The 71,447-nt window shown below is 38.4% G+C and overlaps 4 protein-coding genes across 8 annotated transcripts in view; 3 read left to right on the top strand and 1 right to left on the bottom strand.

Annotated features, from left to right (window-relative positions):
• brat1 (BRCA1-associated ATM activator 1) overlaps positions 1-6,622 on the bottom strand; it is a 6,834-nt gene extending 212 nt beyond the window's left edge. Inside the window, exons 1-14 of one of the 2 annotated variants that reach the window (XM_034051968.3) lie at positions 6,478-6,622; positions 6,048-6,185; positions 5,513-5,667; positions 4,706-4,841; positions 4,248-4,614; positions 3,833-3,952; positions 3,645-3,736; positions 3,411-3,529; positions 3,064-3,244; positions 2,778-2,851; positions 2,121-2,205; positions 1,439-1,537; positions 960-1,138; positions 1-647 (exon numbers count right to left, since the gene is read on the bottom strand). The exon at positions 1-647 is cut by the window's left edge and continues 212 nt beyond it. In XM_034051968.3, the coding sequence (XP_033907859.2) occupies positions 1-647; positions 960-1,138; positions 1,439-1,537; positions 2,121-2,205; positions 2,778-2,851; positions 3,064-3,244; positions 3,411-3,529; positions 3,645-3,736; positions 3,833-3,952; positions 4,248-4,614; positions 4,706-4,841; positions 5,513-5,667; positions 6,048-6,174 (2,381 nt within the window). In that variant the 5' untranslated portion in view covers positions 6,175-6,185; positions 6,478-6,622. The remainder of the gene's footprint in view (positions 648-959; positions 1,139-1,438; positions 1,538-2,120; positions 2,206-2,777; positions 2,852-3,063; positions 3,245-3,410; positions 3,530-3,644; positions 3,737-3,832; positions 3,953-4,247; positions 4,615-4,705; positions 4,842-5,512; positions 5,668-6,047; positions 6,186-6,477) is intronic. The other variant, XM_034051969.3, reaches the window with a different exon arrangement.
• A 609-nt stretch (positions 6,623-7,231) lies between these two features.
• Positions 7,232-14,928, top strand: LOC117431191 (eukaryotic translation initiation factor 3 subunit B). Its single transcript, XM_034051897.2, has 19 exons — positions 7,232-7,476; positions 8,458-8,650; positions 8,903-9,022; positions 9,550-9,607; positions 10,101-10,229; positions 10,509-10,666; positions 10,911-11,042; positions 11,134-11,200; positions 11,351-11,397; positions 11,496-11,706; positions 11,978-12,050; positions 12,163-12,285; positions 12,425-12,503; positions 12,612-12,750; positions 12,968-13,093; positions 13,205-13,282; positions 13,760-13,868; positions 14,083-14,201; positions 14,423-14,928. The coding sequence occupies exons 1-18, from the start codon at positions 7,374-7,376 to the stop codon at positions 14,184-14,186; spliced, it is 2,049 nt and encodes a 682-aa protein (XP_033907788.1). The 5' UTR covers positions 7,232-7,373; the 3' UTR covers positions 14,187-14,201; positions 14,423-14,928.
• A 3,723-nt stretch (positions 14,929-18,651) lies between these two features.
• On the top strand, positions 18,652-44,634 carry si:dkey-26i13.8 (kinesin-like protein KIF19). Of its 3 annotated transcripts, none has more exons than XM_034052008.3 (20): positions 18,652-19,740; positions 20,301-20,381; positions 21,912-22,022; positions 22,238-22,325; positions 22,783-22,919; positions 23,687-23,812; positions 24,512-24,706; positions 25,433-25,585; positions 33,653-33,775; positions 34,018-34,177; positions 34,639-34,813; positions 35,175-35,376; positions 39,636-39,906; positions 40,103-40,224; positions 40,621-40,766; positions 40,861-40,966; positions 41,211-41,720; positions 42,074-42,236; positions 42,341-42,448; positions 42,672-44,634. In XM_034052008.3, the coding sequence occupies exons 1-20, from the start codon at positions 19,666-19,668 to the stop codon at positions 42,806-42,808; spliced, it is 3,189 nt and encodes a 1,062-aa protein (XP_033907899.3). In that variant the 5' UTR covers positions 18,652-19,665; the 3' UTR covers positions 42,809-44,634. The 3 variants fall into 3 exon arrangements, with proteins under 3 accessions (XP_033907899.3, XP_033907898.3, XP_033907900.2); XM_034052007.3 differs by having other exon boundaries at positions 41,208-41,720; XM_034052009.3 differs by having other exon boundaries at positions 41,208-41,720; positions 42,341-42,452; positions 42,672-42,806.
• A 4,611-nt stretch (positions 44,635-49,245) lies between these two features.
• chst12a (carbohydrate (chondroitin 4) sulfotransferase 12a) lies at positions 49,246-66,663 on the top strand. 2 transcript variants are annotated; one of them, XM_034051623.3, is made up of 2 exons: positions 49,246-49,458; positions 63,912-66,663. In XM_034051623.3, exon 2 carries the CDS (start codon positions 63,976-63,978, stop codon positions 65,284-65,286), a length of 1,311 nt encoding a protein of 436 aa, XP_033907514.3. In that variant the 5' UTR covers positions 49,246-49,458; positions 63,912-63,975; the 3' UTR covers positions 65,287-66,663. The 2 variants fall into 2 exon arrangements, with proteins under 2 accessions (XP_033907514.3, XP_058851947.1); XM_058995964.1 differs by lacking the exon at positions 49,246-49,458 and adding an exon at positions 49,964-50,026.
• The last annotated feature ends 4,784 nt before the right edge of the window (positions 66,664-71,447 follow it).

Below are 71,447 nucleotides of genomic sequence, written 5' to 3'. Positions count from 1 at the left end.
AGGGAGCGAGGACTGTTTTCTATGTAGTCACTGCTCCTCTCTAAAGCTTGTTGCATTGTCTCCAAATCCAGAATAGACAAAATCTCAACAAGATCTCCCCCTGCTTGTAAGCTTGAATTGGTTCCTCCACAGACTGCCATTTTACTGTGTTTTGAAAAGCATTTACTTAATATATCTGGAGCCCATGTGAGTCCTTTAAGATTGAGGGCCTCCCTGTCTTCCAAAATGACCTGCTTCAAGGAGATTAGAATTGTGCACGCCTTCTGCGCAACTGGCCGGTCACAGTCATACAGTCCAGCGAGCAGAACTTCAAATATTTTAAGGTTGAACAGTTTCTGAAGGGATTCTGTAAGTGTTTCATTTTTTGAGTTTGTCGATTGAACAACTGCATAAGGGCAAGCTGACACAGATTTTGATAGCGTTTGATTGATATAAACTTCAGCCATCTCCAAGCTGTGGATTTTTACTTCCCAGTCCAAGTCGTTGCTCCCGTACTTCAGCACACTGGCTGCAGACTCTTCAAAATTCTGTATCGTCAGACGGGAGCGCTGCTTTAGCCAGTCTGCAAACACCTTGACCACAGCCCTCCGTGGGAACCCCTCTGTGTCCTGGGCTAAAATGTCAACTAACCGTGAGGCAACGTCCTCCTGAAAAAAAAATTGGTAATGCAGTGTATTAATTAATAATCACAACACAAGCAGGTTCATATGTTCTTAGTGAATAGAAACAATGGAACTTTTCTAGAACATTAAAATAAGGTATTTTATCAGATTTTCTTGTTTTTTTTCACAGTTTCTTTATTAAATATGAACCACATCCTTTGGTAATATCAACACATTCCACGAGGCAGGAATAAAATCTAGCAGCTAAAGAAACAATGAAAGTCTAATAATGAAACAGATAACGTTTAAGCTTCATGAAAACCTGTGGATGGTGTAAATATTTGAAACATGTTTTACCTGCACGCTTGTGCCGCTCTCAGAGTTGAGATTCTCTTCATTATTGTTTGTAATATAGGCAGTCTGTCCCAGGGCAGTAACTGCACTTGCCCGAACATAACTCTCAGAGTCTGACAGCAAATCCAGAAGGAGTTTCAGAATCCCAGAACTCAACAGGATTGGTGGAAACTCTGTTTTCCCTGAATCAAAGATAAATCTTTCAGTCTGGCACAGAGATAAAGTCAGGAGCCCTTGCTGAGTGGCTGCATGCTCATAGGACAAGAACTGAGAGAGCTTTAGAATAATTTAAAAAACAACAGGGGAAGGCACGGTGTCAGACTCATCTTCACAACAAAATACCGAACTCTACCTTAGCAAGCGCCTCCTACCATTTCATATCTGTCGAATATTTCAGATCTAGTAACTTCACTGATAGATAACCCTAAGGCGGCCACCCTGTTCGCAGTGTTGAAATAGTAAAATACAAGCTTCAGCCTCACCTTGGAAATTTAAAGTAAGCTGTGTTAGAAACTCAAGGGCAGAGTCCCTGACTTCCCATCTCACATCACAGAGGCGTTTCTTCAGGACAGGAAACAGATCTGAACAGATAAAATGACTATCAGAACTGACACAAAAATAATATAAACCAAAATACATCTTGAAGAATGAAACAACCTGGTGATGGAAACAACAGAAGCAACTAATTTCAAGTAATCCCCAGCTGCAGCCTTGAAATATCTGTTTGTCTGTGCGGATTAAGATAACAGTTCCTTCCCTTATAAAAGTTTACCACATTCTTTTTGTAGTTTAAACCTGCTTTTCCCATGGTTATCCTACGCATTTACCATAGTTTACCCTGATTTGCCATGGATATTTATATGATTTACCATACCTCTCTGGGTTGTACAATGCTTGTCTGTGCTTCACCAAGCTTTCATGGTGCTATTTTACTGAGGGAAACTTTTAGAAGGGTTTTGTACTAGGATTTGCTGATTCGTGCAACCTGGTTCAGTATCGGGAGAAATGGTACAAATGTTAACTTTAGGTCTGCATTACAAAGCAGCTTGCAATCCCCTTTTCTAGTACATGTCCTTCTGTCAGAACAATGCATTGGCATGTCGTAAAGCAAAGAACCAGTTATCAGTTTTGATGCGGAACATTACACGTTGTGGTTTCTATTACCTTGGTTTAGAGAATGCCACACTCGTGGTAGATCAGAATGATGGGAAAACCATTGCAAGATAGCTTGCATGACCTTCTTTAGAACCTGCAAAATATATACATATATTATGTGTTTAGTTTAATTCCTTGCTTCATTTTCAAATTATAAATTAACCAATCACAATTCCAAATTTGAAAATTCATGCTTATCTAACATTGAACACAACAATGCAATTTTAGATTTTTTTTAAATAAAATATTTCATGTTATAATGTTACTGTGCTGTGTGTAGGGTCCCTCCTATTCTACATTTCCCACAGATTCTCTTCTCATTTTCCCATGCTCCAAATTGCACGATGATATCTCTTATACAATTAGAGACACCCTATACACAATGTATTAACTTACAGACATTCCTGAGACAAGGCTATGTGGTACATGGTAGAGACATTTTACCATAGTCCTGTGATTGTTCCTAATGCTGATTATAAAACCACCTCTTTAGTTTTTACCCCGTTTCTGTATCCGAATGTTTGCTACATTTTCCCCTTGGGGCAGGATCATAAAAATGACACTTGTAACAAACATCTCATGTGAAAAAAGAAAAAAAAAATCTTTTCACTTCCAAACACATCTTGGAATGTGTGCAAAAAAACCCAAAAAACTCAAAACACTTACAGAAGACTCTGTGTCTGGGTTTATGAGGTACTCTAGAAGAATGTTGAATACCTGCTCAACAAAATCAGTGCTTCCTAAAAATAAAAAAAAACAAGAGAAAACATACAGGTTTGTTTGTGTTAATGCTTTAGAAAAAAAAGTTTTAACATATAATTATTTACACATCATTTTTTTCTTGTCTGTGATAGGAAAACATGCTCTTTCACATGTCTGTGTATAGACAGCTCGGCTCCACAGTACAAATGCCTGATTACCACATTCATTAATTGCTTAACAACTGCATTACCTGTCTGCTTGGAAAGACTCCCAAGTGTGTCCACTGCAAACCTCTGCACCCTGACACAACCAATCAGATGTCGGCAGATATAGGCAGGGGTGGTGGGAACTGCAACACCGATGCACAACTGCAACACTGCCAGAACCGAGTTGAACAATGATCCGGATGTGAGCTCCACAGAGACAGAGGGCTACACAAGTACAAATGCATGGAACTAGATTATGAGGGAGTCATTTCACTTTTCGCCAATTATACAATTCAGTCGCTGTTCTACTTTAAGAAGTATAAACACAGTTGAATGCTAAAATTCATTACTTGTTTGTCTCTAAATGACGAGAAGCTTAGATCACACTTACCACGTCTGCTAGCTCCCCTGCATGAGAAAGTGAGAGACACAGGAGAGAGATACATGATGCTTTTCTAGATAGCTGATCTTCAATAACGGACTCCTTACAAACAAATTCATCCAGCAAGCCTATAAACACAAATAAAACAAGAACATATATCCAGTGCAATATATTAACCAAAACCTTTACAGTTATGCTTATTCTTTCTTAGTTCTTTTTCTGGGGGGTGGGGGGTTGGTTTACCTGCATTTTGAGGCTGCTGGTCAGTAGTATTAAGAATACAATCCATTGGGTGAAGGACCACTTTTTGAGCCTTGATTCTTAAGCTTTCTGGACTGAAACAATTAAATACACATCCATATATTTAGGACCGTCTCATACAATGAACACACTTGGAAACTTAAACTTAAGATTGCTGGAACAGCACTTACCAGTTCTCAAGTTTCAGAATCCCAGAAGCCAACGGAATAGCAAGTGTTGGAGTCAGGGAACATAGCATGAGGCTCATCACAGTGACTATCTTGGAGTCTGCGCTGTTAAACAGTGGAGTCCTGGAAATCCAATTACAGTGATTTACATTACTGAACTTGCAAACCCTGGAGCTGGTATTTGCATTCTATAAATCTAAGTCCTGATAAAGCCCAAACCTAATTTAACAAAACTGATACATGCTACGACTGCTCTTCCTAAAATCATTAAAGACTCCAGGCATCCTTTGCATACAAAATAAACTGGACTGGTGATTTTACCACACAGCACAGTTCTAAAGAGAAGACTCGGTAATCCAGTGAAGTGTTAGCTAAAACAAGATGCAACTGATCATTGAAAACCTTGGTGTTAATTTACCTAGATGCGGTAAGTAGCAGTTCCATCAATCTCTGTGCCATGTTGGTCGGATCCTTCTCCAGCAATGATTCCATAGGCCCGCCTACCTTTTGCCACAGAATTTCCATGACCACTGGCTGGCAGTTTCCCAAAGCCAGAGTTACAAGCTTTAAGGACTGCTGGACGTGCTGGGGAATTCCAGACTCCAATGAATCTTCTACATGTCTAGCAATCTCCTTGACGCGCTCTGTCCATTCTGAATACATAGAGCCGGGTGAGGCTTCTTGATGTTTTGGGAATGTTAGTATGTGTGCTAACAGCTGGTTGGCTGCAGAAGCAACAAAGAGGCTGGAGTCCCTCTGCAGCTTCAGGATAACCGCAATCAGCTCTGAAGAAACACAACACAGTGTAAAGCAGAACAATTAGAAACAAGCTGTTCTCAACATTTAAAAATTAAACAGACAGTGTGCAACCCTTACCATGCTTCAAGATGAACTTCATGGCAGGCCAGTGCTGAAGCATGCTCAATAAGCCATGGATCCAACCACACCGCACAGTTGCATCCGTCTCTGTAAGTTCCCTGTTCCCAAAGAGTTCTGTCAAGATGCTCTGCTGCTACAATAGAAAATGTCAGAACATGCAAAGAAACGTATTAGTCAAACATTTAGTTTAACCTCTTACTAAGTGGGGGGTCAAGAACTTAAAGAGCTCAAATGAAATGGTGGTATCTTTACAAGTTCTGTCTGCAGTTGTACCAACCGATAAGTAGCTATGCCCAAAGGTTTTGCATCACCCTAAAGAATTAACTCATTTTGTTTCATAAGGTGGAATGAAACCTGCTGAATAATATTACGTTAACATATTGAATTACATACCGCTTTGCAGTTTTCCAAAATTGAAAAATGTGGCATTTCAAAATCCAACATAATAGTGTACTACTATACGGCGTCTGGCAGACTTTTGCAATGCCATTTTGCAGTTTATTTAATTACATGATGTTCAAAAGATCTAAATTATGTTTGTATAGTTTTTTTTTTTTTTAATAACGTCTCAATCCTAAAATTCTAGGTGATGTAAAACTTTTGGCCATAGCTGTACTATAGTTACTTTCCATTACTATTTTTCAATTTGATATCCTTATTGTGATATTTATTAACAGCCTACAAACAAAACAGCATTTGCAATACCATGCAATTATACTTGCAGTCTTCAGGTAGCCTCAATAAAAGAATGCTACAATCTGTTCTAGGGTCTAAACAAGGGTTGCCCTCTGGGCTTGTCATCACCTCTAAGCAATAGAAAGCATCCTCAGAGGCAGCAAGCAGTCCAGCCAGCCTGCTGATGAAGGAAAGAATGCTGGGGTCCGGATCACTCAGCTTGTGCACAGAGCTTATCAAGTCTGTCAAACATGGATTCTGCTGCAGAAGAGATAGCCCAGGCACTAAAACACATGCACATAAACAAATTCATAAATAATCTTATGTAAACAATAGACATGAAAATATACTGTTGTTTTCACTTTTGGGGAGCAGTGGGTAACAGTGGTAAAAAAAGGAGGTACAAAACATGTAGGCCTATAAGGCCAGGCTTCTTTGAAAATTGTTCACAAACACACTTAACAGCTGAGAAGCCTAAAAAAAAGCCATGGGGTTAACAGTATTTAATCCTTTGTTGAGCAAATTAATTTTACTGTGCACATGAATGAAGGGTGTCGACTTGAAAAGACTTGTAAACAGTCTTGGTTAACTTATGGCAATCCCACTGAAACTCGGTTAAGGTACTTGTTTTAGCCCGTTGCTGCTGCTGTATTTCTGCGTTCACCTTTGCCAGTCAGCTCTCTGAACCAGTCCAGCAGTTTTTCCAAACAGGTGTCATCAGGCACGGACTCCTTGGAATCTGCTAAAACTGCGCAGACAGAGGGCAACAGTTCTGCACATTCTCTCTCCATTGCTAAAAGTACTGAAAACAGGTAAAATATACACGTTATTAGAACTCATTAGGACGGCAATTTGTTGTTAATGAATGCACGATAATGTTCTGATAACTTTGATAGCTATATTGTTCTTTGCAAAAGCAATATTAAATAGACATTTAAAATCGTTCTTCATATATATATATATATATATATATATATATATATATATATATATATATATACACACACACACACACAAGTTATTTACACTGGAAGAAACATGTGCATGCTCACGAGTGCTTTCTAACGTCTATGTTTTGTAATGTTTTATTTTACCAGTTAAAGAAGAAACGCGACTTCCTCTCGTGATTCACAAAACGTGCTTTGGAGTCTTGCCCATACTGTCAAAAACATGTACCACGCATTTCGCTTTACGTTACCATCACTGTCGTTCAATTTTTTTTTTCTGGGTTGGATCAAACCATTCTAAAGAACAGGAAGAAATATACCAAAAAAAAAAAAAAAACTCTTCTAGGCAGTCGTTAGCTTTGATGTGACCTGTGTACTATTTAAGAAGAAGGATTATTTTTGGGGTTATAAATAGCAACATATCAAACTGACATGAGATGAATGTCTCAATATCAATATTAATTGTATGTGTATTATTCATTTATCCCTTCTTTTCTTTCGTTTTGCCAATGGCTTTAAAAAATGTACCAATAAAGTTGTAAGCATATACAATTTAAATGACCATGACATTTATTTTAAGTGTTTTTTTTATTTGATTCACCGTTATATACAAAGGTTGCTTCTTGATTCTAAATCACCCCTTTCTCTGTTTTACTCATTGTGCCGAACACGGGGTAAAATGGTGCGCTTCCATATTTAGACTGAACCAAGTTACATATAGGGGGAATACATGTTTTAGACCTATGCTAAATAACATGATTTGGGCATCTTGTATGGAAAATACATTGGTTTATATTTAAGAATTCTGTTTAAGTAATATAAGTATATGTGTTATTTTTAAGTTGGCTTTTAAAAACTTTATAACGACATTCACATTTGAGTAATACCCCTGCCCATTCGAAATGGTTGGGTCCTTTTCTCGTGCTGAGTCTCGGATGCCGGTTGTCGCGCACATGGCCTGCTAGCAAAAATCACTGGGTTTTTACCATCAGAACCGACCAGATCCATTACGTGAAGTGATACCGAAGAGCAGGGCAGCTTAAATGCGTGATACAGAGAATATGGCGGCAGAAGCCGAATTTGATGAGGACGAAGAACCCTCTTTTAGCGACCCAGAGGATTTCGTGGATGACGTTAGTGAAGACGGTATGTAATTATAAGAAACCAGCCGGCCGTGCGGCCTTACACAATATACATAAGTCAAATGCCACTGTCGGTTGTACGTACATATGCATTATCTGCAAGTCAAGTAAATATAACCTCCAAATCGTACGGGGTCCTTTTAAAATGTTACTCCAGGCCTATCTTTTTTGTAACCCTCACTCTCATGACAGCAGAGCCGTGCTGCTCGGCCTGTGGAGTGTACAATTCATTGAAAGAGATTCCAGATGTGTAATGAGGTGACAATAAACAAGAACTTTTGTGAATAAATTAAGTATTCGATAATATCACTTGGGCTATACGTTGTGCTTTTACATTTAGCAATATCTGCTGTTTTAGTTGTACCACAGTTAGAACATGGTAGAGATCAGCTGCTCAGAAAGTAACTGTGTAAGGCCCCGTTTTAGATTAAAAATTCGGTTGTAATATAAGGATGAATTCGTGCCACAATATACACACGTACTAGCAGCGCCCGCACAGCACACCTGCTGTTATGATTGATAGAAATCGACACACATTTATTACAGATCGATTTCACAGTTTCATACTGTTTAAAAGCTTTGTATTCAACCCAAGTGTCTTTATTAAACCTGCAACACAATCTTATTACGTTTTTTTTTTTTTTTAAAGCTCATCAATATATGGCACCTGGCTTTGTTTATGGATCTGTGAGTCCTAAGACCTTTCCTTTACCTTTGTTTCGTGTGTGACAGCTTCACAAAATTATACCGCAAGATGTTATCAAGTAGTAGAAGGTCCATTTAAGAAAAAAAAAAAATGTTTTAGCCACAGTCAGTTTCTGTTGGGATTATTACTTGCCATGCTTTCAAACTATCCCGTCAGTAATTGTTTGCGAAGTAACTCAGAGTCAACATCAGAGAATTAAACAGATCACACATATGGGTTTAAACATGCAATATAATGCAGATCCACTTTTAACTGCATTAATGTCGTTTTTCTTTCCAGAGCTGCTGGGCGATCTCCTGAAGGAGAGACCACAGGAGGCAGATGGGATTGACTCTGTTGTTGTTGTTGACAACGTACCTCAGGTTGGACCAGAACGTCTTGAGAAACTAAAGAATGTCATCCACAAGATCTTCTCAAAGTTTGGCAAAATCACAAACGAATTTTACCCAGAGGGAGATGGTAATACAAAAGGGTTAGTATTGTTTCTTCATCTTTTAATTACACCAGGTCTCAAGGAATAGGTGTTGGCTTTTAACCTCTACTGACATACTTCACTTTTATAGAGGTGAATGTGTTAATTCTTTTTTCAACAGATTTACATTATAGAATTTACACTTGCCATAACTGAAAACCTCTTTAAAATGCAAAGAAAAGCCTTTGGCCACCTTGAAGGCAGATGGTCTGTCTATACTTTTCTGTTTCAATTCCCTGCCGCTGTTTCCAGGTACATTTTCCTGGAGTACTCCTGTCCTGCTCATGCTCTTGAGGCTGTGAAGAATGCAGATGGATACAAGCTGGACAAGCAGCACACCTTTAGGGTTAACGTCTTCACAGACTTTGACAAGTGAGTCTTTAGCATAGAAGCAGGAACAGCTTAACTCTTGTACCAGTGGAGTAATCTATCTGTGTGCCCCACTGACTGCTCATTAATCTATATTTTGGGGGAAACGGATTTGTCCAAAATGATTTGGAGGTCAAACAGTTTTCTAAATGCGGTGTGGAATTAAAGATGGTTGCAGAATTTAGTTGTGCACTTCGTTCCAAATTCTCAAAACAATTACCACCGTTGACAGGAGTTTGATTCTAAAAAGAAAGTTCAAGTTAGAAAGCTTCAAATAAATAACTCGGAAGGTTCATGTAAGAGCTCCCTAAATGCACCTTTGGTATTTTCATGATACTACATTTGATGTCACAAGTCCCCTTGAGGGTCTCATGGTCTTGTAATCTCGCACAGTGCTCAGATAGTTTTAACATGGGGTGATCTAACTCAGAGTGGATAACAGTTCCTACACTGAAAACTTATTTTATGTGCTTTTGTGATCTTCCAGCTGTGCATATTTTCATTAAAGCACTTTTTTTCTTTTAATTTAGGTATATGAATATCAGTGATGAATGGGAAACACCAGAGAAGCAGCCATTCAAAGACTTTGTAAGTACACCATCACCTATTATATTTTGTACGTTGTGCTGTTTTGTAATTTGCAAGGTTGTTAATTGTAAGACCAAACCACTTTGCTGTGATGAGAACCCATTTTTATTAGTGTGTGCTGTTTTAGGACTTAAGCAAGACATTAGATGGCACTGCCAGTTAACCAGTCCATAAACTTCCAGAGCATTATACAGACAAACTATTTAAATGAATATTGCATAGATCCAGAATATTTAAATCTATTTTTCATTATTGCAAATAGTATTGAATGAGATTTAAATTGCACTGGTTAGAACAGTTTTGTATATTCCAAATGTGGCATCATTGAGGGCTTCATTTGTCAAACAAATGCATGTCTTAAAATATATAGTTTGTCAAGAACAGATCCATTTAAACACAATGGTGCAACTGTATCCCATGCTAGTGTATTAAATATCTACGATTTTGCCACAAAATGGGTGTTACTTTTTTTTGTTTTCTTTTTTTGTTGCAGGGGAACCTGCGACACTGGCTGGAAGATGCGGACTGCAGAGATCAATATAGCGTGATTTTTGAATCTGGGGAACGCACAGGCATTTTTGCCAATGATATCAAGGAACCAATTGTTGTTGAAGAGAGAGCAGTAAGTATTTTGAGAAACTATGTATAGCCAGCCTTATTGCTACTTTATTAAATGTAGTGCTTTTAGAAAACAGTCAATTGTAAAATGTTTACTTTTTATTTAAATATTGCTACATTGTATTGTTACAGATACTTATTTGTTATACTGTAAATCCCCTCCTCAATACTTTTTTTTATGAGATGTCCATGAAGGTATCACCAGCTCTCTATTTGTATGGTAGTTAGAAGAGGATGCTTCAGATGCCTGAAGACATTTTCATGTAATGTTTTCTTTTTCTAGCGCTGGACAGAGACGTACGTCCGCTGGTCTCCTAGAGGTACCTATCTGGCCACATTCCATCAGAGGGGCATTGCTCTGTGGGGAGGAGAGAAGTTTAAACAGATCCAGAGGTTCAGCCACCAAGGGGTGCAGCTCATTGACTTCTCTCCATGTGAAAGGTAAGTAAATTCAGGTTGATTTTACAAAAGGATGCCATGTGAATTTTTACTAACAACATATAACCACAAAATTCTAAAAGTGATTTTAATTCAACACAAAGCACACTATCCTCTGTATTCAATATTGGAGAGGTCCAGCTATATTTGGTGCAGTGCTAGTTAGGGGTCATCTATGTTTTTAGCCACGTGATGGGAAGCATGCTTGCATATTTATTTTGTTTTTTTATTGTCTCTTGATTACTAGGTACCTGGTTACATTCAGCCCTCTGATGGACACAAAAGATGACCCGCAGGCCATCATCATCTGGGATGTCCTGACTGGACAGAAAAAGAGAGGCTTCCATTGTGAGAGCTCTGCACATTGGCCAATCTTCAAGTAAGTTCGGGTGATAAGACTTCAAGACGTTTTCTTGTTTTATTTTCAATTCCAATCAAGCCCCACATTTCTAATTAACATTATTTTTTAGGTGGAGTCATGATGGAAAATTCTTTGCCAGAATGACACAAGACACTCTCAGCATCTATGAGACCCCAGTAAGTTCACCTGCAGTGTATTTAAACGTGAATTGTTTTATTTTTAGTTTGCATGTTCCACTGTACAAGATGTTTCATGTGTTAAAATCTTTTTTTGTATTATGGTAAATTATTTTTGACCGTTATTGTTTCTTCTGTTTTTTTTTCCAGTCTATGGGGTTATTAGACAAGAAAAGTTTAAAAATCACTGGGATAAAGTAAGTAGAGACATTCCTGTTTTATGGCTATTTTTTAATGACTTAAGTTATTGTTCTTTTTTAGTAATTGAGATTGAGTTGTATTTCTTTATTTCTAGGGATTTCTCTTGGTCTCCGGGTGACAATATCATTGCTTTCTGGGTACCTGAGGATAAAGATATCCCAGCAAGGGTGACGCTCATGCAGCTTCCGTCTCGGCAAGAGATCCGAGTCAGAAACCTGTTCAACGTGGTGGACTGTAAGCTTCACTGGCAGAAGAACGGGGATTACCTTTGTGTGAAGGTAGACAGGACCCCCAAAGGCACGCAGGTATGCTAACTTGTTTTGTTACTTGTTCAGATATGATGTGGGCACAGGCGCCTGGATGAGTTGTTGAGGGAACCCAAGGTTTGACTAGTTTCTGGCGCAACATATCCAGTGGTTATTTGAGCACATGGATGTTTTGCAGGACACATTACAATACAATAATATTATGTTAATTTGTACTTTGTCATTTGATTGTTTAAAGTTGAGTGCCCATGGTGTCTACGTTTACTCATCTGAATGTTTTCTTCCTCTATTTTTGTTACATTTTTTGTAGGGTGTGGTGACAAACTTTGAAATCTTCCGAATGAGGGAAAAGCAAGTGCCAGTTGATGTGGTAGAAATGAAAGGTGAGTTATACAGTCTTTGTTTTCTTTCTGCAGTACTTTTATTTTAGAGCGGTTTTGCCTCTTGGAGCCAGTCCAAAGCCCATGTTTTGTATGCTTTTTATTTATTTTACAGAGGGCATCATAGCCTTTGCTTGGGAGCCAAACGGCAGTAAATTTGCTGTGCTGCACGGAGAGTCTCCCAGAATAAATTCATCATTCTACCATGTTAAAAACAATGGCAAAATTGAGCTTATCAGTAAGTAGCGAGTTGTCTTTTTGGGAATGTCTGCATGTCTTTGAACTGTATCCCAGTTTGTCACGTGGAAAGATCTTCTGTGAGGTACATACCCCCCTTCCCTTTTGCTAAATTGCTGTGATTTTTTCCCCCCCCCCAGAAACGTTTGATAAGCAGCAAGCAAACAGTATTTTCTGGAGTCCTCAGGGTCAGTTTTTGGTGTTGGCTGGTCTGAGAAGGTTAGTTAATAATAAATAAATGACTGCATTTTTAAAAGGGGTAAATTGTGCATAATTAAAATACGTCCCTTTACAAGAAGTAAAATGTATTGCTATTTCTATTTTCAGCATGAACGGTGCTTTGGCATTTGTTGACACTTCGGACTGCACCATGATGAATATTGCAGAACATTACATGGCATCAGATGTAGAATGGGACCCAACTGGACGATATGTTGTTACATCAGTGTCTTGGTGGAGCCATAAGGTATGCAACTGTTTACTCCGTAAAATATTATACCCCTCGGAGTGCTAAAACTAGACAAGCACCCAAAATATTGGCGCCTTGAGAACTTAGCAGCATCTGTTGTAATATTAAAGAGCTGTGTATGAATCCTTAATTTATTTTCTTCTTTAAAATGTTAATAGAAGTAAGCGAGTTAGTGCTGTATTTAACCTGACAACTTTAAAACCATACATTTCAGGTGGACAATGCATTTTGGCTGTGGACCTTTCAGGGTCGTCTCCTTCAGAAAAACAACAAGGATCGTTTTTGCCAGCTTTTGTGGAGACCCCGACCACCAACACTTCTTAATGTGGAGGAGATAAAAGTAATGTTTCAGTCTGATTAACATTGCCTTTCTTCAAAGAAAGTTGCTACTATGTTGATACTTAAACAATATTATATATATATATATAATATATATATATTTTATTTTTAGCTCATAAAGAAGGATCTGAAGAAGTACTCCAAGATCTTTGAGCAGAAGGATCGTCTGAGTCAGTCCAAGGCCTCCAAGGTAATAACTGGTGTATTCTATTCAGACCTAGGGTCAATTACAGTTGTAATTAATGGCATATAATTGATCAATTGCAGTTCAAGTATTCATTTATTTGTAATTTGATCATTCTTGTATTTTCAGACACTTTTGGTGACCCCATTTGTTGGAAAAAAATAAGTTTTATAGTATGTTTCTGCATTGGTACCTGTGTTGATTGCCTGGTTATTTAGAATAAATAGGGTAAACCTGTTAATGTGTGTAGTTTGTTACTTTTTATTATAATTGTAATTACTGCAGCATAATTGTTTCTGTAATTGAACAAAATAACATTGTAAGTGCAATTTCAGCAAACAATTCTGCTGTAGTTGTAATTATACCCCAGATCTGATTTCTATTCATCCTTGCATGTTTAAACTGTAAAACATATAGTGTGTCCTACAAATGATACATTCCACAATAACAGGTATCTTATTGTGTATCCTTTAAAACCATTAGGAACTGGTTGACAGGAGACGAACAATGATAGAAGAGTATCATGCATACCGGGATAATGCCCAGAAGATATACCAGGAGCAAAGATTGCTTCGCCTGGATCTTAGAGAAGGTAACGTGGTTTATGTGATTTTGAGGTAACCTTTTAGGTTACGGCCTGTTTCTGCTGACCACATAAGTTTCATCAGCCAACGAAGGCAGATAGCAGAACAATAATCAGAATGGCAGAAATATATAGTGAGGAAACACAGCACTTATTCTCCCCGTTGACACTTTAACATTATTCCTGCACTGTAAACCCACATCTGTATCTCTTTCCTCCTCAGGTGTGGACACGGACGAGCTCGACAGCAATGTTGAAGACTGGGAGGAGGAGACCATTGAATTTTTCGTCACTGAAGAAATTATTCCCCTTGGAGAACAGGCGTAGTCGCATAACTGACAGGTAAATATGTGAAACTATTTAAGATCATAATTTGAAGCCATCTGTAAAGTAAGTGAAACCCTTTTTAGCATTGATCATATGAATGTAATTGGGATCTGAAACCAGCTGTTGGAACAATAACTCTCCTAATGAAATCAAATGATTCCACATATTGGAATTTTGCCATTCTTACGATTAAAAGTGAGATGTGTTTAATGTATTTCTTTTAATTCTTTCAACAGTACTGTTTTCCATCTCGACGAGGAGCTCGATCACATCAAAGAAACAACATCTCCTGGATTAATTATATTTTGGAAATTCAATGCACCAACCCATCCTTTTTTTCTGAAGTCATTGTAGTACCTTTTAATCTTGGTCACTTCAGTGGGAGTATTTTATAAGCCACTGTATTTGCTTCTTTTGGTACCCGTTCACAGTTTTAGAAGCCTGTATCAAATTACAGTATACTTAGTGCTGCAGCTGATTCGGCTGCTATCAGTCACCCTAAGTTTTAAAAATTGTGCTTCACTAGCAAGGCGCTATGTTTCAGTTTCCTAAGGACTGTTTTTGCATCCATGGCAAATGGACAGACAGCTGTTTTCTACAGAATAATATTGGAATCAAAAATTGGTTTGATATGTATTTTAGCGTGCTGAAACAGCACTACAGTGGGCTTTATCCTCCTCCATTCAGATTACCTGATAAAATGAAATGTGCTTCAAGGGAATAATAAAGGATACTTACAAAATGTTGTTTCATTGTATTAATTTGTTGTTTTTTTCCTTTTGAGGGGGTTGAATAATTTACTGTCAAAAAGCTCTCCCCTTACATACATTACACATGCTGTACCATTGAATATGTTTTTAAATATGTCATTGTTCAAATTTAGCATGCTTTTTTTCATGGTCAAATTACACATCAATACTGAGATCAAGAATAGCCTGACCCACCACTTTGAAATAAATGTGATTGGTTTCAGGGCACACGAGTCACTTGATTCATTCAGGTTAACAGTGACATTAAATAGATGCTAAAATATGGATTTTTTTTTTTTTTTTAAATATAGCAGGACAGATATTACTTTTTATTGGTACATGTCTAGAATTATCATGGTCTGCAGCATTTTTTTTTTTTTTAATCTAGGGAAAATGGGTTCCTTATTAACTACATAACAACTTGCGCTAGTACTACTACATATGTTTCATACAGAGATCCAGAGGGTGTAAAGAAGTTTTAGGCTTTTAAGGGTTGTATGTTTATATCCCAAGATAATGTTACTAAATTATATTTCCGTGGTAGCATTTGTGGAACTGTTACAATAAAATACATTGAAGTGCGTAACTGACATCATTAATCATAGTTAGTGCCCTACCAAATTCACGGTCCATTTTCGTAAATTTCAGCTGTTTAAATCTTAAATTCTACGGTGGTGTAACAAAGTATGAACATGTAGTTAAAAACGGCAAAATATAAACATTTAAAGCCCTGAAGTTAACAAAAGCATGTGACTAACAAAGTAGAAAACAAATCATTGTATTATTTATTTTATTTTTCAATAGTCTGCTAGATAGATCTGATTATTATTATTATTATTATTATTATTATTATTTATTTCTTAGCAGACGCCCTTATCCAGGGCGACTTACAATCGTAAGCAAATACATTTCAAGTGTTACAATACAAGTAATACAATAAGAGCAAGAAATACAATAACTTTTGTTCAAGCAAAGTATAAGTGTGACAAACCACAATTCAATAATACAGCAGATAATAGTGATAGTTACATCAGGATATGATTAAAATAGTCTTGACAAAGAATGTCGTATAATATACGTATATTAGATCTATCACACTATTATACAGATATAAGTATATTATTGTAGTATTCGATATTAGGGCCTATACAATATTCTTTCTCAAGACAATATTTTAGTACGCACATTACGTAAATGTCAATCGGTTTTTGTCTTCGTAAGATGTTTATATGCAGTACCTTATTTCACATTTTTTATATAATAATAATCCTCATCACGTTTCGCAGACTCGTTCACTGTTGACAAGGCCAGTTTACATCAGGCCAGTTCAGCAGAAACGATGACCACATCACACAGATGGATTTGCCCTGACGTAGTTCAGTTTCCATACTACACAGAGACTAGATATTTTCAAACAGAGCTGAAGTAGGAGACCATCAAGATGTAAACTGTGTTAAAAGAAAATAACATTTCCTAATATAATATGTAGAAATAGAGGAGTAAACGTTATACGTCTTAAGTAACAAAACCTGCTTGCTATTTACGCAATATGCGTCCTAAAACAGTCTTGACAAAGAATGTCGTATAATATACGTATATTAGATCTATCACACTATTATACAGACGTGCTCAAATTTGTTGGTACCCCTCCGCAAAAAACAAAGAATGCACAATTTTCTCTGAAATAACTTGAAACTGACAAAAGTAATTGGCATCCACCATTGTTTATTCCATATTTAATAGAAATCAGACTTTGCTTTTGATTTTTTATGCAACATAATATTGTAAATAAGAAAACAAATGAAAATGGCATGGACAAAAAATGATGGGACCGCTAACCTAATATTTTGTTGCACAACCTTTAGAGGCAATCACTGCAATCAAACGTTTTCTGTAGATCTCAATGAGACTTCTGCACCTGTTAACAAGTTTGGCCCACTCAAGTTTGGGTGCCTTCTCCAGACTGCAAGTTTCAGCTCTTTCCATAGATGTTCGATAGGATTCAGATCAGGACTCATAGAAGGCCACTTCAGAATAGTCCAATGTTTTGTTCTTATCCATTCTTGGATGCTTTTAGCTGTGTGTTTTGGGCCATTATCCTGTTGGAGGACCCATGACCTGCGACTGAGACAGAGCTTTCTGACACTGGGCAGTACGTTTTGCTCCAGAATGCCTTGATAGTCTTGAGATTTCATTGTGCCCTGCACAGATTCAAGGCACCCTGTGCCAGGCGCAGCAAAGCAGACCCAAAACATAACCGAGCCTCCTCCATGTTTCACTGTAGGTATGGTGTTCTTTTCTTTGAAAACTTCATTTTTTCGTCTGTGAACATAGAGCTGATGTGACTTGCCAAAAAGCTCCAGTTTTGACTCATCTGTCCAAAGGACATTCTCCCAGAAGGATTGTGGCTTGTCAATATGCATTTTAGCAAATTCCAGTCTGGCTTTTTTATGTTTTTCTTTCAAAAGTGGAGTCCTCCTGGGTCTTCTTCCATGGAGCCCACTTTCACTCAAAAAGCGACGGATGGTGCGATCAGAAACTGACATACCTTCACCTTGGAGTTCAACTTGTATCTCTTTGACAGTTATCTTTGGCAGTTTTTCTACCATTCGCACTATCCTTCTGTTCACTCTGGGGTCGATTTTCCTCTTGCGGCCGCACCCAGGGAGGTTGGCTACAGTTCCATGGACCTTAAACGTCTTAATAATATTTGCAACTGTTGTCACAGGAGCATCAAGCTGCTTGGAGATGGTCTTGTAGCCTTTACCTTTACCATGCTTGTCTGTTATTTTCTTTCTGATCTCCTCAGACAACTCTCTCCTTTGCTTTCTCTGGTCCATGTTCAGTGTGGTGCACACAATGATACCAAACAGCACAGTGACTACTTTTCGCCATTTAAATAGGCTGAATGACTGATTACAAGATTGGAGACATGTGTGATACTAATTAAAGAAACTAATTAGTTTGAAATATCACTGTAATCCAATTATTTATTATCTTTTCTAAGGGGTACCAACAAATGTGTACAGGCCATTTTAGAATATCTTTGTAGAATAAGCAATAATTCATCTCTTTTCACAGCTTCTTTGCTTTATTCACAGCAGTCACAGCAGTTGAAACCACACCCTCGTCACTCCTCCAGCTTCATTGGGACGTGTCTCTTTGGGATACGGGAAGGAAAAAAATGACGAGCTTTCTTTTTTTATATTTGAAACAAGCTAACGGCATCAGGAACCTATAATAGTACACATTCCTTCATTGGATTTTAGTGCAGGGTAAAAGTACCCAAAACAGACCAAATTTCACAGCCGTGAAATGTGTAGGACACCAATCATAGTGTCCCACCCGGGTTCTCAATATGTGGCAGAACAGAAGTAGGCAACATATAGCCTTGAGGTCTGTGAAACTTCCATAGGGTTCAACTACAGTGGGTTGCCGATTACAACATCAGACATTCAAAGTATGAAGTAAAGACAATGGCGACACGCATTAAAAAAGTAACTTAAACAGCGTGTATTTTTGTTTTAATAAATATAAATGCAAAAGTCGTCAATGCAAAGCAACCAACAATATGCAACGGATTTAACTGAATTAAAAGTAGCAGCAGAGGCATGTATTGACATTTATTTGGTTCACTTGGGATTACGAAATATAAATGTAGACCAACCCCCTCGCCAAGATTTTGACAGTGACTTCCGGTAAGAAATGGCGTGGTTGTTCCTATGGAAACCGCAGTGCAGTTTCAACATAAAGCGCATTTAAGGACACAAAATAAGGCTGGTAAATGTTAATATTTTTTTGTTTACAGTTTGAGACCATTATTAGTCAAAATATAAAGTTTCGTTCGTATTTATTTAATAATAATAAAAATAATATAACCAAATAGACAAGTGGCAGCTTAAAGAAGAACGCACCTTCTCTAAGTAGCTACACGCAATATACCGTACTTTTATTTATGTTTAAATTAAATTCACTATTGATGAAACGTTGTAACCTTATTATTTGTTGTATAAAGTATAAACGCCTTAATCTTGTCAAAACTGGAGTGGCGTCCGTGATTAGTTAAAATTGTTATATTCCACAGCAAGGTTAAATTCAGCCAGCCTTCGTATTTCTATCGGTAGGCCTGTGTGCGTGTGTATTAAGTAATTATTTGGTTTTGACACCCCGAGACCTGGGAGTAAATCGTGGTGCATTAATTTTCATGGCAGCCGTTCATTTTTATTAGTAAATGTAATTTTAAAACCACATTAACTGCTAATTGTATGGACCTGAACCGATTAACTACATTAAACCACTTTGACACAAGATGCATAACAATTAATAAAAGCAAACAATAATAAATATTTTTAGTCACAAAACAGATCGCCGTGGGACGGGTTTCACATTTCCTTAACATTAATAAATTACACCTCAACGCAAAAGGGAACGTCACAAATTGAACAGGTTGATTGTCGCCATTGAAATATGTAAATACTTCCCCCCCCACCGTCCCCAAGTACCTGATTTGAAACCTCATCACAGTGACGTTGATCCTCTGATGCTGAAGGCCTTAGTGGCGTTGTGAGTCAAACCAGCAAAACAGCCACACTCAAGCATAAATATCGGGAAGAAACAGCCGCATGAAACAATGTGATTTGCGAGATTAACCGCTATTGCAATAAGATTAGAAGATGTCGTATAGCAGCAAGAGTAAGACGGCTGACACAATTTTGAAATGATAAACATTGATGAATTCAAACGTGACAAAACCTGAAGGAACCATGAAGGATCTCACAGAGGAGTCCAAGGACCATCAATTAACGGTAAGAAAAATACCGGTAATCTAAACTATTACTGTACAATACCTATTTCTGATTTCCATGGGAACCTATATATATATATTCTTAATGGGCACATTATGTTAATAAAATACATGTATTTTACAATGTAAATGTAATACTGTATAAAGCTTTAATATTTGTATTCTTCGATATGTTTTTATTGAGTAAAAAAAACTTCAAAAGTTACAAAATCGACAATGATAATACTTTTATCCCTCAGAATTGGATCATTTGATCTAACAGCCCAACTGCACTCAATTTAAAATACTCAGCATTTGATAACCACTTAAAGCCTATTTTATGTATGTATGCATGTATGTATTCATCATTTTGAATTTGCTGAACTGGAAGCTCTGGAGACTGACTATTTCTTTACTTATCCTGGGGCCAGGGATAGAACGCCCCTGAGCATCATTTAAGGGTGAAGAACAAGTTAGGTTTTCAATCCACATTTTACATGGAGATGTTTACTACAGTGCTTATGAGGCTAATAATGCTTTTTATCAACTGTTTACATTCATAATCTTTTTTTTTTTTTGTAGGTTGCCCTCCGTATTCGTCCAATCAATGATGGAGAGATAGAAGAGGGAGCTACCATAACAGCTCACAGAGTGGATGATCAGGTAGGGGTACTCCCTGGGGTTTTCCTGAAAGCCAGATATTTGACAGCATGCCGTTCAGAACTGTTATAAGCTTCTTGTTTATGTTCATGATCAGTATGTCCCAAACTAGCAACACCTAGAAGAACAGGAAAGGAGCGCATGCTGCCTCGTAGACAGAACTTGAACAATAATCATCATTTCAAATACTGGTGATATTAATATATAGATATTAATATGCAGACTGGCCCTGTACCAATGGCCCAGTGCTTGTAGTAATTGATCATCTAATGCCACCCTACCGTGATACAAACTAGTTATGTTTTGTTTGTGTAAAGTTATTGATTTCTCTAGTAACTCTATTCTCAGTGAGAGGGGAGGTTGTCTGTGGTTTATTAAGCTTTGTCTCAATCCTGAATAATGAAAGAGGGCTTTGTTTTAAGTGCTACCTGTCGGTGCTATGAACTGTTCATGTGTTGGCAAATGGTTCTGAATAACATTGTGTCTTATTCTTTAAGTAGAAACCCCTTAAAGTAATCACACATATATAGATGGTATACAGTTTTTGTAGGTATCATAAGAGATTATATATGTTAGGTAAACATTTAATGCAGCAATTGTATGCAGGGAAGCTGTAACCATGAAACACTGGTACTAGAGGATTAAGTTGTACTGAAAATGCTGAGTGTACAGTATGGGATTGCTGCTCCAATAACAACTGGTCTCAGAGCTACTTTACTGTCGTGATCCCATGAGAGTTATGTAACTTCTCTTTGATCTTTCTGTTATTGTAGTGCTGTTATTTATTGTGGATTACACTTGCAATTTTCATCCTTTAAATGAAAAATATTATAATATAGGCAGTAATATAGCTCTGTTCAGTTGTTTCTTTTAAACCAGTACAGTACTCCATATAATAATGTTTGTATTGGTTCATTCTTACCAGGAAATGCAATTAGATAAATTATTAATTAATAAAGAAACGGTGTCAAAGCTCTGGCATATATCCAAATGTAACTTTTATTTCATTAAGTTATTTCCTGCTGAAAATATGTAATTCGCTATGTAATTTTTGTAATTAATATTTTTTTACTTTTGAGAGAAATGTCCTGTAGGTGGTGCCATTGTAAAGAAAATAATGGATTGCCAGAACAAAAGCATGTTTGTTTTTTTTTCCCCTATCTATCAAGTCGTGTTTATTTTCCATATTCATTTGTTGATTATAATATACCTGTAAGAATGTACACTTCTCTATTTAAAGCATGATTAGACTTGCCTGGAACAAGGTCTTTTTGTAACATGTAATTGTGATACACTGAGCAGTGTAAATCTTTTTGTGTTTTCAACTTACTGTCTTTAATCAGTGAACGATATTTATATGGTTGTTTATTTTATAGAACGACAGCTAAATTATACCGTCTCATCTCTGCCATCATTATTATTAGAATTACTGTGAATCCATGTGTCTGACAACGACTACTACCTGTGCTAGAGTGTATTTAAATATTTGTTTTCAGTAGGATCCATGACTGAGCAGTTATGTTTCCTTTTCAGATAGTAGTTCTTATGGATCCATCTGAAGATCCTGATGACATACTGCGAGCGAATCGGTCCCGAGAAAAAACGTTTATGTTTGATATGGCATTTGACCACTCTTCAACCCAGGTAATAACAGTGTGTTGTCAAAGTTTGTTTCAATGGAAAGCTTGGTCCTTACTGTACAGCATCTTAATGCATTGCCAGTTACAATTGACCTAACTGATCAAGTGTAAAAAGCATGCAAAAAGCAACAACTATAAAAGCATGGAATTATTTTGAAATGCATTCCTGTCATCTTTGTAGCCATAAATTCCAATTTCATTATTTCATTTTTTTTCTAGGAGGAAGTTTATGTTGCCACAACTAAGAATCTGATTGCGGGAGTTGTTTCTGGTTACAATGCAACAGTCTTTGCTTATGGACCAACAGGTACAACAAATTAATTGAGGAAAAGCTGCTGCTGATGTCATGGTAGTGTCATCTAACAAAAATAAAAACTTGGATAACTAACATTTACACAATGCCTTTCTAAAGAGTAATCTTTTATGGATTAATTCCCTCAAACACTGCCAAATGTAATTATTTAATTTAGAACAAATCTTGTTGCAACATTTTGTTACATAAACCTTTGCTATACAAATAGTGCTTGCCTTTGAGTTTAATAGCCTAAACTATAGCCTCAAAGTTTTAAAAAAAAAATCTAGTTTTTATCTTTGTAACCCAGGGAGATGGTGCTTTTTCTTCAAGATCTGTAAAGCAGTTAAAAAGTGATTTGTTAAGAATAGTGGCTAAAGATACCCCCCAGAATTTGTGCAAAAAGCTGTATGGTATGAAAAGCTAATAGTCTAATTTTCTATTTTTTTTTTTTTTTTTTGTCACTGTGTAGGTGCAGGGAAGACTTACACCATGCTGGGACTGGACTCTGAACCTGGGATCTATATTCTGACCCTAAATGACCTGTTTAAGGCCATTGAAGCTGGCAGTGACAATATGGACTATAATGTCTCCATGTCATACTTGGAGGTGAGGGAAGGTGCTACTCTTAACACTATTCAGTAAATTCAGGTGTGTCGGCTTGTCACTGTAGTGTAAAGAATGAAATTAAATGTAGCACGTGAGGGAAGAGGGGCATCACTTTCTTCGGTCTCAAAATGTAGAACAGAAACGACAGCCTTGCTTAGACTTGGCACATTGTAAGTTGCACCAACACCAAGGGGTAGATGTACCAAAGTGTTGCGGCTGTCGCAAACCAGTTGCAAATGAGTCAGAAGTCTATGGTTAAAAGTACTAAATATGCGCAATGCTGTTATCGACTTTTTAGGGAATGTTTTGCAGCAGCAATTTTCTTTGCGGTTCAGCCTTAGATGAATATGTAATTATGGGCATTCCTGCATAAATGAGTAAAAATGGGGTAGCGATGAGGGTTCTCAAATAGTATAATGAGATGAACTAAAGCTGTCAGCAATTGCGACACTTACAATTACATCAATTTAAGAACTTTTGAAAGCACGTTTTAAATAGTCGCATTTGTTGCTGGCATTTCCCAGTCCACTTTTTATTGTGACTGGCCCATCTTGGTACGTCTATCTCCAAGTGTACTAATGCAACTAACTGTCTTTAATCAAGACAGTTTTTTTTTTTATTCACTTCCTCTGCTGATTCAGCGTTGCATTTGGAACAAGTTGAGATTGAATGCATGTTCCTATGCAATTTAATGTAATAAGGCACAGACTTGAATTGGAGAGTTTGGAGAGCTTTTCAATGAAGGTGCTGTACATTTTTCCCTGCAGATCTACAATGAAATGATCCGTGACCTCCTGAACCCTGCATCTGGGTATCTGGACCTGAGAGAGGACTCGAAAGGTGAAATCCAGATCGCAGGCATCACAGAGGTCTCCACCAACAACGCTAAAGAGGTGGATAATTGAACTTGTCTTTAGTGAAGTGCTGTGGTCGCTTAGCAGATAATGGCCACTGTGTCAGACATTCCCTGTTCCATTGATGTTGTGTTTTTTTTTTTTTGTAAATGGTATGTAAACTCATGGCTAGCATCCTAATTGGGTATTGAACACCAGTCTCCTGGTTAACATTAACGATTAGCTGAGCTTGCTTTGTTATTGTCTTGCTGCTCTTAAAATAGGGATTGAGTAAGTGTAAGGCATACTGTGCAATGGTTTAGGCTATTAAACTCAAAGGAGTCAAAAGTACCAATGTCACAAATTACAATATGTACAGCTATGGCCAAAAAGTTTTGCATCACCAAGAATTTTAGGATTGATACACAATTTAAAATAAAAATAACTGAACATAATTACATATAATCAGTCATGTAATCAAAGAAACTACAAAATTATAAGAAGCCATAATAGCAGTACAGTATTTCATGTTAGATTTTGAAGTGTCACATTTTTCAATGTTTGTCAGTTTGTCTCAATCCTAAAATTCTAGGTGATTCAGAACTTTTGGCCGTAGCTGTAGGTTTTTGTTCCCACTATTTACCTGTTTTTTGAAAGTCACTTGGCTATGAAATACTGCCTTACCCAGTCTGTCCATCTAAATAAGCACTTAATTTTCCTAAATTATATATATATATATATATATATATTTTTTTTTAGATTATGCTACTGTTGACTAAAGGAAATAAACAGCGGACGCAGGAGCCAACAGCAGCCAACAATACCTCGTCTCGATCTCACGCCGTCCTGCAGGTTACAGTGAAACAGAAGAGCAGAGTGAAGAACATCACTGAGGAGGTGCGGGTGGGGAGGCTCTTCATGATTGACCTGGCAGGAACAGAGAGAGCATCGCAGGTCAGACTAATACACAACAATACTTTTGTGCACATATTTTGTCATCCTTTACACGTAGTTACAAATAGTCATTCTTGGTAAGTAAAGGCCCCTACACACCAGACGCGATGCGACAAAATTAACAGAACCTATACTTTTACACGACAGGCGACGTGAGATACATAGGATTGAATCCTATTCTTTCCCGATGTTGTTGTGTGACAACTAGTGAACTGAGCAGTCAGAGAACGGCTTCAATGCACAGTATCCACCAAGGTGAAGCAATATCCACAATGACAGAGGAAAAATAATACTTGCTGTGGGAAAAATATCCAGAGCTTTATGAATACACAGAGGTGAAAGATAATATATGGGAGTCCATTTCAAAGGAACTGGATAAGCCTGGTATGTGTGCTTTATTACCATATATGTTGAAATACCATCAGAGAAGACACTCGTAATTTCCACATCATGTTGACAATAATGTGCCAGTCTTGATCATAGTTTTGTCAAAAGCAATTTATCATAGTTGAATAGATCTGGCAGTTTTCATGTCGCTTCAGGTGTGTATGGTCATGTGGCTCGTCTTGTCGCCCACATCGCATTGTGTTTGGTGTGTAGCGGCCTTTACTTTGATCCTGTAGCAAATGAGATCAGTACTTTTTTCCTTCCAAATATTTTCTCTCAACCATTTTAACAGACTGTGGCTGCATATCTTTTTTTTTTTTTTTTTTTTTTTTTTTAAAGACACAGAATCGAGGAAAAAGAATGAAGGAAGGGGCACACATTAACCGCTCACTGCTTGCCTTGGGAAATTGCATTAATGCTCTTAGTGAGAAAGGTGGGAACCGGGCACAGTATGTCAACTACCGGGACAGCAAACTCACACGGCTGCTCAAGGTAAGGATGTTCTTTAAGCATATATGCAGTCCATTTAGGTTCTCCTAATCCTGTTTCATACAAATTATAATCCCAAAATCTTAAACAGACTTAAGTCCTTAATGCATGATCTGCACTGTAAAGAAATCAGCATTAGTAAACTGGGACTAGGAATCAATCATTTTATTTGTATGCTTTAATAAGGGCAGAGGTTTTACCCTATTGAATGTGACAATTTATTTATTAATTGGATATGTTCATCTTTACCGGATGCATCTTCTTCAGGGGTGTGCAATTCATATAGCCCGACGCTTGGGACAACGAGTTTTATGTGTGGGACAACAAGTTTTACTATTATACTTTTGCCCATCGGACAAGTACTTTTTTCTTCTTTTGGCACAACGTTCTGTTGCTAGAAACTTCCCTAGATTTCTAGGGAGTCATGCAAGGTCCTGAAAACGCTAAACTGTGGAAATCTCGCATACAAATGAAAATAATAATAAAAAAAAAAAGCGTAACCTCAAAGCAAAAATATATACAGTGTAAACAAATACACATTTCCTTTTAATTCACAAACTCTGTCACACACCGTAACAAATGTACTTCAATGAATGTAACAATACTGTTACATTGCCTTTGTCTACATTTGGAGCCCAGTAAAGTTTGACCGCCAGCTCTAGGAATAATATTACAGGGCTCCCAAGTGGCACATCCGATAAAGGCGCTCTGCGTGGAGTGCAGGAGGCGCCCTATAGCCTGGAGGTCGCCGGTTCGAGTCCAGGCTATTCCACTGCCGACCGTGGACGGGAGCTCCCAGGGGGCGGCGCACAATTGGCCGAGTGCTGCCCAGGGGGAGAGGGCTTAGGTCAACCAGGGTGTCCTCCGCTAACTGCGCACCAGCGACCCCTCTAGACTGGCCGTGCGCATGCAGGCTTGCCTGTAAGCTGTCCAGAGCTGCATTGTCCTCCGACGCTGTAGCTCGGTTGGCTGCATGGCGGGCCTGCAGAGTGAAAAGAAGCAGTCGGCTGATAGCACACACTTCGGAGGACACCGTGTGTTCGTCTTCGCCGCTTCCTAGTCAGCGCAAGGGTGGTAGCGGTGAGTTGAGCATTGGACATTTCAAATTCGGAAAAAAACTGGGTAAAATCAATTGCCGATTTACTAAATTAAAATATATATATATACAGTACTGTGCAAAAGTTTTAGGCAGGTGTGAAAAAATGCTGTAAAGTAAGAATGCTTTCAAAAATAGACATGTTAATAGATTATATTTATCAATTAACTAAATGCAAAGTGAGTGAACAGAAGAAAAATCTAAATCAAATCCATATTTGGTGTGACCACCCTTTGCCTTCAAAACAGCATCAATTCTTCTAGGTACACTTGCACAAAGTCAGGGATTTTGTAGGCATATAGTCAGGTGTATGATTAAACAATTATACCAAACAGGTGCTAATGATCATCAATTCAATATGTAGGTTGAAACACAATCATTAACTGAAACAGAAACAGCTGTGTAGGAGGAATAAAACTGGGTGAGGAACTGCCAAACTCAGCTAACAAGGTGAGGTTGCTGAAGACAGTTTACTGTCAAAAGTCATACACCATGGCAAGACTGAGCACAGCAACAAGACACAAGGTAGTTATGCTGCATCAGCAAGGTCTCTCCCAGGCAGAAATTTCAAGGCAGACAGGGGTTTCCAGATGTGCTGTACAAGCTCTTTTGAAGAAGCACAAAGAAACGGGCAACGTTGAGGACCGTAGACGCAGTGGTCGGCCAAGGAAACTTACTGCAGCAGATGAAAGACACATCATGCTTACTTCCCTTTGCATTTGGAAGATGTCCAACAGTGCCATCAGCTCAGAATTGGCAGAAAACAGTGGGACCCTGGTTCACCCATCTACTGTCTGGAGAAGTCTGGTCAGAAGTGGCTTTCATGGAAGACTTGTGGCCAAAAAGCCATACCTCCGACGTGGAAACAAGGCCAAGCGACTCAACTATGCACGAAAACACAGGAACTGGGGTGCAGAAAAATGGCAGCAGGTGCTCTGGACTGAGGAGTCAAAATTTGAAATATTTGGCTGTAGCAGAAGGCAGTTTGTTCGCCGAAGGGCTGGAAAGCGGTACACGAATGAGTGTCTGCAGGCAACAGTGAAGCATGGTGGAGGTTCCTTGCAAGTTTGGGGCTGCATTTCTGCAAATGGAGTTGGGGATTTGGTCAGAATTAATGGTCTCCTCAATGCTGAGAAGTACAGGCAGATACTTATCCGTCATGCAATACCATCAGGGAGGCATCTGATTGGCCCCAAATTTATTCTGCAGCATGACAGCGACCCCAAACATACAGCGAAAGTCATTAAGAACTATCTTCAGTGTAAAGAAGAACAAGGAGTCCTGGAAGTGATGGTATGGCCCCCACAGAGCCCTGATCTCAACATCATCGAGTCTGTCTGGGATTACATGAAGAGAGAGAAGCAACTGAGGCTGCCTAAATCCACAGAAGAACTGTGGTTAGTTCTCCAAGATGTTTGGGCCAACCTACCTGCCGAGTTCCTTCAAAAACTGTGTGCAAGTGTACCTAGAAGAATTGATGCTGTTTTGAAGGGAAAGGGTGGTCACACCAAATATTGATTTGATGTAGATTTTTTTTCTGTTCACTCACTTTGCATTTTGTTAATTGATAAATATAAACTATTAACATGTCTATTTTTGAAAGCATTCTTACTTTACAGCATTTTTTCACACCTGCCTAAAACTTTAGCACAGTACTGTATATATATATATATATTTTTACAAAAACCTTTAAACTATTTTGTATGTAATGGTTTAGCAATTTATTTAATTTTAAAAAAGCTACTTAAATCAGGTGGTTGGCAGTAGCGTTACAAACCTATAGATTGACTTAATTATTTTTAATACAACTTTGCGCTGTGAGACCGACAGCACAACGCCCACAAAACAAAATTATTTCACTTTATCTAATGGCCATATAGGAAACCAAAACATATTAAACAAGTGCCATCGCTGTTCTTCTGGGTAATGTAGTTTAAAACCCATCCAATCCCTTCCGATCCGGTGAACATTCAACCTGTTTGAGGTCTGACTGGCATTTCGGCTTGTGTATCGGGACAAGTATCCACTGACAGTATACCGTATTATACCTTTCTAAACAGCTGAGAATCTGATGATGAAATCTATGATGAAATATACCCTACGATTACCTAGTTTGAATGTAAAAATAAGTTTTGTAGAATTGTAAAACTATCAGATGTAGCCACAACTCTCAGGAAGTAGGATCTGAAAGAATTTTATAAAAGTGTCTGATTTTCATTTTACACCAAATTGACGGGTGTGTAATATGAAGAAGTTCGCCATCAGATAGATCTGTCAACTCCTCAACATCTGTGAAAAAAAAAAAAAAAAAAAATTTATATATATATATATATATATATATATATATATATATATATATACAGTGCCTTGCGAAAGTATTCGGCCCCCTTGAACTTTGCGACCTTTTGCCACATTTCAGGCTTCAAACATAAAGATATGAAACTGTAATTTTTTGTGAAGAATCAACAACAAGTGGGACACAATCATGAAGTGGAACGAAATTTATTGGATATTTCAAACTTTTTTAACAAATAAAAAACTGAAAAATTGGGCGTGCAAAATTATTCAGCCCCTTTACTTTCAGTGCAGCAAACTCTCTCCAGAAGTTCAATGAGGATCTCTGAATGATCCAATGTTGACCTAAATGACTAATGATGATAAATAGAATCCACCTGTGTGTAATCAAGTCTCCGTATAAATGCACCTGCACTGTGATAGTCTCAGAGGTCCGTTTAAAGCGCAGAGAGCATCATGAAGAACAAGGAACACACCAGGCAGGTCCGAGATACTGTTGTGGAGAAGTTTAAAGCCGGATTTGGATACAAAAAGATTTCCCAAGCTTTAAACATCCCAAGGAGCACTGTGCAAGCGATAATATTGAAATGGAAGGAGTATCAGACCACTGCAAATCTACCAAGACCTGGCCGTCCCTCTAAACTTTCAGCTCATACAAGGAGAAGACTGATCAGAGATGCAGCCAAGAGGCCCATGATCACTCTGGATGAACTGCAGAGATCTACAGCTGAGGTGGGAGACTCTGTCCATAGGACAACAATCAGTCGTATACTGCACAAATCTGGCCTTTATGGAAGAGTGGCAAGAAGAAAGCCATTTCTTAAAGATATCCATATAAAGTATAGTTTACAGTTTGCCACAAGCCACCTGGGAGACACACCAAACATGTGGAAGAAGGTGCTCTGGTCTGATGAAACCAAAATCGAACTTTTTGGCAACAATGCAAAACGTTATGTTTGGCGTAAAAGCAACACAGCTCATCACCCTGAACACACCACCCCCACTGTCAAACATGGTGGTGGCAGCATCATGGTTTGGGCCTGCTTTTCTTCAGCAGGGACAGGGAAGATGGTTAAAATTGATGGGAAGATGGATGGAGCCAAATACAGGACCATTCTGGAAGAAAACCTGATGGAGTCTGCAAAAGACCTGAGACTGGGACGGAGATTTGTCTTCCAACAAGACAATGATCCAAAATATAAAGCAAAATCTACAATGGAATGGTTCACAAATAAACATACCCAGGTGTTAGAATGGCCAAGTCAAAGTCCAGACCTGAATCCAATCGAGAATCTGTGGAAAGAACTGAAAACTGCTGTTCACAAATGCTCTCCATCCAACCTCACTGAGCTCGAGCTGTTTTGCAAGGAGGAATGGGCAAAAATGTCAGTCTCTCGATGTGCAAAACTGATAGAGACATACCCCAAGCGACTTACAGCTGTAATCGCAGCAAAAGGTGGCGCTACAAAGTATTAACTTAAGGGGGCTGAATAATTTTGCACGCCCAATTTTTCAGTTTTTTATTTGTTAAAAAAGTTTGAAATATCCAATAAATTTCGTTCCACTTCATGATTGTGCCCCACTTGTTGTTGATTCTTCACAAAAAATTACAGTTTCATATCTTTATGTTTGAAGCCTGAAATGTGGCAAAAGGTCGTAAAGTTCAAGGGGGCCGAATACTTTCGCAAGGCACTGTATATAAATATATAAATTATATTCTTTCAGGTTGGTAAGCATTCTTGGTTTAAAATCATGCCATGTACGGTAATCGAAACTGAAATGCTGGACCTCATAATAAAAGGTATCTCTATTGGCCTGGTGTGTGAGGTCTGATGTAGTTTGAATCGTTTTAGTTGAATTGTTACTTTCATTTTGTCATGTGCCATGCACAAAAATTACAGGGGTTTAGTTTTTGGCAAGTGTGTTTGGACTGAATTTAGTTTTTTTATTTGATTTCATGAAGCAAAAATTACACCGTGTAACAATTTTTTTTTTTTTTATTTTGTTCCTGGGTAGTAAGTGTTATTTCCTAATTGCTTATGCCTCAAAAGTAAAGAAAATGGCTATTATTCCCCACAAACTTTGCTTTTGTGACCAGGACAGTGATATTTTGAAATTTACCTATTTTCCAGAACATTCCAGATAGATTCAGTGCTGAGTAAACTTGGAGTAACTTCTATAACTTTCTAGAACTTTCCAGTAATATAAATAGTAGTATAAATACAGGGGCCTTAAGCCCACCAGTTCAGTTTAGTTCCAGCTGCCTAAGTGGATACATATCTGCATTTTTCTGAGATGGCATCAAGAGGCTGCAAGCATCCGGCAGACGCATTTTGCTATGTCTGCGGCCAATTTATCAAGACAAGAGCGAAAAAGTACTCGGTGGAAGCATCTGCTAAGATGTGTGAGGCCTACAAGGCATATTTCGGCATGCCTGTCGGGGATCAAGACAAACCCTGGGCACCTCATTTCACCTGCGAGCACTGCAAAAAAACTCTGGAAGGTAAGATGGACAATTGTTGCTCGGAATTTTATGTTATAAAATTTGTTAATTTTTAAAATTGTAAAAGTTTTTAATTTTAAAATGTTTTACAATTTTCAATGTTATAGAAAAAATATATCATATATGAAAAATGTTGCGAGAATCTCTTACACATTAGTCATGGGTGAAATAAATGTATTTTTGTAGGATGGTACAGAGGGGAAAAGAGAGCCATGAAGTTCGCTATCCCAAGAATTTGGCGGGAACCCACTGACCACTCAAGCAACTGCTACTTCTGCATGGTGGACCCTTCCAAACATCGGACTGGCAGGAATGCACCTGCTATCACGTATCCGGACCTTCCTTCATCCATCGCCCCGGTGCCACACTGCCATGAGCTCCCCGTACCCACTCCTCCGGAGAGAGAGCAGCCGTCTTTAGAAGAGAGCAGCAAGTCAGAGAGCGAGGAAGACGTTGTAGATCCAGATGACAATTTCAGAGGTGGAGCTGAGGAGAGAAACCCATACTACCCCAACCAAAAAGACCTTTGATTAGAGATCTTGGTCTCACCAAGTCCAATGCCGAGCTTTTGACGTCTAGGCTCAAGCAGTGGAACTTGTTGGATGAAAGTGTGCAAGTCGCAGATCACAGGAAGCGTCACCAACCTTTTTCCAGCTTCTTCACCCGTCAAGATGGGCTCTGCTTCTGCCACAATGTGACCAGTCTGTTCGATGCAATCGGAATCGCCTGTAACCAGAATGAGTGGCGCCTCTTCATTGACAGCTCATCCAGGAGCCTCAAAGCCTTGCTGCTCCATAATGGTAACAAGTACCCGTCTCTTCCCCTGGCTCACTCGGTGCACCTCAAAGAGGATTACAACAGCATCAAGACCTTGCTGGACGCCTTGAAGTATGATGAGTACGGCTGGGAGGTCATAGGAAACTTCAAAATGGTGGCATTCCTGATGGGTCTCCAAGGCGGTTTTACCAAGTTTCCCTGCTATCTTTGCCTTTGGGACAGCAGGGACACCAAGGCGCACTACCACAGGCGGGACTGGCCACAGCGGACCGAGTTCTCTGTGGGGAGGAACAACATCAAGTGGGAGCCACTGGTAGACCCCCGGAAGGTGCTGATGCCACCACTGCACATCAAATTGGGCCTTATGAAACAATTTGTCAGAGCTCTAGATAAGGAGTTGGCAGCCTTCAAGTACCTTCAAGACTTCTTCCCTAAGCTGTCTGAGGCAAAGGTCAAAGCCGATGTCTTCGTCAGACCACAGATAAAGAAGATCCTGGAGTGCAATGAATTCCCCAAGAAGCTCACTTGTAAGGAGAAAGCGGCTTGGAACAGCTTTGTCGCAGTGGTTCGGGGCTTCCTGGGCAATCACAAGGCCGAAAACTATGTGGAGCTGGTTGAGACTCTGGTGAAGAACTACGGCACAATGGGCTGTAGGATGTCCCTCAAAGTCCATATCCTTGATGCTCATCTTGATAAATTCAAGGAGAACATGGGAGCGTACTCAGAGGAGCAAGGCGAGCGCTTCCACCAGGATATACTGGACTTTGAACGCCGCTACCAAGGACAGTATAACGAGAACATGATGGGAGACTACATTTGGGGGCTGATTCGTGAAACTGATTTACAGTATAATCGTAAATCTCGAAAAACTACTCACTTCTAAATCTTTTGTAGTCATTTTTGTATTACTTTAGTATAAATACATGTTAATTTGGATTCATATGTTGTTTTTTTCTGACTTTATGTGAACGAAAAGACACAAATTCGCCCGTTTTCTCATTGGAAATAGGTAAATTTCAAAATATCACTGTCCTGGTCACAAAAGCAAAGTTTGTGGGGAATAATAGCCATTTTCTATACTTTTGAGGCATAAGCAATTAGGAAATAACACTTACTACCCAGGAACAAAAATTGTGTTACATAGTGTTATTATTAATCACTAATTGATTATGTTCATTGTTTAGTAAAAGCAAAATCCTAAAAGTTATAATCTATTTGTGTGTGTGTGTTTTGTGGGATGGTGAGGGGGCAAGTAGAGTTTTAAGTTGATTTTTTTTTCTAGCATTTTGTCCCTTGGACAAGAAGTTTTTTTTTTTTCAAAAATTGCACACCCCTGATCATCATCTTGTAGGCACCTGTGAGAGTTTTAATGTTTTATATTTTTATATTTGACATCTAGGACTCTCTAGGTGGGAATAGCAGGACAGTAATGATTGCTCATATAAGCCCTGCCAGCACATACTTTGAGGAGTCTAGAACTACACTCATCTATGCTGACCGTGCCAAGAACATCAAAACCAGGGTAAGGAAATAGCAGTAAGGGTGCTAAATGTAAGTGTAATGCGGAGTGTACTATTTTAAATGGATTCTAGAAAAAAAAGGTTAGGGTTTGTCTGCAAAATGTGGAGTCACAGAAACAAAACCCCTGATCATGGTTGTACTGCGCACATTCAGATATGGAAATGTTTCTACACCACTCGTACTTCAGTAAAGCCCAAACTTGCTTACACCAGAATATCATTTATCATTATTTGTTTTTAATAGGTGAAGCGCAATCTGTTTAATATGTCATTCCACATGGTCCAGTACACTAACATAATTGCAGACCTCAATAAAGAGATTGAGAGGCTAAACGCCAAGATACGTGAGCAGCATGCAATGCTGCAGAAAAAAGGAGAGAAGGCTAACATCAGAGATGTCCAAGGTATTTGTGTGAAGAAATCAGCTGTTCTTGTCCGTATCTTAATTTGGTCATAAATAACAGTACCAAAAATTTAAAGTAGTGTTTTTACTTTTACATTCTGTATTGCTTTACTTTCACTGCTTTGGTATTTTTGATGAAACACAGACTTGGATAGCTTAATTGGTTGATTTTATTGCCTGCAGTTTTACCGTAAATTCCAGCTGCTTTATACAGCACTACTTGTAGAAATTACACAAAAGCTAACAAAAATGTGTCGCTTTAAGAGAAAAATGGCCTTGAGGGGTTTATAATAAAACCAGAACCGCATTTATAAGTTTTCTTAACCTACTGCAATACACTAACAGCTATGTTACCTATTCATCTGTGTAATAAAAAAAATAAAATGATTCTACAGTCGTATGATTCCACAATTTCTAGTTCATTAAATCTCTTTCAAATATCAATTTCTAAACACTGTACAGCCGAGGTGCAGCAGCATTCAGCTCAGTACAGCCGCAGGGAGCTGGATCGCGTGCAGGAGCAGCTGATCAGTGCATTTAGAGAGCAGATGGAGATCCGTCGGAGCCTCATGGAGCTAGAGAACTCATACATGGAGTTGCACATTGACACCTCCAGGCACCTATTGACAGTTGCAGAGTAAGTGAAACCCTGAAACAGTTTTATGTGTTGAAAATCAAGAAACCACACTGCACATTCATACCGTCACCAAGCTTATTTTAGTTTGGTGTATTGTATTTTATAAAGATACTGTTAAACTCTGCCCATGTGTACCATGTATATTTTACTTTTGAATACCTTAAGTTGGTGGTACTCACTTACAGCCCTGGACCTTGTTTTTAAATCCAGTATCAGTAAGGTGACAAATAATTGGAACTATAAAAAAAAGAAAAGCATGCATCCAAATTCTGCTTATTATGGTACATATTATGTCATCTACACCCATCTACATGGGTGCTCATGATTGTAAAATGTTTCCCTGATATTAACCTCGATTCAGCTGGGAGAGGGAGAAGACACGTTGTGCCCGTAAATGGCGGGAGGAAAGGCGCAGTGAAAAAGGGGATAAAGACCAGGATGATCCTGAGAAAGAAGCCGGAGGTAGTGAGGATGTGGATTCGCCCGAGCCTCGGGAGGTGGCAGCAGCACGGGAAGAGATTGGGATGTTGTTGGCAGAGGAAAGGAAAATTATGTCATTAAAGGTAAAATCAGGACAGCTTTAGGAGTGGCTGTCTAACAAGATTCTCCTGAAAGGATGAGCTAAAGACTGTGGCAAGTCACTATAGTCAGTTTAGTCATGCCATGCTTATATTTCGTATCTGAATGTACACTGTTTTATTTTTTACTCTAGTCGTTCAGTTTAATGTGACAGTAAATGTGAACATTTTAAGGGTATTACTGTATGTGAGGCTCACCAATGGAGAAGTAAATAAATACTCAATCCAATGTAGGCATTTTTTCCTAATGGCTCATTATCTGTCTGAAAGGAAGAAGACCAAAGGTTGGCAGATATCTATATCTAACCATTTACATATGCCTATTAAAAACAGTCCAAACATGACTCTGCATGGCTTTCGCTGTGTTCCAGAGTTAATGTGGCTAGATAAGATGGGATATGGTATTAAGCACTAAACTTTTGCAAAAAGTCCACAATCTAAGATGTTATTTTCATCAATAGTTGTGAATAAGCAGGGACAATCAGGAGGGCTATCTTATTTATATACAGTGCCTTGCAAAAGTATTCAGACCCCTGACCAATTCTCTCATATTACTGAATTACAAATGGTACATTGAAATTTCGTTCTGTTTGATATTTTATTTTAAAACACTGAAACTCAAAATCAATTATTTGTAAGGTGACATTGGTTTTATGTTGGGAAATATTTTTAAGAAAAATAAAAAACACAAATATCTTGCTTGCATAAGTATTCAACCCGTGCTGTGGAAGCTCCCAGTTTACACCGATGAAAGAAATTGCCCTAACGAGGACACAATTACCTTACCATTGGCCTCCACCTGTGAACCATTAAAGTTGCTGTCACATTTTCTGGATAAAAACCCCACTGTTGAAGGATCATTGGTCAGGCTGTGAATCTGAAGGAAAATGAAGACCAAAGAGCATTCTACAGAAGTTAGAGATAAAGTAATACAAATGCATAGATTAGGGAAAGGTACAAGATATCCCAGTGAGCACAGTTGGATCAATAATCAGGAAGTGGAATCTGCATCACACCACCCAGGCACTGCCAAGAAAAGGCTGTCCCTCAAAACTCGGCGCTCAAACAAGAAGGAGACTTGTGAGAGAAGCCACAGAGAGACCAACAATCACTTTGAAGGAGCTACAGGGTTCAGTGGCTTGGAGTGGAGTAATGGTGCACCAGTCAACCATATCAAGAGCTCTGCATAACACTGGCCTGTATGGGAGGGTGGCAAGAAAGAAGCAGTTACTCAAAAAGTACCATCTGAAAGCATGTCTGGAGTTTGCCAGAAAGCATGAGAGTGACCCAGTTGCGATGTGGGAAAAGGTTTTGTGGTCAGATGAGACCAAAATAGAGCTTTTTGACCAAAACTCAAAGTGCTATGTGTGGCGCAAACCTAACACTGCCCATGCCTCAAGTCACATCATCCCTACAGTGAATTATGGTGGTGGCAGCATCATGCTGTGGTGATGCTTCTCATCAGCAGGGACTGGGCATCTTGTTAAAATTGAAGGAAGAATGGATGGAGCAAAATACAGGGAAATACTGCAAGAGAACCTGCTTCAGTCCGCTAAAAAACTGAAGCTTGGGAGGAAATTCACCTTTCAGCAGGACAATGATTCCAAGCACAAGGCCAAAGCAACATTGGAGTGGCTCAAGAACAAAAAGGTGAATGTCCTACAATGGCCCAGTCAAAGTCCTGATCTCAATCCCATTGAGAGTCTGTGGCACTATTTGAAAATTGCGGTCCACAAGCGTCGTCCAACCAACCTGAACAACCTGGAGCAAATCTGCTAAGAAGAATGGGCCAAAATCACTCCGACACTGTGTGCAAAGCTGGTACATACTTACCCCAAAAGACTTAAAGCTGTTATTGCAGCGAAAGGTGGCTCTACCAAATATTAATGTGTGGGGGTTGAATACTTATGCAAGCAAGATATTTCAGTTTTTTATTTTTCTTAAATATTTCCCAACATAAAACCAATGTCACCTTACAATAATTGATTTTGAGTTTCAGTGTTTTAAAATAAAAGATCAAACAGAACGAAATTTCAGTGTACCATTTGTAATTCAGTAATATGAGAGAATTGGTCAGGGGTCTGAATACTTTTGCAAGGCACTGTACCATTTGTAAGTCAGTAATATGAGAGAATTGGTCAGGGGTCTGAATACTTTTGCAGGGCACTGTGTGTATATATAGATATTATATATATACTGTTGTAGTCAAAAGTTTACATACCCCAATGGAAATTTATAATTTCTAGAAATTTCTCAAACAAATAATTATAGGAAAAATCTTTTATAGCAAAAGTTTTGCTTTTGTGGATGAAGAAAAAAAGTGAAGAAAATAGATGTCTACAATTATTTATTCAACTCAAAAAATGCTAATTCAGAAGTATTCATAACCTTTGATGGTATGATAGTATTGTCTACAAGGTGCTAGAAATTTCAATATGATAATGCAGAACCTAATTCTAGAAAAGTCTAGAAAATGCTGGATTGTAAGTGAACATTCTTGGAGAGTATAAAAGGGTTAGACATGATTGCTGTTATTACCAATAAGTCAATATGGGGAAAAAAGTAAAGAGCTATCTGAAGACCTCAGGCAGCAAATTATTTATTGTCATAAAGCTGCAGAAGGATACAAGAAGATTTCCAAGCATTTGAGTATCCCAATTTTAACTATTGTTTCTATTATCAAGAAGTACAAGACTCATGGTACTGTCACGACGCTCCCTCGGTCTGAAAGAAAGAAGGTTCTTTCACCAAGAACAAGTAGAAGAATTGTGAGGAAGGCTAATAACAATCTGAGATTGACTGCCAAAGATATTCAAAGTGAATTGGCTGTAAGTGGGACTGGAGTTTCCATTTCAACCATAGGTCGAGTATCGCACGATCGCATGAAGGTCTCAATGGTCACAGGCCAAAGAAAAAGCCATTCTTAGGAAAACGTCAAGGACAATCGTTAAACGACATTTGAATGATGGATACGAGTTCTGGTAAAAGGTTTTGTGGAGTGATGAAACAAAAATCAAGCTATTTGGTCACGCTGATAGTCGTTGTATTTGGAGAAAGTCTGGTGAGGCGTACAAAGAAAAGAACACCATACATACTGTCAAGCATGGAGGTGGTAATATCCTTCTGTGGGGCTGTTTTCCCTCTAATGGCACAGGAAATTTAGTTCCAATACATCGTAAAATGGATTCCATAGCATACCAAAAGATACTGGCCAATCATCTGAAACCCTCCACTACAAAACTTGGTTTAAAGCGCAACTGGACATTCCAACACAACAACGATCCAAGGCACACATCAAAATGGTTAATGAAGAATAAAATCAAGGTTCTGGAATGGCTTGTCAAAGTCCCGATCTAATTCCGATTGAGAATCTTTGGTATGGGTTGAAGAAGGCTGTGCACAAGAGGTCCTCTGAATTTGAATGAACTGGAACAATTTTGCATTTAAGAATGCCCAAAAATCACTAAGGAATCATGCCAAAAGCTCATTGACAAATATCCTAGTCGTTTAAAAGAGGTTATTATTGCTAAAGGTGCCTCAGCTATCTATTAATTTCATTTTCCTTGTCCGGGTATGAATACTTTTGAATTTATTAGCATTTTTTGAGTTTTGCAAAAGAATTGCTGAAATAAATAATTGTAGATTATCTATTTCTTGTAACTTTTTTTTTTTTCCTCCTCCACTAAAGCAAAACTTGCTACAATTTTTTTTCTTAGAATTTGTTTGAGAAATTTCTAGAAAGTACAAATTTTCACTGGGGTATGTACTCTTTTGACTACAAGAGTGAGTGTGTGTGTGTGTGTGTGTGTGTGTGTGTGTATATATGTATATAAAGAAAAAAGAGAAAAGGATATTTCAGGTACTTAAAGGTAGAATAATTGATTACAAATCAATTATCAGGTCGTTTCATCGGCTGAATACAAAAAACAGTGCTTCATCCGATGAAGGACTTGTAGTCTGAAACGTCCTGATAATTGATTTGTAATCAATTATTCTACCTTTTTAAGTACCTGAAATATCATTTTTTCTTCTTATTGATCATTTTGGTACACAGCAGTTTTCCTTTTTCTCAAACTTTATATATATATATATATATATATGTGTGTGTGTAATTACATATATACCGTAGATAGACGAGATGTAATTGCAAACCAGATTTAATGTACAAAAGATTGAATCAATCTAGATGGGTAAAAACAAATAATATTGATTGAATTGCTTTTATTTATTTATTTATTTATCAGTCGGAATTGGAACAAAAACTTGCAAACACAAAAATGAAGGCATCGAAGATGGAGGAGCTCTTACCAAAGCGAATAAGCAGCAAGGATCAGCGGGAGATTCTCACCCTGCTCTGTAAAGTGCAGGAGCTGGAAGTGGAGAACACAGAGATGCAGTCAGCTCTACTGTGCAAGGGGAATATCCTGCGACAGAAAGAGTTTGTCATCCAACGCTACGATCAGCACAGGACACTGTGTGACGAGATCATACAGCAGCAAAAGGCCCTCATTGAGGGTACAGTAGCCTCACTGACTTTTTTTTCTTTTTCTTTGTTGTATTTAAAAACAAAGTATGAAATAGAAAAACATTGCATTTAGATTTTGGAGGCAAGACATAACCATATTACCAAACTATCTGCTGGGCTTATTATCACTTTCTTTTTATGTCAATGTAACAGCACCTAATCCGTTTTAATCTTTCCTCTTCTCAGACCACCACTTGCCTGTACCTCAACAACTGGAGGAGCTCTATAGACTATACTTCCGAGTAGCGGAAGAGGGGAATCTTGACCACATTTTGGCTCTCCACAGTATCACCTCTAGTGCCTTGCGGGTAATGGACCGCGCTTGTTTTGTAACATTTTGAGTTGCATACTGTGTGCACTGGTAGTATTTCTTCGTGCAATGGAATCCAGCTGAAGGACTTTGTTTCAAACTTGCTGAATTACATTGAAGACATTTTCTATTCAATCACGTTGGCATTTCATGTGCTTGTGATGTGACATACGAACTGATTAGGTTTCAGCACTTTATGAACAACATGTCTTAAATACATCATTTTCAGCAGTAACACTAGATTAGATTTAATAAACTATTGAGTAAAACTGAGTAGGTGAATTAAGTTAAAGGGCTATCTGATTTGTTTTAAAGTTTTCCAAGTATACTTCGCTTCATTTGAATTAATACAAATTGTGAAGCTTAATTTAAACAATTATCTTCTTTGGCTCAGGACGGATCCATACTAAATGTGGCAAGGCAGCTGAAGCTAGGGGATTTAATTGCAGAGATGGATAAAGATGACTTTATAACTAGGACAGTTGTGCATGAGAACAGAAAGTTACTTCATCCACGAATTAAGGACCATCTTCCTGAAAGGTAACCAGGGTGTGGTGGGGTGATGCCTTATCCTTTTACGAGACATATTTTTAAATATATAAGAAATAATTACTACCCTTTTCTCCCCCTTCAGTGACAGCAATAAAGTGTTCAAATCCACATCGAAATCACATCAGATGAGGCAAGGTCAGAATCTCACCCCCCCACCTACAAGTCTTCAAGGACAGTCATTGCTGAAGGTAACTTTTTTTATATATATTTTTTTTTTCAATAGCAGCTTGCTAGACTGTGTGGAGTCTTTATTGTACCAAAAGCATCTCAAATATCTCATTTGCCTCAGGCATGATTGAATAATTAAATAATTTCAGGAGTCCAAGATTTAGCAAAATTATTGACTGGACTCAAAATTACTTTGTGTCATTTAATTTGTGTAATTTTTTTTAAATCACATTGTGTTCTCATTTCTACAAAAAAACGAAGCAGCTCAATACCAGTGTAAAGGAGCGCAGTGGCAGTCGACGATCCAACGTGTCCTTAGAAACTGAAAGCAGCAAAGTGAAACAGCAGACGGGAGGTAAACAGATGAGCCCTGAAACCATAAAGGAGATTGTCACGGACACCAAGAGCATTTCTGCCATTGCAGCAAGGCGGCGTTCCCGCATGCAGGCCGTTGACTCGGTGATTGGACTCTCACGACAGAAGGAGCGCAGTCCGATGTTGGTGCACTCCTTGGAGGAGGTGGAGGAGGAGCCCCTAGGGAGAGCAATGTCCCAGCCCAACACAACACCAGCCTGTGAAATAAAGCAGGCTGTCAGTATTGAGTCAGTAATGTCTACAGAGGATATGGAAGGCAAAAAGAGCTTGTCACGGGTCTTAGGCAGCTCGCTGTCAAACATCAAACAAGAATCGAGAAAGGCAGTAAAAAGAGACGACTCCATTGAGAGAAAAGCACGGAAGAAACGCTCAAAGTCATTTGAAGTAAACACAGAACAGGTAATCCATACAAAATTTTATAATTTAAAGCAGATGATTTTCGACTGATTAGCAAGTAACTGTTGGATGTAATATTTTGCAGTACCAGTATACAAAAGAAAATTAGTTCTTAGTAGTAATTAGGTCCTAGAGGCCACCAAAAGCATTAGTCAAGCCTGTACAATCTTATTATATCTTGAAATGGCAGAGGCGTGTAATAAAAATAAAGAATACATGCTAAAAGAAGGCTAGTAACCGCGTTATCAACAGTAGGCTTAATCTTTCCCTGAATTTATTATTATTATTATTATTATTATTATTATTATTATTATTATTATTATTATTATTATTATTGTTATTGTTTTCATCTTTAGAAACCTATGAACCACTCTCAGAAGCATATTCTTCAAAGTACTTCTGACAATAGGCTTGCTCATCCTTTCAAAGACACCAACCAGTTCTTGCATTCAGAGGTGCCTGGGAACCCTGCCACCCCACCAGCAACCAAGATCAAATATCCTATCTACCATCATGCAGGTATGGTTTTAAAGTGGGTTAGCAGCCATGAGCGTGATTCAAGGGGTACATTAAGGGGTAATCAAGTTTAGTGCAATGGGATTATCTAATTTTAATATTTTCAGGTGAAGGTCAACTACAGAAGCTGGAGATGAGGGGTACCCATCTTAGCACTGTCCATCAGAAAAATGCAGAAGGTAGCAAGGGGCAGATTCTACAAAAAAGAGTCAGAGGTTTGTAAGTGAAACTTCTTATAAAAGACCTACTATCTCACAACTAAAAAACTTAGATGCACAAAATGTTTTATAACGCACTGCTTAGTATTGCTATTTGCAGTAGCCTACAGCAGTTTCCTGTTGTAAGGCACACTATAGGTTAGATTTCATGCATCAGGTGGATGTTATCCTATGCAGTCTGAATTCTTACCTAACAAAATGTACCATTTCAATTCTTTAGGACCAGTAGTGTCATCAAAGACAAATCCGCTCCTGCTACACCCTGGGAATTTCAAAAGAACATACAATGTAAATCCACGAAGGCGGGGAGTGACCACTGAAAATGTCGGTAAAGGCGATAACAGAAATAAAAAGTGAAGGCTTTCAGTGTGGAGCTTCACTGGGATTTAGCAGAAAATTGAAGATTGGATTTGAACAGTACAGACAAACTAGTCTGAAGGAATCAAGCTTTGCAATAAGAAGAATGCATGATAAAACTCTCTCTGCACCTTAAAAGACTAAACCATCTTTACTGCTGAGCAAACTGCAAAGACTTGTTCCGCACCTTGTTCATGAAACTTCTCTTTAGTCCCCTAGTTACAAGCAATAAGATACTGAATACTGAAAATCTGGAGTGAAAAGTATTTGTTTACACACAAGGTTTTATGAAACTGATGACATATTTAAAACCTGCACTGGTTCTTTTTTTTTTTCCCTCAAACATTTTATGTAATAAATGTTTACTGATATTTTGTTAAAATACTACACACTTGATGTACTTGACACTGGATGTAAACAGGAAGGTTGTATATTGTATTTAGGTTTGTTTGATATGATAGTTCCATTATTTGTTTTGCCCTGCAAACAATAAAGCACTTGCAGAAAAATTCATACTAAATCAAACTAATTATATCATGGTCATTATATACCAAAGAAGACTAAATGATGATTTATACATTTACAGTAGTTTACATGGTTAATATTGCTTTTATAGCTCATCTCAGGATACTGTACTTTTTAATTATTTACCAAGCTTATTCTGGCTTCCTCATGTGATAGTCCCATCAGAAATACCTTACTTAGGCTTAACCATTCATGTCTACATTCTTTTTACCTGCAGGAAATACAACTTTAAATTCAGAAACACTTTTTAAAGGACCACAATCTTTGATTAAAAAGCTTTAGCTAGCTAGTACATGCATAGCTTTTTAATTATTTATACGTATATTTATACTTCATGAATAAAGTTTTTAATGCCCCTGCATTTTTATGGTATTTTATCCTTTATGTTTATCACCATGTGTTTGTGATTAGTTTGGAAATCTAGCCTTTATAAGATTACATAAAGCATTTAAGGGAGCTATTACACAGGCTCGTCGACCATACATAGGTATTGATTGCAGAGTTTAGTGTAAATTGAAAAATGTACATTTCACAATTGTTCTTGGTCCCTATACCATGTTTGTGATCTGTACAGTACATGCCATGATAAAATATATACCTGTCTGGCTATCGCTAAAATACTGTTTCCTATGAATGAAATGATATTCTGACCCTTTGTGTGTTGCATGTAAAACACTCAGTCAGTCACCCAGTCCCTGCCACCCAGTCCCTGTTTGTTTTATCAAATCCCCAAATGCTCCTGGCAGTTGGTCTGGCACCAAGTGCCTAAAATGGGTTTGGTAACCATTATAACATCATGCAAATATAATTAATTAAAATCACTATGAAGAATTTCAGATGTCAGAGAAATCCTCACATACTTGGTCACCAAAAAGCGCAAACCATGTCTGCTAAAATAACTTAACAGTGGAAGAGTATGTGGCTACAAGCCTATTAACTGGATTACTGCATGCATTACAATCTTTGTTAATATTCAGGGATTACCATGAAATAAAATCTGTTTTCGATTAAGTGGTGTTTGACACAGTCTAAACTGCTCTATGTTTCTCAATAGAATTTCACGGCTGTCGACATCCATCTAGTCTGGATTTCTCTTGCAACCTCAGACCAAAAAAACACTCGGACGATAAGGCTTTTTGAATTTGTGTCCAAGTGCAGGGTTCTTACTTTCACATAGTAGGTGGAAATGAGAACAAATCTCTGCAGGAACTCACCCTAAATATCGGAACTGAATGGTAAATCCTGATCCTAAGTCTTTCCTTCACTAAAAAACACGAATGTGGAGTTGTACAGAGGTTTCATGTTTGCTTTTTTTTTTTTTCAAAAATGGAACTCTTTCCACTAACTCAATTTTTTTTTTCAAATGAAAAAAAACAAAGATATGGAGATTTTCACCAAAAACTTACTTATTCATTTTCAAACTGAAGATGAAAAAACGGAAAAATGAAAAGAACAAACCCTATTTTCAGTTTTCCAATTTCTGCAAACCGTCCAAAAACGTTTCATTGATAAGTGTTACAAGGACCGTTTTGGAAAAGATTTAGATTTTCATTATACAAGTTCAAAATTACTGCTGGGGGGGGGGGGGGGGGGTCGAAAATCCAACAAATCTCACTCTACTCACCGGACAGTCTTAACTTTTGAGCAAAATGAATGAGATGATATCTAAATTTTACTGCGATAAAGTGCACGGTAAAGAATGAAGCTATGATGCAAATATTAGGAATACTTTGAATTTTCCTTAAGTTTGTACAATTCTTTTGCCTAAAAATAAAATATAAATTGTGGAAATGATGAGCTATTCAGCTTTTACTAATTCATCAATCTCTTCTGGTAACTTGCCTGCAGGGTTGCCAGATTTCTGACAGAAAAATAGTGACCTTGTTCTTCAAAACAAGCGCAACCCATGTAGTAGGGCCGTTTAAGCAAATTCCAACCCGCAACTCTCAAAAAAACAAGCCAAATCCTGCTTATTATAAGCTGACTTGGCAACTCTGCTTGCCTGTCACTGAGGCTGCAGACCGTGCAGCCCCCGATCAGCCACTGACAGTTTGCACCGCTGTTTCAACACCAGCCAGCCAATGGGAAGGCTCCCTGTGCCTGCTCGCAGGAATCACAGGCTTTTCTATTGGCTGAATACTCAGGATTTCAGAGCACCAGTAACTACTCAGTATCTGCAGCGCCCAATTAGGAAAAAAGGAGGGAAACATCTAGGACAAGGATAATAATATACAAATGATATCATATATTATTCTTGATCTAAGGGAGCCTGTTCGGGTTCCCCCGTCCACGGGGGGCGTTATTTTTTCCCTCTACCTGTATTCCTGAAGAGATGCCCCAATGAAGCTGGGGGAGTGACGAGGGTGTGGTTTCAATTGAGAGACTGCTGTGATTGGATACAAACTGAGAGGCTACGGCTGCTGTGATTGGGCGCAGAGTTTTGAAGCAGGGAGAGGGTGACGAGGCGAGAGAGTAGACATTCAAGGGTACATAAGGACCTTTTTATTTTATTGTGTTACATGTTCCTACAACTGTTTACATAAGGTGTGTGTATCGTTTTATTTTTTTTATTTTGACCACTTTTTAAAACTTTTAAATTGCATCAATCCCCAGTGGGGGACAATGCTGTTGTACCCTTGAGCAAGGTACTTTACCTAGATTGCTCCAGTAAAAACCCAACTGTATAAATGGGTAATTGTATGTAAAAAATAATGTGATATCTGTATAATGTGAAATAATGTATAATGTGATATCTTGTAACAATTGTAAGTCGCCCTGGATAAGGGCGTCTGCTAAGAAATAAATAATAATAATAAGTAATAGTTTAAAAATAAAACATCGGATGAATTTATTGCGGAGCATAACAACTCATTTTCTTTATCTAGTCAACACAAAGGTATTAAAACCAAGCCTCGCCCAGGACAACTGGATGCTGGCAGATGTTGGTCAACGGCTAATTCTTCCACCGGAGATTGCCACCACTAACCTTCGACCAGATATTGTCTTGTGGTCTGGATCAGCACTCCTTGTTCACCTGGTAGAGTTAACAGTGCCATGGGAGGATGCTGTAGATGAGGCATATGAGAGGAAGAAACTGTGGTATGCTCAACTAGCCGCTGAAGCGGAACAGCGAGGATGGAGAGTCCGGGTTTACCCAGTGGAGGTGGGTTGTAGAGGATTTGTGGCACACTACAAGAGACGTTGGATACAGTGGCCAAGAGTTGCGTCGCACAGTGAAGAACTTATCTGAAGCAGCAGAGAGGAGCAGCAACTAGCTGTGGTTGAGACGGAAAGATTCTGGTTGGGGATCTCAAGCACAATAGAAAGAAAGAAGCGCTGATGTACGGGTAAGTAAGTTGGGCTGAGTTGAGTGGGGGACAGAGGGGGGTGATGCTATAAACATAATCAGAATGATTAAACATATAATGCATATATATATATATATATATATATATATATATATATATATATATATATATATATAATTGTTTATTTTACTTTTGAATGGTGCTAATACAACCTAATACTCTGCTATTAACTTGCTGAGTACACTGATGCAGTTCTGTACTTAATAAAAAATTAACAATCGCACATTTACTCAAAAATAAAAACCCTTGTGGAAGGCAAGTGTACATACCGGTACATTAAACAGTAAAATACATACAAATAGCTTAGGTATATGAATAAAATATGGACATTGTTTTGAAATACTTTCTTATCTGCTCATAAATAATAAAGATAATGATATTATACATATATATATATATATATATATATATATATATATATATATATATATATATATATATATATACACATATATATATATATATATATATATACATACATATATATATATATATATATATATATATATATATATATATATATATATATATATATATATAAATAAAATCACAAATAACTCCCTGAATAAAATGTGTTTAAAATGCAAAAGACTAATGGAGCATACATACTAGCAATTTCTGAAATCTTAGGATTGTAACTCGATAAAAGCTGAAAACAGGCAAAGTGCGCCTATGCATCATACATATTTCCCATTTCTGAAAAATCGATTCATATCTGTTTTTTAGTCAGTAAAACCCCAGAATAAAATGGCATTACCAGTTCCTTCAGTTTTGTGAGTCAACAATTAAACAATCTTGACTGAAAATATTGGAAGAAATTGGTGGTGTTCCACGTAAACAAATGGTGTAGCTGTGGATTTTACGTCTGCTTATGTAGCTGTGGATTTTACGTCTGCTTATGTAGCTGTGGATTTTACGTCTGCTTATGTAGCTGTGGATTTTACGTCTGCTTATGTAGCTGTGGATTTTACGTCTGCTTATGTAGCTGTGGATTTTACGTCTGCTTATGTAGCTGTGGATTTTACGTCTGCTTATTTTCTAAACATTTGTTATTTGTAGGAAACTATCTTGTTCAGTGCTCCAAGAAAAACAATATTATTTGAATTACAAACTCAGGATGTTATAGTTTCTGCTCCTGAAAAACTATATTCATCTACCTAAACTATTTGTATGTATTTTACTGTGTAATGTATGTACAATTGCCTTCCACAAGGGAATTTTATTTTGAAGTAAATGTGCGATGCTCTTACCGGAAGTTGCTTATTGCCAGCAATTGTTGTTAGCTTTACACAGCCGAATATGAACTAAACTACGCGCAAAGCATTTATTTCCGAATCCTTATATAGTTCGTTTCCAATGTGCAAAAGGACCGAGTCCAGCTATTCACATTGAGGTTTAGCAAGCGAACCAGACTCGGCGTGTTTGCCAAACGGACCGACACCAAGCGGACTTTGTTGTTCACGCTTCACACCAAACGTACCGAGTGCGGACCAAACCCTCTAAACAGACCCAGTGTGGACGCACCCTTAGATTCTGAGGTAAAAATTAACTAGTATTTGTATACAATAATTAAATATTCTCCCTGTCTTGTTAAATGCTGTCTACTCTCACCTCCCTCTTCATCTCTGCTTCAAAACACCGCGTTCAATGACAGCAGTCGAAGCCTCTCAGTTTGTATCCAATCACAGCAGTCTCTCAGTTGACACCACATCCTCGTCATTTCATTGGGGCGTGTCTCATCAAGAATACTGGTCGGGGAAAAAAAATGACGCGCCCGGGAGATTTACTCCCGGAATGGGGAGTTCCGCCCCCTTTCCAGCGCAGCTGGTGACACAAGATAAGGTCAGACAACCACACGGAGAAGACCTGGTTATCAAACTTGCATTGTATACTTTGCATGCTCCTGTACCTCTACATCCCTTCTTAAATGTTGTGGTAAACTATTTATAAAATATAATTTGGCAGGTTGAGGTCGATGCTTGTAATTTAAGACACATTCTTACATTAGCTATAGTATAGCAGAGTAGATCCTGTGTGAAGCAATCGTTTTTACAATGCTTGAAAAAATATTTTTAGTATGGGTAAAAAACAAAAAATAAAAAATAAAAAATAAAAAAGGGGGGGGGGCCTTATCGTTTTACCCCACATTGTACTAGTGAGATACAAAAAAAACAAAAAAAAAAACACTATTAGTTCAGGTGCAATTTGAGTGAATTAAATTGACGACCAACATATAATTTGATAAAATAACGGTATAATCTCGTCCAGTATATCCTTTTAATTACAGGTCAGATATTTTAACCAGAAAGAGGGCGAGCAAACTAAATTGCTCAATTTCAACAACAACGACAGGGTGTGTTGCACATCTTCATGTAGAAAAGCGGAACTAATGTTATATGGTCCCAACGTTTATTTACAGTATGTCCCAAACCAAGAAATATGAGATTGTTACAAACTAACTGGCAGCGAGTATTTTAACAGCGACGGTTTGGGACTGGGTTGGTTTTAACACACCCAACACAACCCATTCCCCGCCCAGCTCTCCATCACCAGAACACCGGCTGCCTGCCGGACTATTACATTGACATAAGAAGCAATCTGTTATACATTTCCTCCCTTCGTGTCGAGATCTCGCGAGTTTGCAGCATCGGTTTCCTCCGGGGTTGTGTCAAGGATAGGGTTGTGTGGCAGGCAGCAGCAAGCTCTGTTATTCGCAAAAATAGTGACGGGGCTGGAGGCAGTGGACCCGGGCAGAAGGTGAGATGATGCCGCTGGGAAAGGGGAGATCCTAAAATCATGAAAGACCGTGTTTTGTTTGACTGTACGCTTACAAAAAAAAAATGCTAAAGTAAATACTATTAAATGTTACATTTTAGTTCTTGGAGGGTCACATGGAAAAAGTGAATCAGAAAATATGCTAGAGCCATGATACAGGATGCATTGGACAGCTATTGTGGGGAGGGGAGAATGCAGGACAACATTTTAAGAAGCCAGGGAAATTCCATACATTTTAATTATGTTGGCAGACGCAAATTAGTGGTAAGGAGCCTGGTCACTTGAGAAGTAGCCACAGCCTATGGGGGATACGGAAAGTGCCGGGGTATTATGAAAGGGCTATATTGTATACAGTCAGCGAAAATACAGGTCCAAAAACATAAAATGAAAAGAAATTGGACCGTTTGGGATATAGCACTGCAACATGAAACTAATACATACACGAAAACTATCTATCTATCTATCTATCTATCTATCTATCTCGACTTGTTTTGCCTGGCGGAGTGAGAGCGGTGTGGAGTGGTGGTGTGTGCGTGAGCGCTGCTGGCAGGTTTGTCGGTCTTTTTCTTTTTCTCTTGTTTGTTTTTATATTGTTTTGCATTTCTTGGTTAAAGTGTACTGGTGAACAGTTTTATGTGCTGAGCTGACGCTCTGTCAGCGACAGCGGGCAGGATGGCCGGCTCAGGAGGGAGGCCGCCGCCAAACTTTTTGTTTGAAAGATTAACCCGCCGGCATGGGGTTAAAGTTTCCGCCGAGGGGTTTATCCCTTTGGAGGAATGTGTGCTCGCTATTGGGGAGGTAGTCGGTTGTGAAAACGTAAAATCGGCTTCTCGCATGAGCGGGTCGATCGTGGTTTTTTTAGGTACAGTGGAGCTAGTGTCTATGGTTGTAGAAAAGGGGATTGTTGTCAATAATACGTTTCTCCCCGTAATTCCTTTAGCTGTCCCCGCTAGGAAAATCACCCTTTCTAATGTTCCCCCGTTCCTGAAAAATGAAGTGATAGAGAGGGAGCTGGCTAGATATGGGCAGCTCATGTCTGGGCTGAAGAGAATCCCTTTAGGCTGTAAGTCACCACATTTGAAACATGTTATGTCATTCAGAAGGCAGTTGTTCATGATTCTTAAAAACATCGATGAAGATCTTAACATCACGCTTAAATTTAAGGTGGATGGCAGTGATTATGTCATTTATGCAACCTCGGACTCGATGAAGTGTTTCAGATGTGGGACTGAAGGTCACTTGGTGAAAAACTGTCCCGAGAAAGAGAGTAGGGAGCGGGATGGGAGTAAGGGAAACGAGACTGCTGATAAGCAGAAGCCAGGACCGGCCGGTGCTGGGCTTGCCGGCGGATCAGTACCTGTGGGCAGCTCGGAGGGCGAGCAGGCTAGTGACGGGGGGGCAGCTGAGCCCCAGGGGGCAGGCAGTGATGCTGTGTTGGGGGCGGAAGGACAAACCAAAGTACAAGATACAGCAAAAGACAGTGAGAGCACAGAAAGTCACGGAACGGAGGGAGAGAGTGAGCAAATGGACACAGAGACGGTTGCTAGTGTGTGGGGTGATGTTCAGATACAGGTAGAAGGGGTAAAGTTCGCCGAGGATAGTGAGGTTTTTAGATTGCCGGGAAAAAAAAGGGTGAGTAAAACAGAGGGCAGTGCTGTCACAAAAAAATGCAGCGTTTCTTCTGACGGCAGCAGTGTTGGTGTGGAGCCTGGGAGCTCTGCAGAGACGTGCGGCGCGCAGGCTGTCAGCACAGTGACAGACAATCCCGCTGTAGACAGTGAGGATGAAGGCAGTCTCACTGACTCCTCTCAAGCATCGCAATCGCTGGGTGCGTATAAACCCCGGGGAGGGTACAGTGTTCAAAGCATCAAAGATTTCCTGGAGCAGACGAAAGGGCGAAGGGGAATTGATGTTGAGGATTTTTTTCCCGATATTGATTTGTTTCTGAGCTCAGTACGAGGTTTAAAACAAAGCGTTTCTGCTCAAGAAACGTTTAGTACTCAGGAGCTAGTGCGCCTCAAATACATATCGAGCAAACTCCGTGGCAATGTTAAACACAGTCAGTCCTGATGGCCAGTACACTCCTAATACTCTTTCTTTTTACTGTCTGCTTGTTTTTCTTTTCTGAATATCAATGTGTTTCCTTTTCAAACTCTGCAATGGCTAGCTTTAATATCGGGTGCCTTAATATTAATGGCTGTAGAAATGCTTGTAAAAGAGCCACATTGTTTGAATTTATCTTGCAGAAAAATCTGCATGTTACGTTTTTGCAGGAGACTCACATAGATGGGGGAAATCAGGTTGATTGGGAAAAGGATTGGAAAGGGGAGGTTTTTTTCAGTAATGGAACTAATGTGAGTGCTGGGGTTAGCATTTTGTTTTCTGAGGGGTTTAAACCGAGCTCTGTAGTTGCCTGTGAAGTCGTACAAGGACGGTTACTCAGAGTCCAAGCGGTTGTTGAAGGCAGAGTCTTTGTTTTTGTTAATGTGTATGCACCTACTGATGGTAGGGAGAGAGTAAGCTTCCTCCAGAGGCTTGAAGGTATGTTGGTCGGATGTAAAACCGATGAGGTGTTAGTTTTAGGTGGGGATTTTAATTGCACAACTGATAGTAGATTAGATCGGAATCACATTGAGCCACATCCTCAGTCTGCCAGGGAGCTGGTTAGAATTGAAAACTATATGGAACTAGTTGATGTGTGGAGAAACATTAATGCAAAGGATAGACAATATACATGGGTCAAAACACATGGCACTGATGTTTCTATGGCTAGATTGGACCGGTTTTATACTGTTAAACATAATTTAAACATTTTTAAATCTTGTTTTATCAGCCCCACAAGCCTGTCAGATCACAGTTTAGTTTCTGCCAGTGTGTTGCTCCCCTCTCTGAGAATACAAAGTGCATACTGGTATTTTAATACTGCTTTGATTAATGACGAGCATTTTAGGAAAGTTTTTAGTTTTTTTTGGGAGAGATGGAGATGTAAAAAAAGAGACTTCTCCTCATTGCGGCAATGGTGGGATCTAGGGAAGGTGCAGACCCGATCTTTTTGTCAGCAGTATACTAGAAACGTCACAAAGAGCTTAAATAAAACCATGAGAGAGCTGGAGGAGGACATCCTACAGCTCCAGAGAGCTCTGGAGTCCAGCCCAAACGAAAGGCTGATTGAGGGCCTAAAATGTAAAAAAAGGGGGTTAGCGGATCTGCTGGACGTAAAGGTGCAGGGGGCTCTGGTGAGATCGCGTTTCCAGAGCTTAGTGGAGATGGATGCACCCACTCACTATTTCTTTGGGCTGGAGAAAAAGAGTGCACAGAGAAAAGTGATTCTTTGCCTGAGGACAGCGGCTGGGCAGGAGCTCAGGGAGCACGCAGAGATCCGGAAGCTGGCTGTGGGTTTTTATAAGGACCTGTTTACAGCAGAGGCGGTGGAGGAAACTGGGGAATCACAGCGTTTCTTGCAGGACCTTCCTCAGCTGCCTGAGGAGGAAGCCAAGGGGCTGGAAAGTCCTCTGACACTGACTGAACTTTCTGATGCCCTGCAGGGGCTGAACAATGGGAAGACACCTGGACTTGATGGTCTCCCAGTGGAGTTTTATAAAAAGTTCTGGTCTCTGCTGGGAGAGGACTTGTTGGATGTTTTCAGGGAGAGTGTGCAGGATAAAGTTCTGCCTCAGAGTTGCAGAAGAGCGGTCATCACTCTTCTCCCTAAAAAGGGAGATTTGTGTAATATTAAAAACTGGAGACCTGTGTCGTTGCTCTGTGCCGATTATAAAATCCTTTCCAGAGCCCTCGCAAACCGTCTCAGGACTGTGATAGGGCGGGTGGTGCAAGGAGACCAAACATACTGCGTTCCAGACAGATCCATTTTCGATAATATCTTTTTAGTTCGAGATATACTGGCAGCCTCCAAGCTTTTTGGTTTCAATGCAGGTGTAGTGTCGTTGGATCAGGAAAAGGCTTTTGACCGGGTAGATCACCTCTACCTGTGGAGGGCATTTAAAGCTTTTGGGTTTGGGACCGGTTTCTTAGAGAAGGTTCAGCTGCTCTATGGTGACGTTTCTGGTCTATTGAAAATCAATGGTGGCTTAAGCGCCCCTTTCCCCGTTCAGAGAGGTATTAGACAGGGGTGTTCCATGTCTGGTATGCTCTACGCTTTAGCAATAGAGCCTTTTATAAATGAGCTGAGGAGGGTATTGACTGGACTGTCCATTCCTCAGTGTCCCGGTAAACCAGTGAAGGTAACAGCTTATGCAGATGACATTGCTATATTTGTTAACAACCAAACTGATGTTGACAGTGTAGGCACCTGTCAAAGACTGTTTGAGAAGCTGTCATCTGCTAAAGTAAACTGGGATAAGAGTAGTGCAGTGCTTCTGGGTGACTGGAAGGGTTGTCGTCCTCCATTTTTACCTGCTGGATTGCAGTGGAGCAGGGGTGGGCTCCTTTATCTGGGTGTCCATCTTGGGGATGACAGCACAGTGCAGAGAAATTGGGAGGGGATGGTGGAGAAGGTGAAAGGCAGGTTACAGCGGTGGAAATGGCTGCTTCCGCAGATCTCCTATAGAGGTAGGGTACTTATTATTAATAACTTGGTGGCCTCTAGCTTGTGGCACAGGTTCATCTGCTTGGAGCCCCCACAGTCATTAGTGAAACAGGTTCAGGCTGTGATGTTGGAGTTTTTCTGGGATGGGGTGCATTGGATCAGACAGAGTGTGCTGTACCTGCCTCTGGCTGAGGGGGGGCAGGGACTCATAGACCTTTCTAGCAGGACAGAGGCTTTTAGGTTACAGGCCCTGCAGAGGCTGCTGTATTGCACGGAGGACCTCCCGTGGAGGCAGTTTGCCTGTGCCTTCCTGCAGCAGGTGGGGAGGCTGGGTCTGGATAGGAGTCTTTTTTTGTTAGAAATGGGTAAACTGGAGATGGACCGACTGCCAGATTATTATAGGAGCCTGTTGAGGGCATGGCAGTGGGTGCGTGTTGAGCAGAGGGGCACTGGAAACATTAGCCTTGATTGGCTCCTAGAAGAGCCGTTAATATATAATACCTTCTTGAAGTGTGATATTGTTCAGTCTGCTACTTTTATATATAGGTTAGTGAAGGCAGGTGTTGTAAAGCTTAAAGCCCTTTTAGATTTCAACACCTACAGCTGGGTGACTCCTCAGTGGTTAGCATCTGCCCTGGGGATGCGGTCTGTCCGCACTGCTGAGCTTTTCCTTGCCCAGGTGCGTGCCGCTCTCCCCGGTGAGGGGCTGGAGCTCTTAAACCAGCTGTTTAGGGAACAGAGAGTTCCGCACACGGACTCCCCCTTTCCATCACTGTTAGTGTCCCCAGCGATCAGTCAGGCTTCTGATGAGCAGGGTTATTTACTGACTGTAGAGGCTCTGAGAGATCTCCCTCTGTGTACAGTAGAGGGGAAACAGCTGTATAGGGTGTGTGTAAAGGGCCGTTACCAGCAGCAGCTCAGGGCAATACCAGACACACACTGGAGAGAGAAGCTGGGGGTGGCGGAACAGATAGTGCCAGCTTGGAGAACCCTGTATAAGCCACCACTGCCAAAAAGATCGGGGGATCTGCAGTGGAGGATCTTACATGCCATCATTGCCGTTAACTCCTTTGTGAGCATCATAAACCCTGAGGTGAAAGATTCCTGTCCATTTTGTTCACAAAGGGAAACTGTTTACCATTGTTTTGTGTTTTGCACCAGATTAAAACCTCTGTTTGCTGCTCTGAAGGAATTGCTTGCTGGATTGGGTTTTGTGTTCTCTGAGGTGTCTTTTATTTTTGGTGTTAAGTATTATAAAAAGAGAAAGTACTCAATCCAGCTGGTGAATTTTTTTATTGGACAGGCCAAATTAGCAATTCTAAAGAGCAGAAAAAACAAAATGAATGACAGTTTAAATACTGATCCTTTTGTCATTTTTAGAATGCTTGTATTAACACGGGTTAGACTGGATTTTAATTTTTATAAAGCAATGCATAATATAGCAATGTTTGAGGAAGTCTGGTGTGTAGACAGTGTGTTGTGTGCTGTTAAGGATGGTGATCTGGAGGAGTATCTGTGATGTGAATTTTTACGTGTTCATAATATTTTATGTATTGTTTTGTTCACCTTGGGTGGATCTGAATTGATTTTGTGATGATATCTGTTTTATAAATATTGATTTTGTGTATTTTATTTAATTGTTAAATAAAGTTTTTTCAAAAAGTAAAAAAAAAGTATCTATCTATCTATCTATCTATCTATCTATCTATCTATCTATCTAGTATCTATCTATCTATATATATATATGTATATTTGATGAATCAAGGCAAATTGGTAAACTGCAGATTACAAACTGGTTTAAGGAAGGAAGTGACTGAAATGAAAGTAGGGAGAGAAAAGGCTACGTGTTGCAATATGTATTCGTGTATTTCCAACGAATGAACCTTCACTTTTAATGCACTGGCTTTAGTAATGTTAAATGCAATCGCTTTTTATTCACCGGCGTATATACCCCATCCTTTTTTTTTTTTTTTTTTTTTTGAAAATTATACAAACGGACATAATTGTGTAAGGTTTACGTCAGGGGGGTTTTTATGTTCTAAAACTCATGCGTACTGTATATGAAAAAAGCTTAACAACTGTGATGGAAACAAGCGAAATTCGGTTAATTTAGCGAGCAAAAAAAAAAAAAGTTCGATAAGGATAGATAGAAATGTAACCTGTACGATAAATGATGCGTTGAAATGCAATGGAAACGCTTTCTGAGCGAATTTCATAAGCGAGCGCAGCAGGGGTTTCCCAATCCTGGTCCTGGGGATCCCCTGTGTCTGCTGGCTTTCATTCCAACTGAGCTCTCAATTACTGTACTTAATTGAACTCTTAGTTGAACTATTAGCTTAATTAGAACTTTTTAATTATTTTCAGCTTTTGAACAGTTGGTGATTTCAAGATAACTATATCATTTATAAGTAACTTGAACTCGGCAACCTTTTAGGAGCTGAGAACAATTTAAAAATGTAAGCACATTATTAGTTCAATTAAGGGTTTGGGCAATGCAGCACATCTCTGGATGGGGCACTTAATTAAAACCTAATGACACATACATGATACATATGTCAGTCAAATATACAGCTATGACAAAAATGTTGCATTACCTAGAATTTTACAATTGAGACATACCTAAAAAGAAAAAAAAAAGAAACTGCAGTAACATAATTTAGATATTTAACACTTTTTCATTAAAGAAACTACAAAATGATAATCGCAAAAGTCTACCGGAAGCCTTCATTTCCTTTTTTAATTTGATTTCATTTTTTGGTGCATATTTATTTATTTATTTATTTATTTATTTATTTATTTATTTATTAGCTATTTTCGAGTTTTATGTAAGTTGTTTTTTGGTTTTTTTTCGGGGCTTTCGCTTTTTAATACTGTATGAAATTATTGTTTTTTTGTTACTTTCCAAAATGCTTGGGCGCATGGGCCTAGATCCAGGGGGGATGGGGGGTATATATATCCCCCACTTTTTGGTCAGGGGGATGACATATGCAATCATACCCCCCAGTTTTCAAACTTAATTTTACTGTAATTATAAATTTCATCTTTTTGTGTCTCATCTTGTACCAGTAAAAAAGAGTGATCCGCTCATTTTTTCGAGGGAACAAACTACGTTGTACTAAAGAAAGAAAAAAAGTTACACACGAACTGTACTCACAAAGGTCCGCACACTGTCTAGCAAGCACAATTCTGCATTGCACTGCATGATCTAATAATATCGTGCTCCTGCGACAACATTGTACATGAAAAGAGTTTGAGAAACGTGCTTGAACAGCTTGCAGCTTGAACTGTTGACGAAGCAAGCAGGCGTTCGTCATGTCTCATCTGAAGAAAAAGTGGGCCGTTATAATACGTCAGTATGCATACCGGTAAGGAAAAAACTGACAGTATGGCATATCGGCAAAATAAAAGAAAAAAATGTAGGGGGAAAAAAATGATATAAATGTTTGACTTTAATGTCTCTGCTTAGCGCGCGTATGTTTCACCGGCTCAGGTTATGCCCTTGTTCTCCGGAAGCATTTCCCTGTAGGTCACTGTACCCGCATATTCTATGAAGAACTTGTTGGAAATCGAACCAGTTAATTCATACTGATACATTTCGTGTTGAATTCCGTCTGTTTTATTTTTGTATACTAGTTTCAAAATTTTAAAAAAATGGGAATATTTAGTGTACATACATTTAGTTAGCCTGCTGTTTGAGTGTGTAAAGCAGTCTTTCTTTACTGTACCTGAAAGTTAAGTTCCTTACAGTTTGACACACAGACAACTTTTTTAACACTTGCTTTCTACCTGCTAATCGTCTGTTGACGTCAAAATGAAAAGAGCCACCTAGGCCAGCCAAAGCAATCTAAGACTGAGCAATCACAGAGTGACGATTCCGACAGTTTGGACAACACAAAGACATCAAACCTACAAAAAGAAGTCGGCACCAGGCATGAACTAAATCAGCAAACTTTTCATCAGCCAGGATCTTCAATCTGGACAAAAGCAAATAAACTCCCCCGCAAATATTTATTCTGTTGATTGTTGGGTAGCATAATATATTCCCGTTTGGAAGCACCCCAAAACTTCAACAGCATTCATTTAAAAAAAAAAAAGATTTTAAAATATTTAATTTATGTAGACCTTTTATGATGCGTAATCGAAAAACAGTTGGCAGTAAAACCATTTTATTATTTCATTGTATGACATTAAAACACTAACAAGTCTTGTCATGTCTGGACTGAGACATGACAAATTAAATTCATAAGCTTATGTGTTTTCTGTGCTTTAACTTTCTACTTTAACTTGCAATTATTTATTTCTTTGTTTGTTTGTTTGTTTGTTTATTTTTTAAACCGAGGCTCACTGATAAACTATAATGATTTTTTGTATATTTGCTTGTCAGATGTTTGGTGTCTTTGGACTTTCTTCAGTTTATCTATTTATGTTTAAGCATTTTCACATAACATGGTTTATGATAAAGGAGCAAAGAAAATTTGATCATTAAAAGCATTAGTACATTTAACTGTGTAATATACTTAATACTGCATTGTTTTCAATGCATTGGTATGTGGATGGAATTTTTTTCATTAAAATCAACATATGATGTTCTTTTACATTTTGGTCCTTGAAAATGTATTGCAAATAATTTTTTATGGGAAAGTGGTGAAGTTAACATGAATTGAGTAACCATTTCCTGTTTTTTTGTCCCGGTGTTTATTGGCTATATACCGATTTATATATATATATTTTATCTGGGGTGTTATCGGTTTTTATCGGTTAAAACCGAAAATCAGAAGCCCTACTCATAATGCTGTGCTAGCATTACTGACGCACCATCCGATTTAACCACGCACATTTCTCTACTAGATCATTATTTTGTTAACTTTCCAAACAACTGAATATGGCTGTACTCCCATTTTCTCCATTACAGCATCCAGATATTTTTGTTAGATTCAAAAACTCAGAGCTGCAACATTTACAAAACGATGGTAATTAACAAGTTGACTCGTGTCACCTTGGTCAGTACTTTCATCACACATTCTATCGCTGATTTCAGGGTTTAGCTGATAAGGCTGTCGCCAAATTTCTCATTGTTTCTGGCAACAGTTTATGCACTACAGTGCAGTCTTTGGAAGGCAGAGGAATCGGGCTACATTTTGTGGCGATTTTTTTAAAGATGCTACCTGTTGTAAATTGTAACAGCTTTTGCCAAACTGTAGTGCAGGAAGACAGAGCTTATTCTGTGTGTTGTTTTGGTCCAAGTTCACAAAGACATGCACTTGACTCTCTGTTTCCTTTCACATCTCTTACAAACATCTCCTTTCTGCTGTAGACATGTTTAATATTTTTTACACCATTTCACCTGTGTGGTCCAGTGGTTAAAGAAAAGGGCTTGTAACCAGGAGGTCCCCAGTTCAAATCCCACCTCAGCCACTGACTCATTGTGTGACCCTGAGCAAGTCACTTAACCTCCTTGTGCTCCGTCTTTCAGGTGAGGCGTAATTGTAAGTGACTCTGCAGCTGATGCATAGTTCACACACCCTAGTCTCTGTAAGTCGCCTTGAATAAATGCGTCTGCTAAAAAAATAATAATACATGATCTGTGGCCACTTCAGATTTTAATTGTTTCATTACCTGACCACACCTTATGCATTACATGCTACCAACCATCCCTGGACCGTTGAATAAAAAATATAAATTTTCTTTTAGGATTCAGTGCAGCTATCTACGGAGGGTGTCTGATACTGGACTGCCATTCTGTCTGCTTTTATTATTATTATTATTATTATTATTATTATTATTATTATTATTATTATTATTATTATTATAACAATTACTTAAATTCAGGGTTGGCTGATTTAAATGATGTCGATTTTAAATCGCTTGATTTTTAAAACAAAATCATTGATTTAAATCATTTTTTTCTTTTTCTACCTATTTTATATAGTTTTCTCAAGGAAAAGACCATGAAACGTATTTTTTAAAAACCTTTTATTAACAGACAAACAACATCTTAAACTCTTACTGTCTATGAACTAAAATGTGCACCAAAGTTTATATTCAGGCCTAATTTAATTTAATTGAAATTATTAGGCACTTGTAGTTCTCTTATCAAGTAATTAAAGTGAATACACATTGTCCAGTTGTGTATGTTACCCCTGTCTGCTAAGGATCTTTCTGGAACCGCTTTGCTTATAAATAGAATCTTTGTTTAGTTGTTTTAGAAATTATTTTGTAAACAAACCTAATGCCTCAGGCCAATATGACCCAATATATTTATTCATGTAGCTTTGCATACATTAAGAAAATGCTTTCAATTGGTCTTTTATCATTATATTTGTATTGCTATTATTATGTCTGAAATTGGTTGTACCTGTCTGAAGAGATGTTTGTAAAAAGGGCATAAAATCTGTACTAGGCTTAGGTTAGTAGAGACTCGTTTTCTCTGCAAGTAACAGCCTCTTTCTGATAATGTACCATAATCGTTATACTTAATATTCTGCACTATCCTCCAACTTATTTTTTTGTGTTATAAAATTGACATAACTTTATGATCTAATTAAATGCTGTATGCCTCAGAGTTTATTACTTTATAATATTTCGCATTTAAACATACATGCCACATTACATAATAATGGAGATTAAATTAATTACATAGCTTGTTTCATATACAGCAAACTAACTGCAGCCCGGGCCAGCAATTAGCGTTCTTAAAACGCAAGGAGATGTTCAATATTTCAGACTATCGGAAGACGCTTTTCCCATTATCAGTGATTGATACTGTCAGCCCCACCACACCAGCCTCCACTGAGAGATTTAATTGACTAAAGTATAGTTTAACAAACAATATTTGTTACACTTCATAATTTAGTGAATAATCTTGTTTCATATACTGGCTGGCAATACTTATGTGTCTGCAACTGTACGTGTGTGTGTGTGTGTGTGTGTGTGTGTGTGTGTGTGTGTGTGTTTGTGTATATATATATATCTATATATCATTGAAAACTTGACACTGAAAGACTGATAAAGGATGTGTCATTCTGAGTGTAAAAGACAAGGCTGTGCTGATGCAGTACCTAGTTAAGTATGAAAGGGGATTTTCACTCTTACACACATTAAAATGTAGTTCACATGGCAATGCGTGATGAGGTGCACCCGTGGAAATCAAAATACACAGTGAGGCAATGATATAATGGCGGTTCTGGAAAGATTGCATAAATCAGTCAGTGTGCCTCAAGACACTCTCACGATGACCAGTCACATTTGAAAAGATTGAATACACCATTTGAATTTAAGTTTGATGATGATGAGTTATCAGGTTACAAAACAGTACTGTCTCAGTTTTGAATGAATTGCTATCAGTGCCAAAAAGGTGTTCTTTTAAGCAAAGTTCCTGTTCCTTTAGGCGGAGCATTTACAATGGGTTAAGCGAAGTGTTCTCTTAGGAGGTGTTCCTATATGCGGAGACTACTGTATAACCAGAATGCTCAGCGAGGTTGGTTATTCGCTAGAGTTTATACGCTAGTCTAGCAAGCGAATAGAAAAAAATGGATGGAGATGCATTAACCATTTACGTACAGCTGTTTGTTTGCTAGAACCCAGTTTGATGGAAACCTTTTTTTGTATGATAAGATTCACATATATTTTTGTGCGAAATTTTGCAAGTTCGCTAGAAATTTGTTCGTCTTGTTGATGGAAACATAGTAGCAGCAAAATCAATCTGACTACAAACATGTATCCTCCTCCTTCTTCTTCTTCTTCTTCTTCTTCTTCTTCTTCGTTTATTGGCTGACCTCTTTATCCAAGGCAATTTACAGGTTCTTGAATTCTATAGCTGGATAAGATTACCATACTGTATAGTAATATAATGTTGGAGTATCGCACAAATGCACTGGCATATTATAAGAGCATTTGTAAAGTTTTACTTTATTGGTAGTTTTTAGCATTTAAGTTTACCACTTTTTCTTAAATTAAATATTGGTCAGTAATCTGTGCCAAAATCTAATTTTGGAAAGTTATTGTACAGGATCCTATGGGATCCAAGTTCATATTTAGAAATAACAATGTCACTTTGTACTTTGCATATAATCCAAAAAAACTGAAGGAACATGTTATCAAACCAAGCAGGACATTGCTCACGTAATCACTTGCAAACAGACTTTGGACACTCTTCCCCAGTGCTAAGTGGCAATAGCTTTCATTTTGTTTTACTTGGGGCGAGCGAACTGATGTCATTCAATTGTTTAATAGTTATTTCCAGTAGTATCTGATGTACGTAACTAAAAGTTATTTGTTTCTCTTTACACATTAATAAAAGTGTCACGTATTATGAGGGTATGGGTAGTACATCTGTTTTGATTCAGATAATTTTATCCTTGCATCTTGAAAGTGAAGGACTTGTTAACACCAGTCCACACCTTTCTCGTGGTCTAGATATTCCAGCTTGTATTTTTGGTTGGCCTGAAGAGGGTTACATTAATTTGACTTGAGAACACATAAAATCAAAAGCAACTTTTAACTGCTGGAGTTGGTGTACCAGTTAACAGTCAATGCAAGCATGTAGCCAGCCAGGACAAGTCTGGAAGCTGGAGCTGACAAACAGCTCTCTTCAGACAACATTGCTTTGGGCAACAAGTTTAGTCTCAATTGCTAGCCTTGTTAAACTGGTGCCTTCTGGTATCACTTACCTTGCCATTATTTGCACATGTGTAATGTGTTTGGTCAGTTTTCATATTATCACGTTGTTTTCTTTTTTATTATTCAGACATTATGCAGCTGTAGTAGCCAGCATTCATCATCTACTCATGCAATCATTTCTCATAATTCTCATGATGCTAATAGGCTTCTTTTTAGTTGGTCAATCAACTGAGGATTATGAAAAGGGTTTTTGTATGATCTTTCCATGCTTCTATATATCTTCATTGTTTAGTGTTTAATATTATGGATGAAGTTTGTACACTTTCCTGACTGGAGCTATCAACACTGTCCTGACCCAAGCTGAACCACCCCAATATTGTATCTGACAGATACAATTTCAGTCCTCGCAACTGAATTTCTCTTATTTAGTTACATGGCAATATCTGGAATAGCTTGAACTATTGTGACAGTTCAGCTGAATTTAGGAGAGCCACGATCAGAAGAAAACATTAAGGGTCAAGTTAAGCTCTGAGTTTAATGTAGTTTAATGAAAGGATTTAAAAATATAATACTGTTTGCTCATACAGATACACAATTTATACCAGAAATTTTATACCAGAAATTATAACGTACAATGATATAATATTTTATTTATCAAGACTGGTTAACGAAGAGACTTGTTTGGGCTGCCCCTGCTTACATAAATACTAACTGTGTTAACACAATGAATAGGATTTTAATCTTGGTAAAGAGGCAGTTTGGATTTGTTTCAAATATGTACAAAAAAATTCTTATAATTTTTCATGCACAAGAGCAAGTTCCAAGCGATTGAATAACTCTGAGAAGCACTCAGTATGGGAGACTCTGCTGTGTTTAAAGTGACACTTCTGTACTGCCAACAGCACAGAGGCAGAGAGTGTTCAGTGCTGAGGTGGAGTTCAGGTTGACTCACAGTTGGATGCAAGTTTAGTTGTTTGACTTTAAATCTCATCCATTCGTTCAGCCAGCAGTAAGTGGTTTACAGGCCACACATTTATTTTGGAGAGCAGCACCCTCCCACCTGGTGGAAATAGTGTCTCAGTTGTAGAAATATTTAGTTTCTTTAACATTTATGCACTGAAGAAAGATTGTGATAAATAATCGTGGGTGCTCCAAAAATACAAAACAGCTTTTTAAACTATTTTTATATATCGCACTTCACTCCACTAACTTTTTTTTTTTTTTAAAATTGAATTGAACTGAAATAAAACACTTGACTTTTCTATTACAGGGTTCTCACACCGCACAATGATAGCTCCTCTGGGAGACACCATCAGAATGGAGCCTAGGTAAGAATGGGAAACTCTTCGTTACAGGTGGACAAAATGGGCAAGTCAAGACTTTTCCGCATCTTTTTAGTATTGGGCCCCCTCTTTATGATCCTGCTGATTATAATCTACTGGGATGATGTCGGAGCCACTCACTTTTACCTCCACACAACCATATCTGGACCTCAGTCTTCACGCCTCCCCTCTGACACACAATCTGATGCCAAACAAAAACCTGCCAGCTCCAAAGAGAATTTCATATCAGACGTTGATGAGTTTCTCAGCCAGGTCCTGGAGTCCAGCAACAAACCGAACAAACTTTCAAAGGAAGGTAGCGACCAAAAAACTTCCCAGGAAACGTCCGGGCAGAATGGGAAGCAGCAGGAAGAGAGGGTGCGGGGTTATGATTGGAAGGCCCGCTCTTCCACTGTGAGCTTGGACAGAACACAGTCGCAAGACAGAAGGAAGCAATTGCTTCATGACTTCTGCACCAACTACACCCTGGATTTCCCAGGAAGGAACAGGAGTTTTGACGACATTCCAAACAAGGAGCTTGATCATCTGATTGTGGACGACCGGCACGGGATCATCTACTGTTATGTGCCTAAGGTTGCATGCACCAACTGGAAACGCATCATGATTGTGTTGAGCGAGAGCCTTTTAAACCAGGGCATCCCTTTCCTGGACCCCCTCGAAATCCCACGGGAGCACGTCCACAACAGCAGCGTGCACTTCACCTTCAACAAGTTCTGGAAGCGCTATGGCAAGTTCGCCAGGCACCTGATGAAAATCAAGCTAAAGAAGTACACCAAGTTTCTTTTTGTCCGGGACCCTTTTGTTCGGCTTATCTCAGCCTACCGGAGCAAGTTTGAAATCGAGAATGAAGAGTTCTACCGAAGCTTTGCGGTTACCATGCTAAAGAGGTATAGCAACCACACGGACCCCCCCAAGTCTGTCGTCGAGGCTTTTGCGGCAGGAATCAAGCCATCCTTTTCCAACTTTATTCAATATTTGTTAGACCCTCGGACTGAAGAGCACATGCCTTTTAATGAGCACTGGAGGCAAGTGCATCGACTGTGTCACCCCTGCCAGATAAATTACGACTTCGTAGGAAAGTTAGAAACTTTGGACGAGGATGCAGAATACTTACTCAGCCTTCTCAACGTGGACAATGTTGTTCAGTTCCCTCCTAGCTATCACAACAGGACAGTCAGCAGCTGGGAGGAAGACTGGTTTGCCAACATCCCCGTGGAGTGGAGGAGAGAGCTGTACAAGCTTTATGAGGCAGACTTTTCCCTGTTTGGATACTCCAAACCCAAAACACTTTTACAAGTCTAAAGGGCTTTATGCAGGGGTGGTTTTAAGAAGGGCATTTTTTGGAACCTAATAAGTTAGCTTTCTTTATTTAAACCCCTAAATGGTGTCTGATGGTTTTATGTCAACTCACTCCAAGGGATAGGGGCAAGGTATTCTTTAACAGGGTTTAGAGTTTGGGCTTAAAGTCCAGTTCTTTATCACACTTGTCCAAAGTAAAATAATATTTTTTATTTATGTTTTTACATTAAATAAAAAATAGCTATTTAGGGTTGTCACAATATAGCTGTTTTTTTTTTCAAAACATTAAGATATTTAAACAAAAAACAATCTATAACAGTTTAACAAGTGTATTGTTTTTCATAAAAATAGACAAAGGTGTCTATTTTGTCTTTATATAAATAATGTGTTAAAGCTTTGTCAATAGGGTGCAGTATTTCATTAAGTCTTAAAGCCTCAAGATATAACATTAGCTCATAACTGTAAACGTGGCAGAGCAATATTCTGATTTATAACCCTGTCCCTACAGATAATATAATCCTAAAAATAAACCTAAAAATGCCTTTTCTCAGTTGCTATGTATCATATTAAGAGTAACAAGATCAGACATTGTTTGAACAACTGTAGATTAGATACTCAAATTTGACAACCTAAGTTTGCTGGAGATTTAAGGGATTACCTGTTGTGTGGGGATATCTGAAAACACCAAGACTATTTTTAAGCAGTATGTAATCAGATCTTACCTAGTAGGAATGTATGTTGATACTACGAGGAACCAGATTCCAGCTTCTTTTAAAAAATTGAATTGTTCTTCAAGGGATTTGCCATAAAAGAGATTTTTTATTGCACTAGAGAATAGGAGCACAAGGGCATGCATGCTCTGCTGTACAATGTACAGCAATACGTAATGACACTGACTTGTAGTCTGTAGTCTGACATACATTTTACTTATATTTTAACATAGGAAACACCATATGTGTATGTTTATAGCAGTTGCCAACATTATTTTAATTCATTGTTTCTGATTATTGTTTTATAATTGTATGTCATTTTCAGTTGGTTTGACAGACCCCGGGTAGCACTAGCTTTGGACTCTCTTACTTAATGGAAGTTTTGCTTGTCCAGTAGTGAGAGTCGAGATTTGTGAAACCTAATTATACTTTTGCTTTTGAATTGTATTTTGTAAGTGCTGTTATAACCTTTATTTATCAAGGCTTTGGGAGTTTCAGCTGGCTCAAGCACTGGGCTGCACTCATTGGAGTACTATTACTACTGAAGTCAATCACATATCTAGAGAACACTGCGTCTATTCAATAGAAACAGCAGCAGATCTAAGCCGCGCCACTCTTTGGAGAAATAAAACGGGTCCCTCTGTGCAACAAGTGAGACATATTAAAACAAGCCCCCCAGTTTAGTTCCTATTTTTGACTCCTATCTGTTGAAAATCACGCTGTTCTGATGCTTCAACACTCTTTGCTGTTCAGGTTTGATATAAGTAACAGATACTCGCCCCAAATAGAATAGCACATCATAACGGCTTCTTGGCAAGCTTGATAGTTAAATACATTATATTATTAAACGTGTTATTTGAATAATATGGTAATAATGATATGATGCTGAAATACTGTTGATTATTCCTGCAGCTGTGATAGCTGAAAGGTTTTCGTTTTGCTGATATCTACCCCCCCCCCAGTTTATATTTAAAAGATGAGACACTTCTTTAGCTGTTCACTGTTAAACACTCATGCACTAAATTCTGTTAAAAAATATTTATATAGCAAGAGCTATTTTTTATAAGTTAAGAATTTCTTATTTAAGAATACAGAGGTTTCTTAAGCAAGAACACACACACACATATATATTTATAATCCAGGGCTGGCAATGGAATGTGGAACAAGCAATGTGAGTGGTCTAGCAAGGTTCCAGCTGTTGGATAGATACGGACAGTTGGAGCCTTGTCACATATTCAAAATCACTGCGTTGCTTCACAGAATCTAAAGTAGCGGTAGTCATCTTGTGTACAGTTACAGATGTACAGTAACTGTAAAACTGAGTGACCAGTTATCAGCAAAGAAAATCCCAAAAGTAGTAAGACATGCTGATTTGGATGAAGAACAGTTAAATGAACAGGAAGATAGCAAAGCAGAAAAAATACAACCCCCCCCCCCCCCAAAAAAAATAACATGCTGTCTTTATACTCACTCACCGTTTGTCACTTCAAATAATGTATTTTTAGCGGTTTGTAAAAGCACAAAAAGACACTTCTTCACATTATCCACCCTTCTCTTACACAACAGCGTCTTGCACTCACTCACTGTGTACTTCAGTTATAATTGGCGTAAGGATATTTCATAAAAAACAAAAATTTTTGCCCTAAAAATTACTTCTGTTTTTTTTTCAAATCCACTGTTTGACCTGGATTATAAATGCAATAAGGCCCTTCAGGGTGTCCGTATACGTTGAATATACAGACTTCTTGGGGGTTGGAAGCACTCGAGTTTGTCTCGTGCCGCACAATGCCCCGAGGCGTCTGTATATTCGACGTATACGGACACCCTGTTGGGCCTTATTGCACTTATTGCATATGTTACATATATATATATATATATATATATACACACTCACACAATCATAAATAATGGAGGTTGTATATTATAATATTGCTTAGGTTTTTAAATTTGTAATATTTTATTGCTTATTTATGTACATTATCAAATGCATTTTTATATGCTGTTTGAATGGCACTCTGCCTTGCCCTTTTTGTGCTCAAGAGAAAACAAAATCAACATTAGGTGACTCTGGAGTTTGCATATGACATAGTGGGTGTACACCCTAGTGCAAAGGACGAGAAGGACTGAGGCTTATTTGCTCGAGCAAATATTTGGGTCCTGATTTAAATAAAAACCTAGGCTATTTAACAGCCACCAGGAACGGGGATTTGAACATTCAATGTTTGTCTTGCATCACTCCATTCTATATTCTTTAGCAAACTCTGCATGAAAGACCCAATCACCTTCGAGCTGCCTGTGACATTCTGATATGCCTTTTGCAAGATAAAATGTTACATGATTAGATTTGTCATCTAAATAGGTGTGAAAAGCTTCTGCTTGAATCCCTTTTCGAGACTTGTCAATTTAAGCTTTTAGTTTTTAGTTTTTATTTATTTCAGTTTTATTTTAAGCAAAAATATGTGAGAAAAGGTGAAAAAGCAAACAAAAACAGCTTGGTCCTATGCATGCTGTATCCCTTTGTCTTATTACTTTGTACTGGTAAATTTGAAAAAAAAATATATATAAAAAAATAAAGTTTATAAACAAAGCAGAAGATATAATTTTGTGGACCTTTTTTGTTTTGTATGAATCCATTTGTATGGTATGTACCTTTAATGTCTTGCTTGCAAGAAAATAAGAAAGAACAGATCCAGGTAAGGAATATAGTGATGTACAGTTATGGAAATGTTCCTACAGCATTAGCGTCTTAATGTTATCAGATGTGCCATTCTGTATTAAAACTCCTGGTGTTGACCTAAATAGGAAATGTCTATTAATAATACAGTATATGGTACTTTTATAATGAATGCTAAATGTTTTCATTCAAAAAGTCAGGCACTAAATTCTTGGGTCACTGCAGTATTTTCATTAGCTGCTTTCCCAAGCATTACACAGTTCCCTGTGAGAAGTGCAAGTGTGCTTTCGCTTGCTAACACCCGGCGAAAGGGAATGCGGACATGTTTCAACGTGACACCGGAAAAAACTAGGAAAAGGTTAGCCTTTACCTATAATTAGAATGATTTATTATGCCCAACAGGCCTGCTTATTTTAGGAAGATACAATAGTGTTCGTCAGTGTATAAACTTGGGTGCCTTTCACTTCTGGGGGCTTTGGCTGTAATCTAGCACAAGTCAAAAGAAGCAAGTTTGGCTCAACTTGGCTTCTGGCAAAGATGACTCCATATCACAGACCCATCACACAATTGAGTATTATGGGCAGTCTCTGCTTTAGAGAAGCACTGGACTGAATAGCAGGGAGTGTGCATATCAGGATTGAGGTGTGCTTGCTGGACTCTATTCAGCAGTAAGTTTCCAGCACGTTACTCATTCCATGTGTACCGATCTGTTCCCTGCCCGTTTCTATGTAAAATGATGTTTTATTCATCATGCATCAGCTTGTAAACATGGTAAAATAAAGAAACAATAACAATATAAGTATTCCAGCATCTAAAGGTGCTAGGCTGTCCACTTGTGTTTTAAGCAACATTAGCAATCTTAGATTATTCAAATGTGATCACAACAACTCTTTTTTTTGTTTTTTTTTCCACACATAATTCAGTTTCCTGAGAAAACTGAAAGCATTCCAAAATATGCTGGCCAGCTGTGAAAGCCCAGATTCTTTACAGAGATATAGATGGATGAATGCCAGAGAACTAGTGTCTGTGTAATGTAAAAGTGAAGTACTGTATAACCAATAGAGCATCTATCCAATGTTCTGCAGTAATGCACAAAGGGTCTGTTTTTCAAAAAAAAACTTTTATATTAATTTACAAAATGAACTTGTAAAACATTAAAAAAGAATCAATGTTAACTTAACACCTATAAAAGAGAACGAGAGAGCATGTCAGTTTGAAAGCAAACCAGCAGACATTTGTATTTGTCTAATTTCAGGATCATGTTAGCGCAGACTAATGAAGCAAGCATTTGGCCCAGAGCTAGAAACAGACAGGAAAACCAAACAGAACAAACTGATATTACTTTGATGCACAGGCCGGAAGTTGCAGTAACAAACTTGGCAAGTTGAAAGAACCAATTTATTCCACAACACATTATAATTTTCAGGATGAGATAGAAATTCTACATTGCTTAGGCATAGCTCTTAACAGCGTGTAAATGTTCTAACAATGGGACGTTTATGTAAAAAGAGCCGAAATGCCTAAGCTAATGAGTACTAGTGTTTTAAGAGCAGTGTTTGGCATGTATAGAAATACGAGACAAGCTATTTGAGTCTGTAGGAGGTTTGATCTGAGGGTAATTTAAGCATTAACAGACAGCTAACAGTTTGCCAGCTGTTCTTGCCTACCACTCTCTTCACCACACTTGTAGATCTATTGATCTACTATGCACTGTATTTGTCTGACCTAAGCACCACGTTACTGGATCCTCAGCTGATGCACTATTGCACTACTATTATGACATTGTAGATAGAAATTGTGGTAATCCTAACTTGTTGCATCTTATTTCATATTGCATTTTAGTAGTATTGTTTGCACTTACTGTAAACTATACTGTATTTAAATATGAATCTTGCATTTTAACCCTGTACTGCCCTGTAACACCGGTAGGTTGCCTTGGATAAAGGCGTTTGCCAAATAAATAGATAATAATAATAAAAAGAACACGTATATATACTTGTCTATCTTTTAACAGGAAGGAATGGTTCCCTCTTGTGTCAACATTGTCAGATCTCTCAATGTACTTATTTCAATGTCTTGTTTCACTTTGGCTGTCATGTCACACCAATCAATACATTAACAAAAATAAGATTGAGTTAATTAAAAGGTCTTTATTATTATTTTTTCTTTACTGTTTCATTTGTGTTTGTATCTAAATCTTTTTGATCTTTTACTTCACATGTCTACTATTTAAACTTTTCAATGTTTACAGTCAACAGACGCTGTGCACAAAAAGCACATGGACACATTTAATATTTTGTGCCTGGGGTTCAGAAAAAGAGCAAGTGGTACACTCAGTCAGAGACTGGATTTCAGAGCCACTTCTGTGAAGGGTGTGATAATTTGACCTTCCAAAGCTGTGTGTGAAGGTACGAATGTGATGTCAAGGGCAGACAGTCACCCCACACAGAACAAGGTGTTAAAACACTGACTGTTCTGAGAATCTTTCCCTGTTTAAGAACCCTGGAACTCCCTGCATGTGCAATGTATGCATGCATGGTGCTGTAACCCTATACTTCTTAACATATACAGTGACTCCTTTCATCTCAATGAAAAACAGACCTTGAGTCCTTCTCTTTTAGCTTCCCAAGAAACTGACCACTTACTATAATTTAACCTCAGACCCGCTGCTTCCATAAAAGTGCTCTATTATAATATTTGTATTTAAACGTTATAAAAAATAAAAAAAATACAACATTTGTGAAACATCTCAGGGTGTTATGTAACTGGTACCATCCTTC

The sequence above is a fragment of the Acipenser ruthenus genome, chromosome 22 (assembly GCF_902713425.1).
Source record: "Acipenser ruthenus chromosome 22, fAciRut3.2 maternal haplotype, whole genome shotgun sequence".
NCBI lineage: Eukaryota > Metazoa > Chordata > Actinopteri > Acipenseriformes > Acipenseridae > Acipenser > Acipenser ruthenus.
This window is presented reverse-complemented; position numbering and strand designations above follow the sequence as displayed.

Excerpts from the sequence above, each read along its gene's own strand:
- LOC117431191 (XM_034051897.2), top strand. The coding sequence starts at position 7,374 with ATGCGTGATACAGAGAATATGGCGGCAGAAGCCGAATTTGATGAGGAC. Across the intron at positions 10,667-10,910 it reads GACTTCTCTCCATGTGAAAG|GTACCTGGTTACATTCAGCC; the intron begins GTAAGTAAATTC and ends CTTGATTACTAG. Across the intron at positions 13,094-13,204 it reads TTAATGTGGAGGAGATAAAA|CTCATAAAGAAGGATCTGAA; the intron begins GTAATGTTTCAG and ends TTTTATTTTTAG.
- si:dkey-26i13.8 (XM_034052007.3), top strand. The coding sequence starts at position 19,666 with ATGAATTCAAACGTGACAAAACCTGAAGGAACCATGAAGGATCTCACA. Across the intron at positions 22,326-22,782 it reads CTTTGCTTATGGACCAACAG|GTGCAGGGAAGACTTACACC; the intron begins GTACAACAAATT and ends GTCACTGTGTAG. Across the intron at positions 23,813-24,511 it reads CCACCAACAACGCTAAAGAG|ATTATGCTACTGTTGACTAA; the intron begins GTGGATAATTGA and ends ATTTTTTTTTAG.
- chst12a (XM_034051623.3), top strand. The coding sequence starts at position 63,976 with ATGGGAAACTCTTCGTTACAGGTGGACAAAATGGGCAAGTCAAGACTT.